This window comes from Pollicipes pollicipes, unplaced genomic scaffold, assembly GCF_011947565.3.
Source record: "Pollicipes pollicipes isolate AB1234 unplaced genomic scaffold, Ppol_2.1 Scaffold_4295;HRSCAF=5057_pilon_pilon_pilon, whole genome shotgun sequence".
Classification (NCBI taxonomy): Eukaryota; Metazoa; Arthropoda; class Thecostraca; order Pollicipedomorpha; family Pollicipedidae; genus Pollicipes; species Pollicipes pollicipes.
In genome coordinates, this window is record NW_023596461.1 from 2,227,619 (window position 1) to 2,297,832 (window position 70,214).

General features: G+C 58.8%; 2 protein-coding genes across 2 annotated transcripts; one reads left to right on the forward strand and one right to left on the reverse strand.

Moving 5' to 3' along the window:
* The first annotated feature begins 20,999 nt into the window (after nt 1-20,999).
* LOC119097570 (sterile alpha motif domain-containing protein 11) lies at nt 21,000-37,216 on the forward strand. Its single transcript, XM_037220611.1, has 4 exons — nt 21,000-21,326; nt 27,658-27,955; nt 31,951-32,497; nt 36,193-37,216. Exons 1-4 carry the CDS (start codon nt 21,272-21,274, stop codon nt 36,391-36,393), a joined length of 1,101 nt encoding a protein of 366 aa, XP_037076506.1. The 5' UTR covers nt 21,000-21,271; the 3' UTR covers nt 36,394-37,216.
* A 1,842-nt stretch (nt 37,217-39,058) lies between these two features.
* Nucleotides 39,059-51,663, reverse strand: LOC119096744 (sterile alpha motif domain-containing protein 11). Its single transcript, XM_037219656.1, has 4 exons — nt 51,436-51,663; nt 48,290-48,587; nt 44,255-44,801; nt 39,059-40,062 (listed from the first exon to the last, which is right to left on the reverse strand). The coding sequence occupies exons 1-4, from the start codon at nt 51,488-51,490 to the stop codon at nt 39,841-39,843; spliced, it is 1,122 nt and encodes a 373-aa protein (XP_037075551.1). The 5' UTR covers nt 51,491-51,663; the 3' UTR covers nt 39,059-39,840.
* Between the last annotated feature and the right edge of the window lie 18,551 nt (nt 51,664-70,214).

Consider the following 70,214-nt stretch of genomic DNA (forward strand, 5'->3'; position numbering starts at 1 on the left):
CATTTATTCATGTCTCAAGTTTTTCCCACGCATGGTACCTCAGTTTGAGCAGAAATACGGCCCTATTATATTCGGAGAGAACTCACAACCGACCATGACGTCATTTTCCCTGGGAACTTGTCTTTGCCACAATATTTCACCTACTCCGAAACTTCTCCATTTCCTACTCTACAGAAGACATTTCCCGGCATGGGGACACATTTGTACCTGAATTTTGCTTTAGGACAGCGTCTACAAGAGCTTTTGCACAGAACAGCGTGTATCTGAACTTTTTGACTCTATAAATAAGACCCGTGACCGAAACCTTATTAAGAAATGCAACTTCTTTTAAGGGAGTGTTCCACGTTCCTATGGGATTTTGACCTGAAATAGCCATCTTGAAGACCTTTTGGTGCTGCCCACAATCCTGCCCTTCTTAAGGCTGAGTCCCCTTACTTCCTTAGCTACACGCTCACGGAAATTGGGGAGAGTATTTCAAAGTCATATCGGGGAGAGTATTTCAGTCACCGTGACATTCATGACGTCATAATGACGTCATTCAAATCCTTCCATTCCATAAGCCACACGGCGATCAAGGTCAATAAACAGCTTTGGGGTTTATAATTGTCGGGCGCTTATATCTGGCATCTGAGAGCACTCCTTCCAGGTATAACGGCCGTCAGTTGCCTCTCAATAAATGTGGTGCAGGGTACCATGACGTAACCACACTCAGACGTATTGAGGGACAAATACCAGCCTGTAAGCATGTACCAAGTGATTCATGACTCACCAATGCTCATGGGTTATGCAAATCAGTGAAAAGTTTTCAGGTGATAATTTTTTCTTAACGTTGTGCCAAATTCACATCGCTGGCTGCCTTCGTCAGGGGCATCATGACCAATCAAGTAATCCGAAAATTGCAAAGACACCCGCATGAGAATCAACGGCGAATCTTTTACATAGTGGTGAAAATATCGAATTATCTAATTTCAACACAAGACAAATTTATCCTAAGTTCCACCGCTTACCATCTATGTGGGTTCATAAGCCTGCGCTGTGTGGTTCTAGAAACAACGTTTGTTTCGCGTGCGTTAATGCGCTTTGTTTTTATCAAAACGTCATGTAATGGAGAACATCGACATGCAGTCGTGGTCTTTTTGTGTGTTGCGAGTGTATACTCAGGAAAACATAATGTCCACATAAAGCACGTGTCATTGCACGTGACATGTTGTGTCAAGACTCCTATAGTCAGCTATCTTGTTTGGCCGTAGAGCCTGTAACGCCGTTTCTTCCATTGACACCAAGAAATGAAGCCCCACCGTGTGGTGACGGACATACACTCAATGAGTCCTGAAACCAGAACATGACTTTGGAACATGGCGTGCCTGTGCACAGGCCCAGTTTGCATCGGCATCTTTCGCACGCAGGGGTTGCGCATCGCTGTCAACGAGTCGCCGCGGTCGGGGGAGTGGCAGCAAGCTCGTCGGGGCTACCCGCACCAGCCACGGCTGAGACGGAGCGACCGGTCCACGTTCCGGCTGCGCCGCGTTGGAGCGCCCGGGCGGGCAGTGTCCGCGGGGCCCGCCTTCTGCCGGTGAATGTGTGTCGCCGCGCGGACAAGGGGCGCTCGGCGCGCGTCCGGCGGCCACCGAGCACGGTGTTTTGGGGACGCGCCGAGGCCGACGACGCCCCGGGTGCGGCCAAATACGGCGCCGAGGCGGTCAGGTGTGACCGGCGGATTACACGAGCGCGGCTGAGATTACCGGCAGACGGCGCCCGCGGTCACATCCGACGCCGCGCTCCGAGCTAATTACAGTGCCGCCCCCCGCCCGTCCATAACTCGTGCCGGCCGGGCGGCGGGCGGTTTGGACGGCTGACCTGTGGCCCGGCCCGCCCCCGCCGCCGACGCGCGCCCCTCGCCGGCCGGTCGGCCCAGCCGGCCCACTGGCGGCGGCCGCCGGCCCGTCTCATGACCCCAGTCGCCGCTCCAGATGCCGCCGCCGCCTCCGCCTGCTCGGAGAGCTGATGGGCGCGCTCGCGGTAAAAAGCGGCGCCGGTGCGTGCCAGCTCGCCGCCAGACCAGAGATGGGCTGCCGGTGGCGCTCAGCCGCACGCGAGCCGCCAGAGCGCTCCCCGCCGATCTCCTGAAGCAATAGCGTCCATAAAAAGTTATACGCGCAGTAAAAACCCAATGTTTTGTCAAACATATGAGCCGTTAATATTGATGGCTAGCCTGCCGCATCCCTGGCTGGCTCCCAATCGGTCGGCATCAACGCCCGACTGCGGAAAAAGTGGGCGGGGCGAAGCTGTTGACCTAGCGTCTTCACGGCGATCTATAATCGGGCCGTTTTTGCCCGCGGACCGACGCCTCTGCCGGCGGAGTGGTTCACACATCGCCGGTGACAGTGCGCCGTCTTTGTCTCCGCTGCGCCACTCAGCGTCAACGCGACAAAAACGCTCGTCCGGGCGCACTCGGATAAACCCATCAGTGCGCATGCCAGCGATGACCGGAACAGATAAAAGGTTGCGAGTTTTTCCTCCAACTGCTTCCTAACCCCGCCTCGGGTCTCGCTCCGCATGCGTTGACTTGCGTCGATGTTTTTACCCGAGAAATTATAGCGTTGATAAGTTTTTGATAGGCGGCGTTTTTCAGCCGTTTGTTTTTGCGGCCCGGTGGACGGGGTCGTGTGGCGGGGTGTTCGCGCGCTGGTGACCACAGGGCGAGCAGAGACACGCCGAAAACGGTGCCGTCTGGCTCGCTAGCGGTCAGCATCCTCTAGATCTGCGCTTGACGCCCCACCGTTCGGAGGCACCGTATGGGGGTGCAACAAACTGTCAGTGTCGTGCGCAGGAGGCGCCGAACATTTCTTAGGAGTCAGGAAACAGGGCCACCCACAAGTACGCTCTTAACCATGAGTGGCCTGCAAGAACACGCTGGAACATGAGCTCTCCCGAGGAATCTTGGAACACGAGCTATCCAAAGGCATGCGGAAACATGAGCCGTCCACAGTCATGGCGTAACGCGAGCTGTCCAAAGGCATGCGGAAACATGAGCTATCCACAGGCACGCGGAAACACGAGCTGCCGACAGGCACGCATAACAGCACTGGTCACTCCCCTGCAGGCTGGAAACAGTGCTCGCCGCGCGCCGAGCCCCGTTGGTATGAATGGGATGATGGTCATGGTGAGGCTGAGGAACTGAATGCTGCTCATGCTGGGATGAAGGATTGGGTCAACGACGCTCGACGCTGGTCCTTGTTGGCGTCTGGTCTTCGCCACACTGGTCGAACTCTCGGCCGTCGAGTGCCGGTCGAGAGGGATCCTCTCTCCTCCAGGCGCCTGGAACGGACGGGAAAACGAACAGACCGCCCCCCCCCCCCTCGGGCCACGTCCCGTGGTACTGGGCGGCGCTGCGCGGCCGGGAGCGGGGCCGGCCGGCGCCACCGCCGCTGGCCCACTCGTCATCAGCTGTCATCACGGCACCCCCGAGACCGGACCTCAGACGCCGTCACGCGCTGACGGCCACTGCACCCCGCCGGGTGCATTTTGTCTCGCCGGTCACGATCTGTCCGACAGACAACGTTGCAGAATTAATGAATGCGCTGCATTGGTAGTAAAGGCTTCTGGACGATATCATGTTGGAGCGGCGCTACGTCGCAGCCTTTGTGACCTCATCCCTGAACCAGTTTCCAGCCTGTCCCCGCCCCAGGTCTGGTTGCGGAGCAATTTCCGTCATGCGGTTAGGCCATACTCTGCCTTACGAACTGGGTGTAATGCAACTACAAACGAGCTCCCACCAGAAATGAGCTTTTCTCATCTTCCGGAATTGCACCTCGACTGGCAAGCTTTCACTACGATCAGCTTCATCTCCGCCGCGTTTCTCTTTCGATCCGACAACGTAAGGTGGCTGGAACTAACCACGACGTTCAGATGACCGGTGATGTCCTGCAGACAGCCGGCTCATCCGCCGTAATGTGCGGGGTTCTTAAACGTCAGCCAGCTCTCCAAGTGGGCTAATCACCGGCTCGCCAACGTGACCCAACGATCCCCTGCAAAACAACCAAAGCGTCGGCGCGCGCTCTCTCGAGCCCGCCGGCGCCGGCCCGGCAGCGGGGTGGCCCCGTTATCGGGGCATCAGCGGCGCTGACCGGCCGCTATCGGGCCGCCCATCGGTGGCCGGCCGGCCGCACCCCGGCCCGGCCAGAGGTGCAACCGGAGCGGCGGCCGGCCCGATCACAGCGTCGCTTCCCCGCCGCCGGGCCGCGGCCGGTCGGCGCGTGCCGCTGCCGTCAGCGCCGCCCTCGGCCGCCGTAGTGGGCGGCGAGCGCGCGCCGGACCGGGCTCTGGCTACTGGCGGTGGATGGCTGCTGAGCCCGCGCCGGACCGGGCTCTGGCTACTGGCGGTGGGGATGGCTACTGAGCCCGCGCCAAACCGAGTCTGGCTTCTGGTGGGGGATGGCTGCTGAGCCTGCGCCGGACCGGGCTCTGGCTACTGACGGTGGATGGCTGCTGAGCCTGCGCCGGACCGGGCTCTGGCTACTGGACGGTGGATGGCTGCTGAGCCTGCGCCGGACCGGGCTCTGGCTACTGGTGGTGGGGGATGGCTACTGAGTCCGCGCCGGACCGGGCTCTGGCTACTGGCGGTGGATGGCTGCTGAGCCCGCGCCAGACCGGGCTCTGGCTTCTGGTGGTGGATGGCTGCTGAGCCTGCGTCAGACAGGACTCTGGTGATGGATGGCTGCTGAGCGCACCAGGTGTACCAGCTGTCTTACAACTTGTGCACATTGAGGGTGAATGGACCAAAGCAGCGGCTCTCGTCGGCCCATGCCAGTTGTCGCTAGGCCATGTTTGCGTTGTAATGATTATTGGCGAGCCGATTATCATGGTTTGTGTGGGCTGCTTCGGTGCCTTTCCGGGCGATTACAAACACGTGTTCGGTAGAATGGATCTCGTGGTGAAGTGGGGATCTGGCCGGAGCCTTTAGCAGTGAAGACGTGTCGAACAGTCAGATCGATGGGAAGCAGTGGATAGCGTCATCTTTGGCACCTCAAACATTCCAGCCTTAGACTTCGCTGGAATTTTTGTGCTCTGCGGATCCTGCTCTATGAAATTCCTCCTGTCTAAATCCAGACCTGATTGTGAATAAAGAATAGAGTGCTTATGCCCACCTAAACGTTGTGGTATCAGCTAAGTGAAAAAGTCAGCGGTGAGATAACCTGACATTATTCAGTTGGGTCGCCTGGCCCTATCTCAAATACCTTCTCGCGGCGAGGAGCGATAATAGCGGCCTGCCAGGCGGCGGAGATGTGCTAAGCATAGCGTCGGAGGGCGGCGGCCGGCGGTAACCGGCGCCGGCCGTGACGCCAGCGCGCCCGCTGCGTCCTCTGATGGAAGGCCGTCGCCGCTGGCGGCCGGTGCGGCCCCGGCCCGACTGGCCAAACACTGTGGTTACGGCTGACCCGGCCGGCCGGGATGAGCGGCGTCCCGCTCCAGGAATCCAGCTGCGCGTACGGCACCCGACACCCCGACAGGCGGCCGCGCCGACACCGCCGGCTGGTGCCGGCTCGCACAGGTGACGGACAAGCCGGTCACGCCGCTCCGGGGTCTGTATCCGCGATCAGGCCCGTGGACGAGGTGTCGGACACTGGCTGAGAGGGCGCAAATTGAAAGACGGCCCCCCCGATTGTACAATGTTTCTGCCGGTGTAGCTAGGGCGACTCAAAGAAGAAGCATATTTCGGTGATGTGGTGATTGAGATGATATATGAGATGATTTCGGTCATTATGATGAGCACTTCCCTGGACATGGCTTTGAATACCAGGGCTCTTATAGTTGACCGTAACACTCATGGGTGAAAAGAACGCCTTCGCTATTACGCTAGGAGGACAGCAGCGCCATCTGTGCGATTGAACTCTCAGGAGTCATAAATACCAGACCCCATGCGTCTCAATCCTCACAAGATTTGAGCTGGAATTGTGAGCTCACATTTCAGAGCTGAAGTGGAGTCTGGATGACCTGCCGGAGCTGGGGGTGACTTGGATGACCTGCCTGAGCTTGGGTTGACGTGGATGACCTGCCGGAGCTGGGAGTGACGTGGATGACCTCCCGGAGCTAGGGGTGACTTGATAACCTGCCGGAGCTGGGGGTGACGTGGATGACCTGCCGGAGCTGGGAGAAGGTGAGCTGGATGACCTACCGGAGCTGGGGGTGACGTGGATGACCTGCCGCAGATGGGGGAGGGTGAGCTGGATGACCTACCGGAGCTGAGGGGGGGGATCTGGATGACCTGCCGGAGCTTGGTTGGAGCCCGGATGACGGGTCAGAGCTGGGGTAGAGCCCGGATGACGGGTCAGAGCTGGCGTAGAGTCCGGATGACGGGTCGGAGCTGGGTTGGAGCCCGGATGACGGGTCAGAGCTGGGGTAGAGCCCGCACGAGCAAGGCGTACGGCTGACCCGGAGCCGGCACCTCCGACCCCGACCTGCCGCCCAGGTCAGTGGAGAGGCTGCCAAACGCCGTGCCGTACAATCCCGTGACGCCTGCACATGAAGCCGGCACGCTATCGGAGCGTTCCACCTGATAATGGGAGACGCCAGTCCATGCTCGGCGAATCGGCACGAGGGCCGATCTGCAACTGTAACCCACCCCCCCCCCCCCCCTCTTGAGCTTGTTACGCCAATCAAACAGTAGCTGACAGCAACAATTGCCGACAACTTCTCCCAGATGGGAACGGAAAGGTGCTGGTGACAAACGATGGGCGCGGGCTGCTCAGAGCTCTCACGGCAGGCGAAGATTGGCAGGGGCTGTCCACGTTACTCCTGCGGGAAGGGTTGGAGCAGTGGGCTATATAGGGCGACTCGACCCAGCCGCTGACTCACGCTGTGGAGCAGAAGCTCGTTCCGGTAGCTGATCCGGCGTGCGAGGGGTACAATCGGATCAGTAAGCTGATTGAGATTGGAAATACACACGTGTGCAATTAATGGCCCACGGTTCACAGGACCTTCGCCCGGAGATGGGTATTATGAATCCGAGCCGCAGTCCTGTTGGTATTGATATACACTCGCTTCTCCTCTTCAAACCCAGACTACATAACTAGAGCCCTTAGTGCTGGCTTTTGCCTAGGTCAGAACCATGTCCTAAAACATGACGCTACGTGGGCTGCTTCCTTGGTGGTCCCCGCGGACTAGCGTTTGCCGAGCCGGAGCCGCCAGCCGGCCGTGTCGGATGCAGCGGGAGCCGTCCGATGCGCCACGACAGCCGCGCTGCGCCAAATGGAGCACTTTCGCCGGCCACCATTGTGCAGGCGATGCGGCGCCGCGGTCAGTGACTGGGGCCGTGGCGGGCCGGGCGGCGCCAGATGTGCCCCGGCCGGGCGCGTGCGGCCGGCGCGTCCTGCTGTCGCCGGCCGGCCGGTCAGCCAAGCATGGCCGGCCGGCCAGCTGACGGTCGGGCGGCGTGACGAGGCGCCCCCGCCGGTCGCCGCCGGGCGCACCGCTAATGTCGCGGCGCGTCCCGGCTGCGCCACCTGCCACCAGCGCGCCGCGTCGCGCCGCGCGCCATTGGAAAAGCGGGCTCGTTTATGCGCCTTTGTGGGCCGCTGCCGTGGACGCGGCGATTAATGACGCGGCCTGACACGGCTGTGACACGGCTCAGCGCGTGCGGATCTCCGCGGCGAGGTCTGGATCGGGTACTGACCCCACGCTGTCCAGCGGATCTGGATCGGGTGCTGACTCCACGCTGTCCAGCGGATCCGGGCCGGGCATGACCCCACGCTGTCCAGCGTATCTGGATCGGGTGCTGACTCCACGCTGTCCAGCGGATCTGGATCGGATGCTGACTCCGCGCTGTTCTGCGAATCCGGGTCGGGCATGACCCCACGCTGTCCAGCGGATCTGGATCGGGTGCTGACTCCACGCTGCCCTGCGAATCCGGATCGGGCATGACCCCACGCCGTCTTGCGAAACTGGTTGGAACATTATCCCGGCACTGTCCTGTAGATCGGGATCTAGCACTGACCCCATGCTGTTCTGCTGATCGAGATCGGATGGCGATCTTATGCTCTCGTGAGGATCCAGATGGGATAGAAACCCAACACCTTCTTACGGACCCGGGCCGGACGCTAACTTCGCGCTGTCTCGTCAATTCAGATGGGACGGTGGATTGGAACGCTGCGCTCGGGTGTGGATCGGGACCGAATGGTGGCCTCGCGCTCCTTTACAGCTCCTGTCTACCAATGCTTACTGGTATGTCTCCTGTGGGATCCAGATCGGCCAATGATGCCACGAGTGAGCTGCTCCTCTGCATCGAGCCGCCCCGGCGACGCACGTGCGTCGGCAGCCCTCTCCCACTGAGCAGAAACATCGCTCTTTGCGAGATCGACTGCTGGAGTTCGCAGGCGTACGACTACCGAAATTCAAGTTTGAAGAGCCATTTTAAGGTTTTGTCCGAGCCTTTTAACTGGATGGATTTTTTTAGATTAGCGCTCACGCCGAGAAATGGTTTTTGCATAAACTTTGACCTCACCATATGATCATGAAACTTCAGTTCAACACAGGAATTTCGAGGCGAACACTTCATTTGCTGCGGTGGTCGGCACGGTCCGTCCTGCCCGCTGACGTCACCGGACCTCTAACGCGGCCGCTGCTACCGGCCGCGAGCCATCCTAGCCGGGTACAAACAGCGAGCTTAAGCCAACCCCTCCACGCATGGGTGAATCGAGAGATATGCTCTATGGAGACGGACAACATTGCCTTGCAGCACATCGATGAACCGACATAGACGCCGGATTATATGCCATGCGTCGCATTTGATCTTCACTTGTTGGTAAGGAAATCGTGTTGGCTTGTGCGACGTATTGTTAATTGCGCAGTTGCGAGACGTACCTACGGTATGAAAATGCACGGCACCTGGTGGGCGCTTCCCTCGGCTCCAATATCTAATCGCTCTGATAATCGCCATCGCTCGCGGGCTTGTACCGAATCAAAGCACCCAGCTGGAAACGTGAGCCGCCAGCCGTATCCGCGTTGAGTTACATATCTGATACAGCATCCGAGACCGTATCAGGCCCAGATCTGAGATGGGGCAGGTTTGGTCAGCAGGTGATCCGGCCCATGTCTCGACCCGGTTACGGTTGTCCTCGCGCGCCGAGCCGGACCCGAGGTACCGCAGCGTCTCCCACCGTCTCCCCTGGCCCGGCCGCCGATGAAGATGTCGTTTTCGGCCGTGCCGGGGCTCCCTGCCGGGTCCAGGGGTAAACAACACCGGCTCGATGCCGGGTCGGTCCTGCGATGGGCGGCGCCCCGCTGGCGGCCGGGCCCGATTCGGGCTGTAAAAGTCGTCGGCGAGATCACGGCATCACATGAATGTCGATCTGTAGCCCGGCCCGGCCCGGCCCCGGCTCCGGCCCCGGCCCCGGTCCCGGCCCGGCCCGGCCCGGTCCCGGCCCGGCCCCGGCCCCGGCCCCGGCCCCGGCCCCGGCCCCGGCCCCGGCCCCGGCCCCGGCCCCGGCCCCGGTCCTGGTCCCGGCCCCGGTCCCGGCCGCGGTCTTGGGGTCGGCTCGGCCTGTGGCGGCGCTGAGCTCTGCCCGCGATCTGGGGGCTGCGCAGCCACATAGTCACGTCAAGCGGAGGAAATCCATCGCGGTGGCCTTCTGGACTCCAGGAAACAACGTGCTCCGCGCTCGACAGCGCGGAACACTTTCTTTCGTGTGATCCGGAGTGAGATTCAAACAGAGAACATTGGGAGATGCGACGGCTTATTGGCGCGACTCTGACGTGACCCAGCTTCTGCTGCGGCCTCGCTAACAGGACATTGAAAGGTGAAAGGATGAGAGGCATTCATACCTCACCACAGATGGGCCCAGTCATCTTAAGGTAATGATCGGCTCATCAGTTTATAGAGCTATTAGCAGGTCTGTCAACTGGGCAAGGACGTCACCGCCCCGCTAGATTTCACGACCGTGTCGGTCTAGAATAGATGTCCAAAATCAAGACGCGCGGCCCTGTAATTTAAAACACTGATGAGCCATAAAACCGGTCGCGACCAATTCCACCCGCGTACCTTTCCTTATTGCGTCCTGCTCTGTCCCGCCCTGTCCCAGCCTCACCTTGGCGCGGGTCATCCCAGGTCTCCGAATTACGAGCGCGGATTCCGGGTCGCGGTGGCCGGCCCCACCCCGGGGCCGGTATGATCGCCACACGAGGGTGCCGGGACACGCCATTAGCGCCGGGAACGTCCCGGACGGAATGCTCGGCCGCCGGCCGGCGTAGCGGGCCGGTTTTTTTGTCGCCGGCCGGCCGACCGGGCCCGGGTCGCCCCGCCGCCCGACGGGACCGCCCCGCCCCGGAGGATGAACCTAGAGAGGTGCCCCTAATGATATCAATTTGTATCCGTGGCTCTCCCCAGCCTGACGCCGGCCATTATCCGGCGCATGAAGATCCATTTAGATTGCTCTATCGGCGCCATTGTGCGCGAGGCGCGCCAGGTGCGGCGGGTCAGCGCCGGGCCTGGGATAACCGGACGGGGCCCGGCCGCGTGGGGCGCGCCGGCCGGCCAGACGCCGAGGCGGGATGGGTCGTGGAGCGTGCTTCAGTTCCACGACCCGGGTCCGGATGGGGCGGCGGGCACGGTCACTCTCCAGTGGTAGGTCCCGGGTCCGGGCGTGAGGAACGGGCACGGTCGTTTTCTAGTGCTTAGTCCCGGGTCCGGGCGTGAGGAACGGGCACGGCCATTTTCTAGTGCTTAGTCCCGGGTCCAGGCGTGAGGAACGGGGACGGTCACTCTCCAGTGCTTAGTACCGGGTCCGGGCGTGAGGAACGGACACGGTCATTTTCTAGTGCTTAGTCCCGGGTCCAGGCGTGAGGAACTGGGACGGTCACTCTCCAGTGCTTAGTCCCGGGTCCAGGTGTGAGGAGCGAGGGCGGTCACTCTCCAGTGGAAGTTCCCGGGTCCAGGCGCGAGGCGGTCACTCTCCAGTGGAAGGTCCCGGGTCCAGGCGTGAGGAGCGGTGACTGTCACTCTCCAGTGGAAGGTCCCGGGTTCAGGCGCGAGGAACGGGGACGGTCACTCTCCAGTGGAAGGTCCCGGGTCCAGGCGTGAGGGGCGGGGACGGTCACTCTCCAGTGGAAGGCCCCGGGTCCAGGCGCGAGGAACGGGGACGGTCACTCTCCAGTGGAAGGTCCCGGGTCCAGGCGTGAGGAGCGGACACGGACCCTCTCTCCGGTATGCCAGGGAGCCGGTCCAGATGGAAGGAGCGAGTACGTCCGCTCTTCCTGCATGTCTGGGATCCGGTTGGGATAGGACGCGCGAGCACGTCTACTCGAGGACCCGGACCTGGGTCCGGGCGGAAGGGGCCGTGTTGCTCGCTCCGGCACCAGGCCCAGAGTGCGGGTGAGAGGAGCTGGGCTGTCAGTTTTAGTCCAGGCCCCAGGTCCAGCAGAGAGGTGAAGAAAAATCGATTCAGCTCTAGGTGCAGTGTTTGACCGGCTTACCTGGCTATATCCGCATTAACTTGTGCCACAGATAAAACCGATGAATGAGTTAAGCGGCATTGGAGAAAACGGTGGCTTGTGTTCTACCAACCGATGAATATGGTCCATACCCACGGCATTCGTGACTTCCACATCCCAAAATTTGCCTAGGAGGACATAACAGTGATTATCAAGGTAGCCTCCGTTGCCGCGTGTACTGACAAGCCAGGTGACGGGGAAGATAAACGATCGTCCATCCATTAGTACGGTTGCTGAAACAGACACCATTGGTGTCTGGTAGGCTGTCTTTCATGTGACAATCGAAATTCATCATTAATTCCGGGTTTTTACGCTGGCAGCTATCGATCTTCAGTAATGTAGGAGGCACGGGTTATACGAAGCTGTCAACCAAAATTGGTTATATTGCCCATGCTCATTGTCAGACAGTATGGCCAGTGTTATTATCCAGTCCCCAACATGATCAATAGTATTGTCCAACAGTACAAACAGTTGTATGTACCAATTGCACGAATGATTATGTGGCCAATAGCATTATCCACTAGAACAAATAGTTGTACGCGCCAATAGTACCAATGGCTATATGACCAATGGCATTATCCAATAACTCCTGGCATGTTGAAGGTTGCTTACCATCAGCATAAGAACTATTTACTGATGATACCGAAAACCAGATGCTCAAGACCTTTCTTGTTTATATGTCAAATTCAATTCCCATGGCACCCTTAATCATGCACTAAGAACTGCTACTTTTGAATTATTTCCTGGTGGCTAAGCGCTGTGACAGATTGTCTGTAATTTCCATCGGTCAGCCATGCCGCGGGCAATCATTGATGCTGCATACCATTCGCCCTGGGCGAAACATCAGATATGCCTTCGATGTAACACAAGTTGCAACCGCAACAACAGACGCAGCAGATCTGAATATGTCGGGCGAGCAAAGTCCGCCGCCTCCGCAGCAGCAACGCGGATAGTGGCCCGGTGAACCGCACCATGCTTTCACGATCTGCAACTGAGGACGAGAGCCGGCGGCGATTGCGGTCGTTGCTCCAGTTCCGGACGGAATGTGGCGAGCAGCGCCGCTCCTCCAATATAGCCCCGGCAATATAGCCATCGGTGCCTGACTAGCCGCCGGTCAGTTTCGGCGGCTCGTGCTCGTAATGGCCGGGCCGGCGGGCTGCACGGGCCGGCCGCCGGGCCGCGGTACTGCACCGATCGTAACGCCGCCCGACCCCGGCCCATTCGAGCGGCCCGAGCGGCCGCTGAGGTCATGCAGAGGCGGGCGCGGCGCGTGCCGAGGCGGCGTTAGCGGCGGCCGCTCGTGCGCGCCGCCAGCGCCGCTCCCTGCTGACCGCGCCAGCGGGGCACACCGGCTTCCGGGGCCGGGTCCACGCTGGGTCCCAGGGCTGGGTCAGCTGGGTCTCGAAGCTGGGTCCGTGGGGTCCCCTGCCTGGGCTGCAGGATCCCGGGGCTGGGTCCACCGGATACCGGGGCGGGGCACACCGGCTTCCGGGGCCGGGTCCACGCTGGGTCCCAGGGCTGGGTCCGCTGGGTCATCGGCGGGGGTCCATCCGCGTCCGGCGCCGTCCAAGCCGCCCGGGGTTTCCGGCGAGCGTGCTGTCCGTGGGAGCGGAACCGGCGTGTTTGGCTCGCACGCTGTCGCTGAGAATGCACGCGCCCTCCGACTGGGCGTCCCCGCTCTGGCGGCATGCAGTGGGCGCGTATGTACCGGCAGCACGCGGATACCGCCGCACGGAACTTCGACAAAGCTGAAGAGTTCAATAAGCGTGCGACGTATGTGGTGCGTGTGTGTGTGTGTGGGGGGGGGGGGGGTTGTCTGAAATGATCCACACTTCTCATGCCAGGCTACTCTCCGTAAAGCAGAGATGTGTTTTGGCCTGGTGTGTCGTCCGCTCGTGTCTTGCGACACGCCGGAGGATGCAGCTGTTCTGCAGCGGTGCGGGCCAGTTCGCGCGAGCTAGCCCGCCGGCGCCGGCCGATAATCGTCTAATAGCTGGGTTCATGTTCCGCGCGGCGACCCCTCCCAGCGTCGTGGCGTGGTGCCGGCCGGCGCGCCTGAGCAGCGGGTGGTCGCCGCCGGTGGCTGCCGGTCGCTCTGCCGACCGCCGTGCGTGACCGCCCGCCGCCGCACCCCGCTGGGCGGCGGTGGGTCGCGCGTCGGTCAGCCTCTGCCGGCGCCCGCCCGGCAGGCCGATAGCCGCGCACTTCTGACACCATTCCTGTGATAGACCCAATTAAACGGCGCGACCGGCGCCGCCCGTTTAACCTCTCGGCTGCCGGCCGCCACCTAGCGGGCGCCGGCGGCGACGGGCGGCGGCTCGTGCGGGCCCGGCGCCGCCCGCCGGCGGACGCCTCGCTGACTGACCGGCGCAAAGCACCGCTGCCGCTCCCGGGCCGCCGGAGAGCGCCGCTCCCGCTGCGGGGCGCACCGCGTCTGGCTGGTGTTACGCTGTGCGTTGGTGACAAAGGTCGAGACACCCGGGCTGAAATCCGATGTCTCTATATTTAGGCCTATGTCCTGTAACCTGGCTCCCAGATATTCAACGTCAAACATCAGTTCAACACTTTTTGGAAGAGACTTAGCTATCTTGGTGCGTTCATTGCTCGATGCAGAATGAGCTTTGATAGAACTGACACGTGTGATTTATTGATGAAGAACTGGTACGGGTAGGTTATTTATACGTGCACCTTTGCATCTAGGTATTAAGATTGCATCCACGGTTTCGCAATTCACATGTGTCTCAATCGCCTGAATGCGAACAATTGCTAGCTACGTGAGCCCACTGTTTTTCTTGAACATCGCTTGAGATCCTCATCGAACAGCATTTGCTAGCAAGATAGCCACCATCAAAAACGCCCCAGGCGTTGCGGTCCAGCACTACATCAGGAGCTATCAACGCGCTGCGGCTCTCTCGTGCCCCGGGGCGTGCGGTCGGTGCCGGAGCCGTCCGGCCGCCGCGAGACGCCGTGTTACCGTGACCTGACCCCGCCGCCCGGCAGACCCATCACTTAGGCGCGGCGCCGATTACCCCTAATTGGAGTGTACGACGGCGCAATTATCGCCTCACGCGCGCCAGCATCGTCCCGGCGCGGACGGCGCGCCACGCTCGCCGGGATGAGGCCCGGCGGTGGCGGCGCGGCTGTGACGAGCTCGGTGTCCCCGAGCAGTCCGTCGCGTGCCTGCAGGCCCGCAGCTAAACTGGGACGGTGGCCTGCCGGCAGACCTGACGGCGACTCTGGCGCAGGTGCGGCGAGGTTGAGCTGTGGGCAACTGGTCTCATCCTCGGGGAAGTGAGAGGGGTGTCCTGTGGTAGAAAACGGGAATTGCAAGCTGAGAGGTCTAGCCTGCTTCGCTAAAAAATAGTACCATCGAGCGTGTCCCGCCGCTCAGTTTGGACACTACCAATAAGGCATCCCAGGAGCACAGGTGAGGATCGTGCTCCTCGAGTAGCACCGAACAGTCAGCGGATTTAATTGATTCATAAACTGTGTAAATGGTTATTGTCGTCTTTGTAGTCGTCCACGTATTGCAGATGATCGTTGCATAACGGTTTAGCTACCGATTGCAGACCGGTCCTTAAGATCCATCAACGACCCTGTACAGAGGCTTTCAGAGAATTACTGTGCCATAAACGCGGCTAATCCGCCCCAGCCACGTGCAATCGCACACCCAAACTGCCATCTAGCATCAATTCAATTTCTGGCCTTTGTTGCAAACGATGTGGTTATTGGTCAACCAATACCAGGCCCATGCTGGGCCGCTGAGTACCGCGCTATGGTGATATTTTGGCTGCCTCACATCATCCGCCGCGTGCAGGGTGCGGGGTGCGGGGGGGGGGGGGCGCCGGGCCTCGACGCACGCGCTGCATGCGTGCCGGTTGCTCAGGTCACGTCCGGCCCGTCACGCGACTCTTTGACCCCGTACGGCCGGACGTCCCGGCGCGTGCGAACCGGCCAGAATTCACGAGGAAGTGCACAATTTGCCGGCGCGGCGTCCGAGAGCGCTTTAAAGGGCGCCGTGAGAACCACCCCGCCGCGGTGAGAAAGTTACACGGAATGAATGAAATTTTCGGAAATGGTCCCGCTGGGCGCGAACCGTGACGACCGGAATCGCCGTAACATATGGCCGGCGGGCGGCGGCTGACACCTGTCACAGCCACGGCCGCGGCTCAAGACGACGTGGTCAGCTTCTAGGTCGAAATTGAGCCGTACGCGTACGTAACTAACTCGATTAGGCGTGTCCGCTCTAGTGACAAAAAAAACAATTTTTTTTTCAATCCGTCCTCAAAAACTTGCGTTTTTCATGAATGATTGTTCCATCGGACGCCTTGCTTGCCGCTACATTCTTTTCCCTGTAACATAAGATTTCCTTTGGCGCCTTAAGAACTATAAATAATCACAAGGAACTTTCACACTTTTGGAAAGGATATTTGAGGCATTAGAATTCGGCGAACCGCTTGCAGGCTACGCTTAGACGCATGTAATTATTCCGTCCTGTCGGAGCGCAGAAACCTACCCACCACGCACTGGGTGCCATTGGCTTTGCCCTTCTCAACGTCATGCGTCCCGAAAACTCGGTCAGAGCGCCTGCACTTCTATCCACCCACACGACGCGGGCTGAGTGGGCTTAAGGTGCTCACTGTTTGTCTCTGACTGGGAAAGGCTGAGCTCGCTGGTAGCGGCCGCGCTTAAGGTCAGGTTACGCCTTAGGGCAGGACTGATTGTGCCAAGAATTGCAGCACGCAAAATTCTACCGTTGATGTGAAATGTCACGCTCGGATGGCGAGGTCAAGGATTACGCAATAAGCTGTGGTTAGCGTGAGCACTGATCCCAGAAATCCATCCATCTAAAGGCTCAGATTAGGCCTGTAAAAATCCGTTCTGTATTTAGCTACCAGTCAGCGTGGTGGTAACAGTGGCCATACTTCATCATGGTCGCACTGTTGGCAATTTGAACTCGCTTCTTAGAAAATCAAACTCAACCAAGTGGGTTGCTTGTCTTGCGCGTCGGGCGCTGCCCAGACGCTCATTAAAACATAACTTACAACGCACTGCAAGCCCGCACATTTAGCAGAGAAGGCTGCCTTCCTGATGGCGTCAAAATGGGTCACTCTCTGTTTAACGCAGTAGCGCTTCGGTCGCCTTTCGTCCATGGCGGCTCCGTGCTGTTCCGATGCTCTGTTTCTTCTCTTTTTTGGTGTTTGTTTTGCTCCTGTTCTTGTTTTTTGCTCTGTTGCCGCTTGTTCCCACGTGGGGAAACTACTTTCACGCGGCGGGTTCCCCTCATCTGCCTGGGTGGAAGGTGCCCACGTGTCCCCCAGTGTCATAGTGTCCCCTTGGAGGTACAGATTGGCGTTTGGTTCCAATTGGACCTTGGATGTGTCTGGTGTCGCATATGTCTGTCGACACTGGCCAGGTTATCTTTGCAATGGCTGGAACACCCCCGAGAAAGATAAGGCTGTTTTTTTGTTCTGTTTTTTTTTTTGCATACTTTTTCGTCAATACATTGCATGCCGGAGACTTTGACATTGGCACTTCAAAAATCTACCTATGGTATTCGACTGTGAGTTGTTATAAGCTACCACAATTTGAATCCATAACGCAGTTCCATTCAGCAGGTTTCGCTCGGCCCCAACAGCTCGCTGTCCTATTGACGCATCAGAGCCCGTGAAACACGTATTGACTCTGCATCAGTGTTCTGACCATTCACTGTAGATTGTTGGCGCCTCAGTCACTGATGTTGGGCGTAAATGACAGTCGGTTTAATTTATTACAAGAGCTTGGTTAAGGGAAGGAAACATAGAATCGCTAATCCATGCCGTATTTGCGGCGATACATTTCAACAAACGTCTTTTCAGCGGCGGTGCGGTTTTCCTTGTACTACAAGCTGCGTCGAGTACTTGCCACCGAAAATACTGCATCCATCTAAGCCAGCCCTTGCAAACAGCAAGAGCCTGCCCAGCCACAACGCAACGCAACGCTATGATGAAACTCAGTGTCTTTAGATATTTCATCGGAACGTTTACTTCGAATGGATTTTCGCTCCCGCGGTAAGAAAATGTTTGTTGCATGAGGCCTGACCGCACCATCCGATCGTGGTCAAGGGCGGGATAAGGCGGAGAAAACTAAACGTGCCGCAATGCTCGGTGCGGTTCGCTTGGTCCTTTGGCGTCACCTGACCTTTAGCGCGGCAGCTATCACTGGCCGTAGGCCATTTTAGACGGCACAAACAGCCAACGTCTAAAGCAACTCACGCTCACCAGGCCATGAGTGGGTTATTCTGAAGACAGGAGCTCTAAAAAAGTGCAGTGCCGAGATACAAGAAACGAACGGAACCTGCATGACAATATTCACAGAGGCTATCTGAAAGCTAAAATATCCGTGTGATAGGTTATCCGTTTATGTTATACGATACTGAGGTTTTGGAATTTCACGGGATTTCGCCAAAACATCATCCCGGAGATTGAAACGAGAGAAAACAAGAGTGAATGGAATCCCAAAGCATTGCGTGCTGAGCAATGCGTTGGGACTCTGTGGTAAAGTGAAGTGCTACCGGGGCGACGAAGGTTCAAGCATCATGAAAATGCGCAATAGCTCCGAGGAAGTTATTTTCTACAGCCCTTTCGGCGATCTGATGCTCATCACATTTCGGAATAAAGTTGCTGCTTTGCCAAATTTTGACGGAAGGATGTAGGAACGGAAGTTTCGGAAGGAAGGTTTCGTGATTTGAACATACATGATCCATCCAAAGCTATCATGATACATCGACTTCAAAACTACCAATCTACAACAACAGTATATTCCGTGAAGGGGCTGTCGCTGCATTAAAGTCAGTAGTCACCTCTTAATTTTGTGATTCATTTACCACAGGTCATCTGTATTTCAATCCTTTTCTGCGCCATTCCGTAATGGCGGCATGGCAAGCACGTTGTTATGCAGAAACACGGCCGGACGCGGTCCTACGACAGCACAGCCCCCTGTTTAAGGCCTAGCGTCCATTTCCTTCCTCGCCGCGCCTCACAGGCACACCGAAGACGGCCATGCGCGCTGGCGCTGTCAGCGCCGCCACCCAGGGAGAGCAATAGCGGCATTGACACCGGTCGACGGGACGCCGGCCGCATACCGCCAGCCGCAGAGCAGCGTCATTAAACCGCGAATCTGTTGACGTCATCGAAGCGAACGGTCAGTCGAGAAGTGAATACGCTCGGGTGAACGGCCCGCCGCAAGGGTCTCGATGTCTGGCGGAGGCTTTGCTTAATTCGAACGCGCCCTTCCCACCGAAGCCAGTGCTCTTTCAAAGTTGTTACCTTGCGACACCAGCTAGACCTGGAGGATACCAGCTCCGTCCAGACGTTACTCGGCATCAAGTTTAAAACAAAATCGTCTTGCACGGATTTGCCATCTGGTTACCGTTGAGACTAACATCTGGATGTGTGCCTTTTGATGACCTTGCGGGCATTCTCAAATAGCAGCATGCTTTAAGCGGATGCACAGCTGGTCAGATCAGGAAAAGATCCGATTCGTGCATATTATGGAGCACTACCAAGAAGCTGCAAAGTACGTGGGCACGTCGATCCGGTGTCGAAAGTAGACTGACTCTCGTCTAGTCATCCACGCCTCAGGTCACCCTGTGGTGAGAGAGCTGGCTGGTTAACATATGCTGGACTGGGGTCAGGAGCTGGGAATACCAGCTACCGCAACACTCAAGGAGATACTGGAACAGCACGCGCCAGTCTCTGCAACACGCAAGACTGCAGTTAGTGCAAGGTCCAACTTATTGAAATTCCGACCAGCTCACCAGTGAAGCGGGGGCTGACAGAGAAACACGGAAGAAGAAACAGCAGGAAGAGAAACAAGTTTATGAAGACTGGCCTAAAGGAAAACAGATAAAAGATGCAGCCATTAAGTGAGTGGGTGTTGAAGTACAAGACGACGTTGCGTTTCGTAACGACGGGGTTGTTGAAAAGTGAGATGGCGCTGAGTGTCATGGGTGCCATGAATGTCATGAGTGCCACGAGTGCCATGACCGTGACAGCTGGTGTCACATAGCTTGCACCGGTGGTGAAGGAGCGGGATCGACTGGTGGCCATTTGTTTCGTCTTAGTCGCAATTCATCGTGGCCACGTGTGTCCTCCGCACTGTAAGACTGCATTCCTTTTGGCAGTCTATTTTGTTTAATGACGTTTTACCACGAAATCACATGCACTATTTGCGACCACTTCTGGGCGCAGCCTGCGACCAGTCTACCTGTTTGAGTTTTTGCATCGCCCCACAAAATTGCAAACTGCAGTAAGATGCAAAGGGAATGCAAAAGTTTGAGGGCATATTTACGCACAAAATGCGTGACGCCTCAGAACGATAATTTAGATAAGCTGCCCCACCGAATTAAAGCTATTGTGGCTTTCGCTGAGTTCACTGGCGCACCAACTTGCCACATTATACTAAATGAGGGCTATCCCGAATGTTGTAGAGCAATGTCATGCTCTCACGTGATTGAACTCAAGGGCGCATCCACAGGAGGACATCAGGAGCACGCGCTCTCCCCCTCTCCTTTATGACATTTCGACATGCATGATATGTATGTGGATAGACGTTAGGAATGAAAAATCGGGGTAGACACGTAGGACCAATTATATTGAAAATACTTCGACCGCATAATGCTTGTTCAATGTAAGGTGTGCAAGCATTTAAAGGAATTAAATGGCCTTGCGATATGATAATATACCTTTTAGCCGTTCTGCAAGATGTCTTTCATTGAACTTTTGGTGTTGGACCATGCTGACATACTTAGATATAAGCGGTCATGCATGTGGTTCTGTGATGTGGCATGCAACAAATTCCTGGCACCAGCGGCGCACTCAACTGGGCTTTTTGTTAAAAGCAGAAATTGTGTCCTACCATTACGACATGCTACGTAGTCTCCGTTTGCTACCATCCCGTCTTACCATTAAAAGTGTCATCCTGCTAAATCAGACTTCCGGGCTGCTATCCCAAGTTTATTGGATAAAAATGAGTTTAATTTGAGGTGCACTGTACAATCTACTTGAAGTCGTTCAATCCACCATCCAGTCAGGTAATAATCGGCGTTTTTCAATTGAATAACATGCACTTTTGCGTACAGAGTGATGACATCAATTTCTGTACCAATCCACACTAAATTTACTCAGCAACCCAGGGTTCAGGAGCAGCCCTTGCGTATGGCGTGGTATCTGCTGTGACTTGGCTGGAGGGAAACACCAAGACTATCTCGGCGGAGATCACCGAGCGCGAGCGGCCGGCTGGCAGGCCGGCTGGAAGTCATCGCTCGCGCCGAACAGGAAGCGCCGGCGGCGCCCGGCGGCCGGACACAAGTCAACAATCTGTCCGCAGCTCACACGGAGCGTGTCCTCCTTGATCAGCGCACCTCCGCCGGCGCCGACGCCGGCCGCTCATTGGTCGAGACGGCTGACCTCCGGTAGCGCGTGCAGCCGGTGATTGGAGCGGCCGCCGTCGGCTGGCGGCATTCGCCGGTCGGTGGCAGGTGCGTCAGCAGGTGCCGGCTCCCTGGGAGCGTCGGTCGAGCCGCTGTCGGCAGGATTCAGGAGCGGAGGCCCCTCGCTGTCCGGAATATCGAACAGGCCGCGGTCACGCGCGCTCCGCCTCAGCGGCCCGTCAGATCGCATACACTGACGGCGCGTCAAGTCGGACACCGGCGGCGAATCAGATCAGACCCGGACTCGCGGACTCGGACTCGGACGTAGTGCCGGTTGATCGGATTCCGGGGGCGGCGGGCGGTGCGGTCTCGGCGATGACGGACCTCGACTCATCGGGCCCGGTCATCTGGCCCAAGTGGTGCTACTCGAGTAAGTGTGCCATGACTTGTCTCATGCCGCTGGCATGTTGACATGGGCTGCTAGGGTAGCCGCCCAGTTCCGTATGCATGCTGTGTTCCGAAAACGTTCATGTATACCGTGCTGAGGTACTGAACAGCTTGCGGCGAACAAGCACAGCTGCGCTGAAGCAGCATGACCTCACGAACGGGCCATGCCATATCATGCAGCGCAATGGAGAGCGATCTGAGCTTCGTTGTCACCTGCTGGGGCATCCAACTCACGAACTGCTTGGTGTGTTACCTCTACACGTGTTACAATTTAAATTGGCGTAGTTCTAATGTTAATTTTACAAGTCTCAGCTTCGTGTAACGAAAACGTGGTTAAAACAAATGCACTGCGTTATGAGCAGCTATGGCTATTCTTTTATTCTACCTATTTCCAAGCGTCATACAACAATACGCATGTTTCAGAAAATCGGAGGCTGAGACGCTTTAAAACTAGTCACATTATTTTCAGACTTCACAAATAAGTTTGTTGACTGCGCAAGTGAACGTACTCTTGTCGTGTTGTGAAACAACAGCGAGATCAAGGGAGATGGCGAAAGGCCATGTTGGAGGTGGAAAAGGAGTGGCGCGGCCAAATCCTTGCTAGATTATTGCGAAATTTACATTTGCTTTCAAGGTTGACCAGATCACGACGCCGGGCTGGAAAACTTCGCTTACCGTTAACCAACCGCTTACGTACATGCGCTTGCAAACGGTTGTCTGCTGCCAAAATGGCGTGCACGCTTTATAAGCGCCCCCCGAAATGGATTTCTAGATATCACTTATTTCGAATACGTGGTTTACCTGTTAATCATCTTCAGCTGATCAATATAAGGTTGACTAGGCTTGCAACTCACCTCGATATCAGGACCCAGATGTCCCTAAACATTTGCGGCAGAGATATTGTGTCCGCCTCAGATTATCTTTTCAGTCTGGTCTCCCTCAGAGCTAAGCTAAGCAGAGTAAATGCACCTACTCCAACGTCAGTAAACGTCAATAGTGTTCATTGCATTATTCTGTAACCTTGTTGTCCGACTAGTCCCTCGAAACCCATCTATATTGCATCCCCGGTACCAGCCGAGATCAATGTTACGTGGAGGCTTTCAAGGCAGAATCGATGTTGGCCGAGGGGTTGGCTTTGATGCTGGTCAATAGATCCGCCTGGCTGGCGTGCGTTCTTTGTCCCGAATGACCCTGGACATTCTTTTCCGGATCGACCGGTCACCGCGCTCTCCACCGTGGATTTTAGTTGCTTGCAACTTCGTAAAGCTGCCTCTGTCACGCATTGTCTCATGCAGTGAACGTCACCGAACAGGGTTTTGCGTGTGGATGGCTGTGAGGCGTTGGCGGAAAGTTCAGTGAGCGCAGTGGAAGAAAGGATTCGCACAGGCAATACTGAAGAATGAAACCCCCAATGGCAAGAGTGGTCAGCATGAGCGAAAAAGTTTATTTTGGCGAGTTATACTAACACTGACATTGATACGCAATCGTTTATGGTATTGCTGTTCACGAAGGAAGAGACTTGAGCCCAGTTCAAGAGTTGCTAGATAAAAATTTACAATTTTTCAGGTGCGCGCTATATGTACGTGCTGCATGGCCACGAAAATAATATGTTTCGCAAGAAAATTGCTTTTCCATCACTTATATGCTCTTTTTACGTGTTCTGTGGATAGCATGCGGTGGCGTTCACGCGCTTGGCTGGCAGCCTTCGCGTTGGAACGGCTCGTCACCGCTAGCAAATTGAACCTCCGAGGTCCTTGTTTACCTCGCAAATTGGTGTAACCAGGTGGCGAGGCCTGTGGCCGGGGCCTATTACACAACCAGTTTGCCAGAAACGATTCTGCGATAAACTTCTGTACTTGGCATATGATGTACGGGGTGCAAAATTCCTGAATGTAATGCTCATGCAAGTGTGATGTTTTCATAAGGCTGGCAGAAATCAGTGGGCTTCGTGTTCCATTCTCGTCCACGGAAAATTCCAGCGGGCGTTTGACATATCATGTTGCATCTCGGAAAGTTTGTGGTGAGCACGACCCGTTTGCTGAGCTTCGAGCATGACCATTGGTCTCCGCTATATTAACTCGGTTGGTTGAAGAGCTTTGAGTTCCAGTTAACCCGCCTGTCTCGGCAAGGGACAAAAGCGGACGCTGTAGGCGCTCACTGTTCGCCCCCGCCTAGGCCGGTGGCAGTGGCCGCACTAAAAGGTTAGATGACGTCAGAGGGCAGGATAGACCGTGCCGAGCTTCGTGGGCGTTGTGGCATGCTAGTCTTTCGCTGCAGGATTCCGCTGCTGACTCGAAATTTCACCATTGAACGTTGGTGTCAGGGCTCACACAACAAACACTGCCTAGTGTGGGCGTTGGTCCCAAATAATACATCCAATCAAAAATGGTCGCGCTAAATCTAAATAAACATGACCAGCCGACGATTTGGTTCAAATTTTGCTCGATATGCAGTAAACTTTTATTCAATGGGAGAAGTCAAATGCTAATATGTGTATCAAGCCTTTCACCAAACAACCAAAAACAAACAACGGACCGCTCCTTACAGAAGCGGTCCGTCGCCATGGGACTTTCGTTAGCCGACGTCTGCGAACAGCGGCATTTCGTGAGGTGCTAACATCGGTCGCCCGTTCAGCGTACACCAGTTCCCCATAACTGTATTGGTTATGCGCTAAAGATGCGTTAATAAGCTGTGAAAGCTGCATGTGGTCAAATCGCCCATTTGTGCGTCAGACTGACTGTTCAATACGTTTGCTGACTCTAAAAGCACACGGCATCAGGAGAATGATGCTATCAGTGGCGTTACTCCTGCATCCGTTATCTTGATTCAAGACGGATGGATTTGCTATGTTGTCGGTGTCGTTCCTGTGATGGGGATGTGCTGGGGACTTTACGAACCACTTTAGCTTCCACGTCTGGACGTGAGGCGATGACAAATGCTGCGCGTCAAAGTCAGGGAATCGTTTCAGAAACATCGCGTCGGTGAATGTTGGCAAACTTTTCGCTGCCGATCTGCCCTTTACCTCCTCAAAACGATTATTTGCTGCCTTATGACAATCACGTAATGCTAGGTGAATCGAAAGAGTAATGCTTTGAACGCTCGCTTAACTCGTGCCCCAATGCTGCCCACACACCCCTACATCCAAAACCATCTAGTTAACACGCACTTCGTGCTGCGAGAATGCGTCCATGCGGTGGCGCGGGGGCTGCACGAGCCGGCAAAGAGGCTCCAGCCGGAGGCCGGGGCCGCGCCCTGCGCCGTAAACAACGTTAGCGGTTCTCGTGTGCCCGCTCTGCCGTCATCTCCCGGCGGTCTCGTCTGCGACATGGCTCGCCGTCCGGCCGACAACCGCAGCCCCCCCGCCCCGCCCCCCGCCCACCCCCCACGTCCCCTTGACACGGATCTGATAGCCGATCAACGCGGCCCTGCAAGACGGCATTTTGCGGCTTAAAAAACGAAACCGGACGGCGCCGGGCAGCGTCCTTGAGTGACCGGTCAATGGTCGTGACGCCGGCCCGGTCTGGCCGGTAAAATGCAGCCACTTTCCACCGCGCGGCCACGGCAGCGGCCGCCGCGCCGCCGGCCGCCCACGGTCCGGCTCACGGCGAAGGCGTCACCTTGGGTGGGGGGCCGGACCGGGCCGGGCCGGGCCGGGCCGGGCCGGGCCGGGCCGGGGCCGGGCCGGGGCCGGATCGTGGCGTCGATAGCCCGGAGGACGGCCGCGTCGGCACGGCGTTCCTTCGCTGGGTCACGCGGCGCAACATGCAGCCGATCAGTTTTGCATTTGTAGACAGCAGCTGGGTGGATGTCAGCGACGATGCTAAGTGGGCGCTCGCTCAGCGGCACCTGCACACCTGTTTCAGAGGCGGCCGCGAGGTCAGCGGCTCGCTCCTTCCGCGTCTGTCTTCAGTGCCCCTCCACGATGACGTAGTGTCGAATCGGTCACTACGGCCTACGTGTAGGCAAATGTTGATAGAAGGCTACCTTGTTGTGCCTTGCGCCGTCGCCGCCGGTCGCGACGGAGTGACCGAGGACGTGGCGCCACCTGTCGGGCGGTGGTCGAGAGAGGCCAGCACCAGACGCGTGACCCGGCCACTCCTAAGTCCGGCGGCGGCTGCGGGGCCCGTCCGCGCACGGGCCAACCGACCCGCCCCCTGGAGTCCCCCGGGGTCCCGACGGCGAGGCTCCGCTTGTTCGGCGCGGCTCGCTCCGCGGCGTCCGCCGTCCTCGCGGAGGACGGCCAGCCACCGCCCCGCGAGCCGCGTCGGCTGCGCGGGGCCGGAGCAAAGGTCGCCTCCTCCGGAGACAATGGCGATTATGCAGCCGGGCCGGCGACATACCTGGCGCGGCACCGGCCGGCCGATGGGCGCCAGATAGAGGCGCTGCACGCCGTGTCGCCTCCGCGGGAGCGCGCCGGTGCAGCGGCCGGCCGGGCCAGGTGGCCGCGCGCCGTCCGCGCCTCCGCGACCCGGCCACGTATGTGCGGCCGCTCGGAAGGGGAGGCTGCCAGACCTGTAGGGTCGGTGCAGACCTGCTGACCCCGGCGGCAGGGCTCGGCCGGCCAGCTCTGAAGCGGAGTCCCCCTCCCCGCCCCTCCTCCCCACTGCCGGCCTTCTCTCGGCATTAGCGAAGGTCCGGCGTCGCAGGGGACGTGGAGTCCCCCGGCGTGGCTCTCCTCGAAATAGTTGACCAGGCGGGCCGCCCACGCCTGGGCATTTAGCTAATCACAGGAGTAAATCACATCTTCTGTTTACTTGTCATCCAATTAGTGAAGAAAGTACCCCACCCATTATGCTAAGTCATGCATGAGACGCCGATGGTAATTACAATAGGCGAACGCAGTCGGACGCGCTCGCCGGCGCCCCGCCCTTCCCAAATGTGGACCACACCTCGTCGCGCGTTATTCATGCCCACGTACGCTGCCCGGTGAACCCGGCTGACCCGGATTGTTTTAGCGGCGGCCTGCGGCGGCGCTCGGCCGCTGCAGCCGGCGCCATGCCCAGGTCACGCCCGGTAGGGTCAGCCGAGCGCCCCGCTGATACCATCGGCCTATCGCCGCCATCAGAACCAGTTCTCGCGGCCGGCTCGCGCCCGCTGCCGAATCATATTGGCGCGCTAATGACGGCCGCCGGCGCGAGTAGCGCCGCCGCCGGCGGAGCGCGCGGGGCGGCGACGGACCGGGCGCCGCGGCCGGACGGCGACGCGGTGGTGGCGGCGGCACGACAGCCGGCCGCCCACCGGCCGACCTCCAGCCTTTCCAGGAATCGCCCACTCCCCTCGCATGCAGCTATGGCACGGGGTCAGTCGGCTTTGGAGATGGCGGGATAAGGGGACAGCGCGGCCGGCCGGCCGGCGGCCTGCGGTCGGCTCAGCCCTGTCTCCGATCTCCGATCTCCTCCGGTCTCCGATCGGAGGAGGCCGCCGCCGGCGCCGGGCCGCCGCCGGAACTGTCGGTCCGGCGTCCTCCTGCCGACCCCGGGCCTGCGCCGCGGGATCGGCCTCTGGCCGCGGCGCTCTGGCATTGACGGCGACCCTGCTGCAGACAAGCGCCGCTCCTCCGCAAAAGGATTAAGCAGTCGGGAGTTCTTGGATAAGACGCAAAGAAAGGCCCACCGGGGCTCTGTTTTTTACGCTCGCGGTGGTTTCGTTCATAAGGACAACACGCTGCGCTGTTAGCCGCCACCAAGGATGCCCCCATGTCAGGACCAGTCGGATTATACATGCAGGGGCTCAAATGCACTGTAGTTTTGGCCTGTCTCGTGCTTAGAGTCTTGTATTTGAGGGCTGGTTTGCGATCTTTTTCTGAACCCCGACATACCTCGCCGTGTTGGTGCTAAAATAGGACAGTGCCACATATGGTACGTGAGGCAAGTCAACGCTTAATGCATACCGTGTCGCCGTCAACACCGCGGCCGCGTGCCTCGTACCTCACTGTGTACACGGATTGCCCATATGTGGGCCAATAATACAAACCGCGCCCACACGGAATGTGTTGGCATGAAGCATGTCGTTTCTCCGGCTGCCTTGTTCTGACCGACATGACGCAGCGGTGCGGCGGCGACGGCGGCAGCGTGCCAGGCGTCCCCTGTCGGCCGCTGCGAGCCGGCCGATGATTGAGTGCTCTCGACTCGAACCGTGCGACAGGGGCCATCTCGGAGACCGATCTGAGGTCAGCTGCGCGCCGAATATGCCGCCACCTATTAGGACATCCGCCGCCGATGCCCATCTGGGACCGTGGCCTCGGGGCGGCCGCCGGCGGTCGCGGTCCCCGCCGCCGGGGCACGTGCTGACCTGTCTGCCGTCTCCGTCCACAGATGTACCGACGGAGGGCCCGGAGCTGCCGTCGGGCCTCAGTGTGACGCCGGCCGTCAAGCGGCGGCGCAAGCGCACCCTCGAGTCGGCCGACGTCAAGCGCGAGAGCAGCACACCCGAACGCAGTCCCAGCGGCTCGCCGCGCTCGCTCAGCTCCCAGCGCTCGCCGCACGAGCGCCACAGTCCGGCCACGCCCGCCTCGGCCGCCACGCCCGTCACCAGCCAGGCGCTGCCGCCGCGCAACTACAGTGACTTCATGCGCAGCCTCGCCGCCAAGTACAACAACAACAACCCCAACGAGTGAGTACCCGCCCGGTCTGCCGTCCCATCTGTTTGTGGTGCGAGCTGGTCAGCTGACAGTCGACTGTGTCAGGCAAGCACGCTGGCCGCTGCGATCAAGTGGAGTCGACTTTCGCAAGGCCTGGTTCTCGTGTATGGCTTGATCAATGATGGCCCCCACCGCGATTCTCCGCTGTTCGCGGCTGCCAAGCGGCTTCCGCTTCAGTGGCGGTGTCGACACCGGCCTAGCCTGCCAATATGTCCGTTTGCCACGTGGCAGTGCGCCCGCGGCTTTGTTGGTGGCGTCGGTGTCGGTGCCGGCCGACGGTCAGCTGGTGTCCGGCCGACGTCGGAGCGATGACCGGCAACGGCCGTGTAGCGTTATTTACCGGCCGGCCACGAAGTAGCTCAGGCAGAACGGCTCCCACAGCAGAGCTCTCTCCGGCCGCGCGGTGTCTGTGTGTCTGTGTGTGTGTGCCTGTGCGTGGGTACGGTGCAGGCGGCGTAATGACGGGAATGTGGAGCTGCCGCGGCTGGGGCCGTGCGGCGGCCGGCCGCCGGCCGCCGGCCAGACGACCAGCGACATCCATGCTGTCGCACGGCCGACAGTAAACCGTGTTAGTAGGTGGGTTGATTTATCGCCGCCACGTTTGCCGTGAGCTATCGGCGGCTTGAGTTCGCCCTAAATGACCAAATAGCGGGCAGCCCTCGTCAAATGACATCAGGCGCGCCAGCCTCAATAGCCACACGAAAGAAATGCCATAACGAGTGGCACCCTCAGTGTCGTGCGATAAATTCGGCGAGCTATTTTCGATCTACTGGAAATGTCATCTAAAACAGAAATAATCATCACCGCAGGCGAAAATGTAGCTATGCATGAAAACTGATTTAGGACCTAAAGAGATTTCCTGTGGTCGCTTCGAGAGCACATGGCACGAAAAGCACGAAAAGGCTCATTCCAAGTCATCACCCTCTTAAATTCACGCCGTGCGACAGACATGGCGTGAGCTTTTGAACTTCATCGTTCCACAAGAGCACAAAAACGCAGGCTGTTTTGGTATGACATCTAATTTGGATGCCTTTGACCCTATTTTCACACCCCTGATAAACATCTTCGAGTGAGCGCCGTTCGGGCTGAATGGCCACACGCGAGCACTCAGGGGTCAGGGAGGTCGCCAGATACGTGCACAGGACATTCAGCAATTACCACCGGCGGGCGGCCACCAATTACGGGCGCGAAATTCCCGCTGCTCGGCGTCTGTCCGGGGTCGGAGGTCGGACTCGAGGTTGGCCGCATAACAGTGATACGTGACCGGTCGGCCACGTTTCGGTAGCCCTCGTGACGCGCGCTGGCTCTGCGTACAATTGTTCTTTCTGAAGTGGCACTGCGCCGACAATCACACGGCAAGGCGGCCCGGGGTGTTTTTGTGACCGGCCGCGAGGTGCGCGTGTGGTAGAGGACCTTGGTGGCGGCCATAGCGGCTGCAACGGCCGGACAACATCCCGTCGGGAGACAGCTTGCTTTCACGGTGCCCTCGGACGTGTGGGTGGATGGGAGCGGAGGAGAAGGAAGGATGGTGGGGGGGGGGGGGGGGGTGATCTGGTGATCTGGACTGGACGGTCGATCCAGCTGCACCGCCTGATACCGTGGGCGGCTCACTCGGACACCGCACGGCAGCGATCAATCCCCAGCGCATCAAATGAAAGGTCAGCGATGCGGCCGGCGGCCTCGCGCACCGGCAGCCGATAACCACCGAACACCGGCTCACCGGGCCGGGTCGGACGGCGGCCCTGACCCGCGGCGCGGCCGGCATGTCCTGACGGCCGCCGGTCCGCTGGTCGGACTCGGTCCGCCGCGTCACCGAGCGCGCCACCCGACCCGCGCCCACCGCCACCGCCGTTTACGGCGCCGCCGCGGTCCCGTCAACGCATGCCGGGCCCAGAGCCGAGATCCGCGGCAGGGGAATGTCACCTGGCAGGGGCGGAGTCAGCGGCGGGAGTCGCGGCGGCCGGCGGCGGCGGCGGCGGTGGCAGGCGCTGGACGGCGGCCGCCGGCGGCGCCTCTGCCGCGTGCTGCTCTTGGGAAAGGGACGCGCTCAAAGCACGGTTACAAAGCTGGTCGTATCGGATCGTTTCCGGCGCCGCAGTCGCGTCACCTGAGCATCGTTCCGTGCTCCTCGGTGCCGGCGCTGCCGCCTCCAGGATCACGTCTCTCGGACAGCTGTTTGCTCGAGTGACGTTTGAGAAATGCTGCTGCCCCGGGGCCGGTCGTTCGGCCAATCGGACGAGCCCCGAGCGACAGCGGTGACTGGAGGAGGCGGCCGGACACGGGCCGTAGCTCACCCTCTGCACCGGTCATTGGTCACTGGTTACTGGTCACTAGTCACAAGTCATTGGTCACCGGTCACTGGTCACCGGTCACTGGTCACTGGTCACTGGTCACTGGTCACCGGTCACCGGTCACCGGTCACCGGTCACCGGTCCATTCAAGAAGGTCTGCGCTGGTCTGTGCCGGGCCCGTCCGGCTCGGCGGAGCGCGGCTGGAGTGCGCCTGTCTGTCTGTCACGTCCGTCTGGCGCCCTCTCCGCACTGCAATGGCAGCGGCTCGCTGCGATTCGCTTCTCCGTTCTCCGCGTATCTGTCAGTGCACCCCTGACTGCTTCGTCGTCGATGCCAGGAAGTGACAGAGCCGATGCCAGTCTGCAGGTCAGACCTTCCGGCACCTGACAGCCGGCAGAGCTGGTGCTCCCGCTCTGTGTGGGCCGCTCTGTAGCGGCGGCAGCGTGACGCGGCACATCCCGCCTCCGCCGGCCCGCCCGGCTGGCCGGCCGCGCCACGTCACAGTCGACACGCGCGGCACATTGTGGCGGCGCGCGTGCGGCGCCCCGACGCCTCCAGACACCCCGGCCGGTCAGCCCCGGTCGGTTCGCCGCGGCCGAGGTCAGCCGCGCCGCCGGCCGGTGGGCGTGACACGGACCGGCGGCCGTCGGCTCCGTCGGCGCTCCGCCCGGCCGCCGCCGCGGGGGGAGTGGCCCTGACGACGGTCGCCTGTCAGCTGTCTGTCCGGCCGCGCCGCCGCCGGTTGGTTACATCTGAGCCCTCGCGCACACCGCGGCTCTCAGCTGGCCGGCTCATTCCGTATGGATGAGGTTTTTCCCGGGGCGGCGGGCGGTTATGGGCTGCGTGAAACGGCTGCGGGCCGCGCTTCTGAATACCTGACCCGGAGACCTTTTTAGCATACAATCGGGCTACTTGATTCCGGCGAGCGGCCGCCGCGCGGCCGGCAGCTCCCTCATTACCTGCCAGCGCCGGCCGGGGAAATAGGAGCCGGCTATGACCGATGTTGATGAGGCGATCACTACAGAGGTTGTTGAACGGCTGGCCGAGGCGGCGCCGCTGACCGCCGGCTGGCCCGGCAGGCTGGCCGATGCGTGGGAGCGCCGCCGCTGGGCCGATCGGGCCCGCTCTGCCCTGCCGTGTGTGTACTTTGTGAAAGGCTGGCCTTCCGGACCGTCGAGAAGCTAATATTGACTGTTGCCGAGAGGAGCAAAGCAGGGACCCTCCCGTGTTATTCGCTTTGTGGGGACGTCATTTTTTATGTCGCGTTGGGGGGGAGGCGTCCCACCGCGTCGGTCACGACACGCTCGTAACGAGCCGACCTCCTGCCGCCGGCCGCCGCCCCGCCCGGCACGTGCAGTCGTGACCGGCGGCGACCCGACCTGACGCGCACGGCTTCATTAACCGCCCTATACCGGTAACGGATGGACGCCTTTACTGGCGGCGGCGTCCGTAAACCCAGCGCGTGTCGATCGGTCGCTGCGGCTGGAGAGCCGGCGCCCGGCCTGATTTACGCGCAGGCCCGCAATGAGCCGTTGCTGTTTCCGCCGTGTGTGCGTGTGTGTATTCGGCTGGTCGGCGGAGGGTCGTAAATCTGGGGCGCCCCGCCGAGAAAGCCCCAAGGCCTGTGTGTGGGCGTGATGACGGTGGTGTTGATGAGCCGTCTGCTTGTGCCGCAGGTACTTTTCCGGCCAGGCGAACGGCCTGCTGCGCGGCTTTGACTACAGCCGGTACGGCCTGAAGCCGGGCCACACGCCGCTGCTGGCGTCGCCGGCCAAGGAGGAGAAGAAGGAGGAGGTGGCGCCGGCGGCCAATCCGCTGCTGGCCGTGCATCCTCACCTGGCGGCGCTCTCGGGCCTGCCCATGCTGGACGTGCTGTCGATGGTGCGGCCGGGCCTGACGCCGTCCGACTACCTGGCTGCCGGGCAGACGGCCGCCGCGGCGCCGGCCGGCAAGCGGCCGCCAGAGGGCGCGCCTCTCGACCTTTCCAACATGAAGCGGCCCCGCCTAGAGAAGGGCTTCAAGGAGCTGTTCGGCCTGAAGGAGGAGGCGGCGCGCGTGGGCAGCGCCTCGCCGCGGCCGTCTGCCGAACTAGCGGCCGCCCTGCACGGCTCGGCCTGCACGCAGAAGCCGTGCTCGCCCGAGGCCGAGGCGGTGTCCTCGTGGGGCGTGGACGAGGTGTGCTCGTTCGTCCGCTCCGTCGACGTTTGCGCCGAGTACGCCGAGGTGAGTGTCGGCTCTGATCACCACGCTCGCGCCACCTGTGCGCCTCTCACCCCGGGACGTATAGCACAATGACTGGTCAAATGCCTGCGATCACCACCTGTCGGGCCTATTTACAATCCCTGCCGGTCCCTTTCTGCCAGCTAAGTGGCCCCTCGTGCCGGGCCCACAATTTGTGGACAGAGATCACTATGTGAATGAGGCGTCGCATAGTTCTGTCCACTCGTCGCTTTGTCCGGGGAAAGGTTAACCACAGTGTTTGAGGGACATTCGTCAGTTGGGCGGGGCTACATTGGGCCGCTGTCCACTGGTCGGGAGGCACTTCTGGACGAGGAGGCCGGCGTTCTCGGAGGCGGCACGGAGCCCCTTTGTCACTAGCTGTCCACGTCCAATTTATGCTGCCCGACAGCCAGTCTTTAATTAGTTCTCTTCCTCGGTTTAATGATGACTTTTTCTGGCATCTTAACCTGAGCACTGTGACCTCTGATAATGGAGTGAGGCGTGTTTGGGCATCATCTGGTGCTACTCGCACCACGAAGGTCTGAATAAGCTGGGTTTTCAATCGCCTCTCGCCGGGTCGGTCGCCCTAGACGGGCATTGGCACGTATTGCCCAAATTGACACAGGTTCGATACAGTGACCGGAGGGTGGTCCTCCCAACATTTCAATGGCATGGCTGCGGAAACCGTTTGAGATTGGGAGGCAAGTCAGGGGAGATGGCTTTTCATGTACGCGACGTCGAGTTTCCCATCGAATTTAGGCCACTGTATGTTGATTGTTGAGGTCTGAAAAATGGTCAATGGCTGTATAGTTTTTCTTTTGTGGAAAAAGTAAAATGTGGTTGGTTTAAATGCGTTACGGTCCACTTACCTGAAATGGGGAGAAGCCCCCCCCCCCCTCCACCCCACCCCCACCCCCACCCCAGAAATTTCCACAGCACACCCTGTAGACGGGCGGCCGTGAGCGGAGCCCGCGCGGTGCCTCCGTGAGGCCCAAGGGATCCGCCGGTTGAGCAGCGCGGCCGTGCACGGAGACCGCTGGTCGGGGGCGGTCGGGCGTGCCACGTGCGTGCGGCTCCTGAGGAGGTCTCGGCGCCGCCTCGTATCTCATGCAGCACGAGATCCAGTTATTAAAGGCCATTTTTCATCGCTCTCCCCGTGGATCCAACAGTCATTATCCGTGAAACCGGGATCGTATTTGGCCTAACGACCGGCCGACAACAATGATAACCATTACCCCCGACCTGGGCCAAATATTCCTCTGGCGTGACCTGTGCCGACCCCGCCGTGTACCGGCATCCTTTCAAGCGGCGTCCGGCGTCGTGGCCCCCGCCGGCGCGCGCCGGCAGATAGCGGAGGAGTGTGGAGAGAGGGCGGCACTCCTCCGTCTGGCCGCGCCAGCGGCTGTTATCGGCCGTCGCCGACACCGGAGCCGGTAGCCGCCGGTCAGACATGCCTCCCGTGTCAAAGGTCGACGCCGGCATAAGGCCGCGCCACAGTCCCCGGCCAGGGGTCGTAAATGTACGGCGCGAGGAGCCTGCCCTCGGGCACGCCGGCCCGCGGGGCCCGCCGTCGCACCTCTTTGTTTACGCTGCCGGTAAATTAATTGGGCCAGCAAAAGGTCGGACCAATTGGAAGGAGAGCTACAAATTACTGGCGGTCGTGGAGAATGATCGATGGTGTTTGTTTAGCTGAGGGATGAGCGTAAGCAGTGCCGCTGTCGTCCGCCCGCGACGGCCGGCCGACGGCGGGCGCGCGCCGTCCGCCCGGCCGCTGAGGCATCGGCTCGGCCACGCCCAGCCACTTTGGCCGGGGAGAACCGTTCGTCCGCGTACAGGCCGGCCGCGTCGGGCGCTGTAATCGCTGGCGATAGCGCGCAGTTTAAAGTGGGCGCATTCCAGCGTTAACCAACTGCTCTGGGGGCACAATGCGGCTCATTTCCTCTGACCTTCGGTGACCCAGCACCGACGCCAGAAGCTCGCGCACTGCTGAACTGACGCCTTTCCGGGAGCCGGGGGAGATGCATCACTCATCTTCCCCGCTGTCGGGGTCAGTCGCTGACCCCGACATGTGTTTAAGTGGACTCCATATGCCAACACGAAACCGGGTGGGATCAAAAGCAGATCAAACGTGCCTTCAGTATGTAGGACAACCTTTCTGGTCGTCGCGATGTGTTCTTGTCTAGCCTTATGGCTGGTGGCGATGGATCTTTCAAGCTCAGCAAGACATGCGAAATAGGAAAAGAGTGACTAGATAAACTGCCTGTCAACTGCATTCTGAATACAATGTGCTGCACGTTAATAATGTGCATAATCATTGCGAGCAAAAACAAGACAGGTACGAAAGAAAATTGCTAATCAGGTTCCGCCAGCATGCACCATTGCGGCAAGGAAAGCAATTATCCTTCAAGTATCAGATCAATCCCGTTTTGAATAATTCATCAGCGCTGGTTGCACCAAGCAGCGGGTCGCTGCTGTGTCCTTTTCGTGCAATCGTGAATGCTAGTACATCACCACCGTCCTCGCTGCTTGTAGATGCCGACAAACCACTTGCAACATGTCGGCCGATACTCGCGGCTCGAAATCCCCTCCTTCTCTAGACTGGCCAACTCGCATAAGAACTGTGCGTGTCGGAACCCTTGTGCACACCCTCCATAAGGGGGTGGGGGGTCCCGTGTCTAGCCCGCTCGCAATCTGTACCGCCGCAAGGCCGGTCGGCGTACCGCCAGACGGTATCCCCGCCCGTCCCGTCCCGTCCCGTCCCGTCTCGTCCCGTCCCGTCCCGTCTCGTCCCGTCTCGTCCCGTCCCGTCCCGTCCCGTCCCGTCCCGCCCCCAGATGCGCCCTCGTCACCGTCACGGTCGCTCGCCCTGGAGCGCCGTTATCGGAGGCCGAGCGCGGGCGTAGCGCAATATCGGCGCCTCGTCTCGCCACGGATGTCGCTCGGAGAGGGTGTGACGCGCGCGGCCCGGTGGCCAGGTCCGGCGCCGGCTGGGCTGGACCTGACCTCGCCCGCCGATGGCCGCTCTTACTTCCGGTCGGCGGATCGGGCCCGGCGGACGGCCCGGACCCAGCTCGCCCACACGCCCAGACGTGACGCGATTTCGGATCGAGAGTTTGATAACTTCAGTCGGTATTGTGATAAAGCCGGCGCTGCGGGTGACGTGGTGGGTCGTAGGACTGGGCGACCAGGTGGAATTATTGTGGATTGCCATAGTAGTAAAGTTGCATCTCCCGATGCGAAGGTGTTGGGGCTGGTGGGGCGGGTGGGAAGAGGTATGTGAGGAGCGGGGCAGTGGCCGCCGATGCGGTGTGGAGTGTGAGCGCCGCCGGCGGTGGCCGCGGGCGGTTCGCCGCTCGCAGGAAGTTGGTGTGCCGTCGAGCGGAAACTAGCGGCGGCGCTCACGTGAAAAAGAAAGCGGCCAGCTTCGACGGAAAACAGGAAACGTGGCCTGGGGTTCATGGTGTTCTCAGGCGCGCTGTGGGAACGTGCCGGGGTAAAAACGGGACGTCGCCGGTGCCTGGCCGTCCAGCGACGCTCACGGACCGTCACTAATGTGTGGTCGCACCATCTGCAGCCGACACTAGGCTCCTCGATGACATACGGGCTCCCTGATATTGCCTCTTTCTCGTCGTGCGTCGGTCGGTCAGTCAGTGACCTCAGCTGCACCCGTCTGACGGCGGCGCGTGTCCCTGTTTCAGACGTTCAGGGAGCACGGCATCGACGGCAGCACGCTGCCGCTGCTGAGTGCCGAACACCTGACCAACATCCTTCACCTGAAGCTGGGCCCGGCGCTGAAGCTGCGCACGGCGCTCAGTCAGAAGATCGGCCACTGCGCTGTCTGCATGCACTGCACCCACTGCCACGCCACCAAGCCGACCGCCCGGCCCGGCGAATCATGAGCCACTGCTGACCAAGCAGGGGCGAACTGCGTTTTGTTGCTGCATATGCATTCCGCGATGTTTATCTGATGAGTGCAATTCCACTGGTGTTTGCCGGGGATGCTCTTTTGGCTGGGATCGTGCAAAATTGATCTGTCGCACACGGTTAGCGCTGGTCGTAAGCGCGTGGCTGCGATCATAGTGAAGTCCGCTGTTAGACTAAGGTGAGATGTAATTGTTGATGATTAACCGATCATTTCAAAAAATGCATTCTGATGCCTGTTATGTACTTGTGAGGAGCTGTGAGCACGTTTCTCAAGATGCACGGTTTGAGTTTGTTTTGGTGACGTCATTTTAGTTGAAGCTGTTACTTAGAGACGAGTCTGTTTCTAGCTGACACGTATGCATACGTCTACTTGTTTGATCTTTGAATGAAGTAGCGACTGTTGTAGGTAATTACACGGACGTACAATATTTGTGATGCGGTCGCCGGTCTGGGTTTGGCGCGTCGAAAGCCCACAATTATTTGCTCAATGGTTTCAATACATAAGAGGCAGACGTTGCCCATGTTCATTCACATAATTCGTCCTTTCCCTTATGTACCAACATTTTCAGTTCGACGGAATAAGAAACTTAGTGCAATAGTCTCTGCTGCCGCTGCATTTCTGCCCAACAGTCGGGGATATGTTTTTGTACATGTTTGAGCTCCACAAATCAGCACGGTTGGCGAATGTACAGATGTATGTAGCACGGCTGATAACTGCGTACCGCCCGACAGTCTCATGAATGCTGTTTAGTTTGCGATCCTGCGGTGACGGCACCAAATACACTTTTTGTGATATGACTCGCTATTTTTCTCTCGGTGATATTGGCGACAGCGAATCCCGCAGTAGCGTTGAATATGCTTAATTGAGCCAAAAATAATAATTTTTGACTCGACTCCCGTCAAAGTAATTACGAGCATCCGCGTCAAAACGGAAGCGATTTTACTGTACTCACCCCGGAGTTGACATAACGATAGGCTTGCGTAACACGCAGCAGGGAGACTAAGCCGCGAGGAACGCCCAGGAAGCGTTCTGACGTAATCACGCTCATGAATGGCGCTGCCACCTGTAGAGATGTAGGCGCCCACAGCAAACGATTGACGCATTGACTTCGACGCTCGATGCAAAGATACGGCGCCTACCGTGGAGGCTGTTTCCGACCCGTTCACGTGAAGAGAATCCCCGGCACTCCTGCGATTGTAAGAGCATTACCAGCATTGTTGTTGCGATGCATTCCAGCTCGGAATGCACACACATGCGGTGTTCTGCGGAGAAAATGCGGTCGTGATCGCACAGGAAATCTGACTGACGTGCCGCAAACGGTGCGCCTTCTTAGAACTGCAGTTACGACGCGACCGGCAGTCGAATTATGCGTCCTGGTCACCATGAGTAGTTTTCATTGCGCGACAGTTTTTGCTGTCTGCTAAATCTTATGATCTATCCGCACAGTTTTGCACAGATACATTTTCTTATTTCGCCGCACAGCATAGCACTGCTAAGTTTTCTGATCCAAGTCACAGTTTGCAATATGAAGCATTCTGATCCATCTGCACAGTTTTGCACGGTTATGCTTTTCAGGGTTTTCATTACTTTTACTATGCTTTTTACCATACTTTTGCTATACTTTTTTCAGGTCCTTCATTCAGGTTGGGATGGCCCAGCACGTTTCGTCCACGAAATACAGCCTGATAATATAATAAGCGTGTGTAATGCCGGCTGCAAATTCAGATGACACCGATGATCACTTCGCCGACCAGTCTGAGCTCTGAGGTCACCCAGTGCCGAAGCGAGGCCAGATGGCGCTCCGGAGACCCCCAGCCTGGCCCCACCCGTCTCACCTCGCACCCCAGAGCGTGCTCGCGGTCTTTATTGGCGTCGGGCGCCGGTCCGTTGGCGGCAGCGAGCCGCGGCCGCCGTGACACCGGCTGAGAGGCGCCCGGGGGTGACACGCCCTGTCCGCCGGACGCTGGGTCAGCGGTGGCTGCACTCAAGGCAGGAGCAGCTGCCTCCCAGCTGCTCCAGGGACGAATACGAACAGAGTGGAGATCACGGACGCACGACCAGTCGGCCCCTGCACCGCCGCAGTGGACGCTCCACCGGCCCGCTGCTGACAGAACTGCTTAGGAATATCATATAGACACATATATATATATATATATATATATATATATATATATATATATATATGTGTGTGTGTGTGAAGAAGCATCTTCCGGTTTTTGACAGAACCTGCATGAACAAAGACGTTCTGCTAACTTTTACGAGTTCATATATCAGTACGTTGCTTATGCGTCTTAGATGCATGATTATATGTCTTTTTGCTAAGGTAAGCTAGTTTCCAGCACGGACAAACCGTATCGTGGCAGCAGTAGTGAATATTGTATTATATCGCATATTGCAGTAGACCGCAGTAGTGAATATTGGGATTTTACGTGTCGTCGATGCATTGCCGAACATGTAATATTGAGATTACACTTGAGTATGCATACTTTTTGTCGTGTTTTACTGTATTGCAGATTTGCATGTTAATGTATTTTATCAGGACATCGTGTGCCTAAAGAAGCTAGTGATATCTTCTTTCCATAACGAATTTCCGAAATCTGGGAACCTAGTTCTTTGGTATGCTGCACTCCCTAAGAAGCCTTTGATAAAACATGTGTATTTGTATCACAGCTCGTTATCAAAACACGGTCGTATGTAATATTGCATCACTTCATCTCCCAATGTAGCTCAGCCGATAACATCATAATGCAAACACTCATCAGAACACTGATCATTCTGTGCACAGTGCAGGTACGTGAAAAGGTGGTATAATAACAGTCATCGTAAGAGCTGATGAAAGCGGCACAGACATAAACAAGAGTGGAAGCATTTCACCATCGGCTCGGAATAAGACGACTTACACAGATGAGACGTCCAAGAGAGGGATGTGCTTACGTCGTAATTGCCGAATGAAGTCCAGTGAGGCCACCATGAAGAACACATTACGCATGCCCGATTGATCATCGAGCTATAGGATTATTTATGAGCACCCTCCAGGGGTTAGCATGTACTTATCTACAACAACTTAATCATAGACATTGGAGCCAGCAAGTCTGCAATTGCAACATGACATTTAAATTCGCTAATCCACATACGGAGCAAACATCTTTGTGGTCACCCAGCCATAATTCTGGAGAAGCGGGCCAGCTCGATATGCGTAACAACAAACAAAGGCGAACTCTTCACCGATCAGTAACGACTCTTTGGCCTTGAAGCCCACAAGTCTGCCAGACATCACTATACAACGACAATACCACCGCTGATGCTTCTTCCTCGTCGTCGGATACAATGTAACGAAGAGCCTCCAGATTTGTTGCACGGGCCAGCTCCGGTGGCAGCGACGCCTCGGAGTTCCCAGCCGTCGACGACGAACTGGCGGCAGTCACTGGCTCTTCGGCGTCGAGAACGGCAGCATCGGTCGGGCGGTCGGCTTGGTGGCGTGGCAGTGGGTGCAGTGCATGCAGACAGCGCAGTGGCCGATCTTCTGACTGAGCGCCGTGCGCAACTTCAGCGCCGGGCCCAGCTTCAGGTGCAGGATGTTGGTCAGGTGTTCGGCACTCAGCAGCGGCAGCGTGCTGCCGTCGATGCCGTGCTCCCTGAACGTCTGAAACAGGGACACGCGCCGCCGTCAGACGGGTGCAGCTGAGGTCACTGACTGACCGACCGACGCACGACGAGAAAGAGGCAATATCAGGGAGCCCGTATGTCATCGAGGAGCCTAGTGTCGGCTGCAGATGGTGCGACCACACATTAGCGACGGTCCGTGAGCGTCGCTGGACGGCCAGGCACCGGCGACGTCCCGTTTTTACCCCGGCACGTTCCCACAGCGCGCCTGAGAACACCATGAACCCCAGGCCACGTTTCCTGTTTTCCGTCGAAGCTGGCCGCTTTCTTTTTCACGTGAGCGCCGCCGCCAGTTTCCGCTCGACGGCACACCAACTTCCTGCGAGCGGCGAACCGCCCGCGGCCACCGCCACAGGACCTTCACTCCACACGGCATTGACGGCCCTTTAACCCTCAAAGCCATTCGATTTCCGATCGTCAAATTCAATTACAGTTAGGGCGCGGGTCGGAGGAAGTCTCGTGGTCTACTGATGAGCTTCGTGGTCGGCGTGTGGGAAGAGTAAGAACTGGACAAAAAGGAGTGTTTGTATCCTTCAAAGAGTGTAATGCCCGCACTCCGCGTCCTTTTCACCCGGTGTTTACAACCAATGACGATGACTCGGAATGCGACGTCGCCCGCGGCCTCTGACTATTGTGAACACTACGGAACACGTGTTAACGACCACCGCCAGCATGGCGGCATTCCTCGTCTCGCAAGCTGCAGTGACCATTAGCCGGCGCGCTCTGGAATGCTCCAATTTTCACGCAGAAGCCTCGGTGCGGGCAGTGAAATGGGTCATCTGCCTAGCGCGGCGTAAACGGGTCGTAATATGCGGCCTGCGCGCGCGCCCAGGCGTCCGAACACGCGCTCGGCGGGCACTTACGAGCCCTGACCGTACTTTATTGGCTCTACTTTTTAATAAGCGGTGCGGTGATGGTCCGCCCAGATAGCTGCTCGGCCGCTGACCGCGTCTTCTGAAGCTGCTCGAGAGGGATGGGAGGTCGCGACGCGCGGAGAAAGTGCCGTCCAGCGCGCTGCCGGCCAGCGCCTCCGTGAACACCGCCGCTCCGGAAACTTAATATCGTAATTTACCGGCCGAGAGCCCACCGCGTCTTATCCCGGCATCCGAGTGGACAGGAAATTATCTCGGGCCGTATTACTATCGGCCGTGGCGCGGCGTGCGCGCCGGCCCGACCGGTCGAGTTTCTCCGGCCGTGCTCCCGGGCGCCGGCGGCCAGCCGGGTGCAGTCGGCCGGGCGCTGACGGCCTCGGCACGCCGCCGGCCGGCGGGGCGCCGCGTGCAGCCACGCCGTGCACGGTGCACGCCCCAGACCGGCGGCGGCGCCGGCGGCCGGCCGCTCGCTGCTCGGCCGGCTAATGTATGGGTGACGCCGGCTCTAATGGGGGCTGCCGGCCGGCACGGACCGCCGCCGGCCCGGTCACGGTATGCCGGCCGGCCGGCGGGCACGGCACCGTCACTGTCGGCAGTCGGGTGGTGCGCTGAATGGGAGAGCGGCGCGGCTCTGTGAGAAAAGGGACGCGAAGGAGGACTCGAAGGGTGCCAAAGCTAGCATATTCTTTAAGCATCTAAGAAATTAAGAACAAATAATAGAACCAGTGGTAACATATACCAAGTCGACCTCACAACTGCACGAATGCTTCTTTCGTGGCCCACACCAGACTGAGGTCAGCCATCGTGACGGTGACCTATCGCAGCGTCACGACGTCCACGCCACCCCGACCGTATTTGCATAATCTGCCGGCAACTCCTTTCACGAATGTAAATTTCTACCCGATGATTTCAAGACCACGAGCACGAGCGCCGGCGGCCCCGGGACCCCGTGCGCCTCGGCAGCCCCCCCCCCCCCCCCACCGGCGAGCGGGGCGTGTCGGCGGTCGCGGGACCTCGTGCGTCTCGGCAGCCTCCCTCCGGCGAGCGGGGCGCGCCGGCTACCGTACGGCGGCAGCTGCCGGGCGTGGTCAGTACGTCAGAAGTCCGTCGCCGGCCGGCGGCGGGCGCCCCTCCCTGTATGGGCGTGGCCGCCGGGTTGTGCACGGGGCTCGAGGTCGGCAGGCCGCGCCGCTCGGCTCGTGCCCGGCCTGATGGAGGTCAGCCGGCTGGCGATGGGGACAGGTAGCCGGCCACTGGGCGAACGCGGAAGCTGCCGAGGAGGCGGTAACAGGGCGGGCGCGGCCCGGGCAGTCTTGCGGCAACGCCTGCCCGCCTGTCAGCTTCAGGCTGATCGTCGGAACTTCAGCATAACGCGGCAGAGCACAACTTCCAAAGATGTTTTGACCAACTTCCACCAGGTTACCCATAGTCTGAGAACTAGCGACACCCCGACGCCAGGTAGCGTGCGAGATGGCGATTGGGCACCCTGTAAGCACATCAACACTTGTTCTCCATTGATGGTGATTTAGTGCGCGTGGCGGGTGCGCCCGTTCCCAGGGCGTCCACTTGTGACCATAAAGCGGCCGCGCGGCGGTCGCTGCTGGCCAGGCGGCAGTGCGGCCGCCGGCCGCCGCTGACCGGCTAACGGCACCGGCCACTTGTCTGGCGGCGACAAAAGTGACGCGGCGCGCCGATTTATCGCTGCGCCGCTGCGCCGCTTGAGATACTGGCTCCTTTATCAGGCGGGAGCGGCTGGCTCCCCGGTGTCCGCCGGCGGCTGCGCGCCGCCGGCCGCCCACAGCCTCCCGGCCGCCGCTTCGCACGCCGTTAGGCTGCGCGTCTGCGCGACCCCCGACCCGGGGTCAGCGACACGACGACCCCGGCCTCTCCAGCACCTGCCAGATAGAATCTTGATGAATTCTTCGGCGGCGGGGCGGCCGCGCCGGCTCCTGGGGTCAGCGCAGGTCGCTGCTGTTGTGTAGCCCGGAATTTATAGTGGGCTGCGCGCAGCGGGCCGCCCGTAATGAACGGGGTAACGGCGTGTCTGAATTCCCCGTAATAATAGTACGCTCCCTGGACAAGCCCTCGTGAACTTTGCGCTCCTGCTTCCTGCTGCAGCCGAGCCACCGGCAGCTCGGGTAAAAAGCGGCGTTTTTGCCCACCGCCAGCTGAGAAGCGTCAAGCGTTGACTCCTGGCAGGCTTCCGTTTGCGGGCGGCGGCGTGGCTCGGAGGCTGCCCGCAGCCGACTTCGAGCGAGAGGCGGGGGCCGCCTTCCAACGCGACGGGCTATCACTCTGGCGGACCGCCGAGGACAAAGCGCTCCTGCCAGCCGCCACCTCGCGCCCTCCATTTACGACCCCTGGCCGGGGGCTGCGGCTCGGCCTTATGCCGGCGTCGACCTTTGACACGGGCGGTATGTCTGACCGGCGGCTACCGGCTCCGGTGTCGTCGGCGGCCGATAACAGCCGCTGGCGGGGCCGGTCGGCACCGCGCCGCCCTCTCTCCGCCCTCTGTCGGTCGCGGCGCCCGTCGCGGCGCGCCCGCCGCCACTTGAAAGGCCGCCGGGCCAGCCCAGGTCGTCGGGTCATGTCCGCCGAATGCCCGGCCGGGTCGGGGGTAATGGTTATCATTGTTGTCGACTCGTCGTTAGGCCAAATGCGATCCCGGTTTCTCCCAATCACGGCGCCTGGTGGCGGCGCCGCGGCGCCGGCCGCCGCTGGTGGCGTGGCCTCTCATGGTCGGCACCACTGCCCACGTGACCACCTGAAGCTGAGCTGAGCTCGGTCGACCCGCCCCCGGCCCGGTCTAGTGGTGGAGGGGGGGGGGGGGGCGACTGGTTCGGTGGCCGCGGGCAGTGCCGCTGCAGAGTGGGAGGCTCGCTGGATGCTATCTCGTGGCGGCCAGCGCCAGATGATGCCCCAGCACGCCCTCCTCCATTATCAGAGGTCACGGGGGCGAGGTTGAAACGTCGGAAAAAGTCATCATTAAGGCGAGGAGGAGAACCAATCTAAAAGTTGCTCCCGGTGGTTATAAATGGCCGCGAGAGCGGCTCCAGGAGGACTACTGATGAGCGCGGCGAGCTCTCGTGGCCGGTGGCTACGCGGTCCATACGGGCGGTACATCTGGAGCAGCGCCGCCGCCGCCGCCGCTGCCGGTCGGCCTGCGCCGAGGTGGATGTCAACAGCAAGGACGTGCCCCCAAACATGTCGCACGGAGATGTTTAATCTGTTGTCGTGGTGTCACAACAGGACCGTGGGTTCATGGAGACAAATCGAGGGGAAATGGGACCAGGTACTCACCTCAGCGTACTCGGCGCAAACGTCGACGGAGCGGACGAACGAGCACACCTCGTCCACGCCCCACGAGGACACTGCCTCGGCCTCGGGCGAGCACGGCTTCTGCGTGCAGGCCGAGCCGTGCAGGGCGGCCGCTAGTTCGGCAGACGGCCGCGGCGAGGCGCTGCCCACGCGCGCCGCCTCCTCCTTCAGCCCGAACAGCTCCTTGAAGCCCTTCTCTAGGCGGGGCCGCTTCATGTTGGAAAGGTCGAGAGGCGCGCCCTCTGGCGGCCGCTTGCCGGCCGGCGCCGCGGCGGCCGTCTGCCCGGCAGCCAGGTAGTCGGACGGCGTCAGGCCCGGCCGCACCATCGACAGCACGTCCAGCATGGGCAGGCCCGAGAGCGCCGCCAGGTGAGGATGCACGGCCAGCAGCGGATTGGCCGCCGGCGCCACCTCCTCCTTCTTCTCCTCCTTGGCCGGCGACGCCAGCAGCGGCGTGTGGCCCGGCTTCAGGCCGTACCGGCTGTAGTCAAAGCCGCGCAGCAGGCCGTTCGCCTGGCCGGCAAAGTACCTGCGGCACAAGCAGACGGCTCATCAACACCATCGTCATCACGCCCACACACAGGCCTTGGGGCTCTCTCGGCGGGGCGCCCCAGATTTACGACCCTCCGCCGACCGGCCGAATACACACACGCACACAGCGGCGGAAACAGCAACGGCTCATTGCGGGCCGGCGCGTAAATCAGGCCGGGCGCCGGCTCTCCAGCCAGAGCGACCGATCGACACGCGCTGGGTTTACGGACGCCGCCGCCAGTAAAGGCGTCCATCCGTTACCGGTATAGGGCGGTTAATGAAGCCGTGCGCGTCAGGTCGGGTCGCCGCCGGTCACGACTGCACGTGCCGGGCGGGGCGGCGGTCGGCGGCGGGAGGTCGGCTCGTTACGAGCGTGTCGTGACCGACCCGGTGGGACGTCCCCCTCCCGACGGACCACCCGACGCCGACTGTCGCCGGCGCCGCGCCGGTGGCCCTCCTCGCTGGCGTGTGCCGTCCGCGTCCCGTGCTCGACGCGCGGCGGCGCGGCGGTGGCGGCGGACTCGGGCCGGCGGGGCCGCCCGGCGGCCCACTCAGCCGCCCAACAGCCAGCCGATGGCTCCCGGCCGCCATGTTGACCTTTCATCCCATCAGCGGGAGGCGGCTAATGTGGGCCCAGCCGGCGGCCGTCTGTTAGCTCTGAGCCAAGGTAGCCAAATTGTTCTGTAAGAGGGTCAGAGGGCAGGCGCGTTTGTCTGATGCGGCCTCCGAGTAGAGATGTGGTCACGCCGACCACCGCCGCCGCTCGGCGTTGCAGGCTGGTTAGCGGCCGCCATTAATTCCCATGTCGTCTCGCCCGCGGGCCCCGACTTGGTTTCTCCCGCTCTCTGTTCGCGTTTTTATGTGAGTGGCCAGGTTTCACCCGTCGTGTCTTTATGGACAGCGTGGACACCGGCACCCAACTGACCGTGTCCACCGTGCGCGGCCTCTCCCCTCTGTCTGGGGATCGCCCAGCACCGAGCTGGGAACGAGCCGACCAGCGGCCTTATCGTTCCCGAGCCGTCACCCCCATCGGGCCGAGCGAGATACGACGGCGCGCCCCGCCAGGGCGACGTCGTCAATCTGTCAGCGGCACCCCGCTCTCGGGTGGCGACCGCGACGCCCTGTCCAGTCGTGACCTCGGCGTCTGAAGCGCCGCCGGGTCGCGCGGGGCCATGCGGGGTCGCGCGCGGTCACGAGAGGTCATGCGGGTCGCCGGACTGCCGCCTCCGGCGCCGGGGCGCGCGGTCCGCGGCCCCCGCGACCCGCTGCGGCCACCGGACGCCGTCCGGCGGTGGTGGGGCCGGCAGGTGGCTGATCGGACGCCGGGGAACACGACACCCCTCGGCTCATGGTAGAGCTCCCCCCCCCCCCCCCTGGTAGCTGACCCGGCGACCCGCTTTACGTGAGCGGCGCTCCGGCCAGTATGCGGGGCGACCGGGGAGAGCTGAGGATCGCAAGAGCCGCCCGGCTCACCGGAGCCGGCCGGCTGATGCAGCAGAGGCCTGCCTCGTTACTGGCCTAGTCTACACTGCCGGGCTTTGTCGCAGGTGTCTCGTCCCCACCTCTTGCACCGGCCGGTATTGCCGCCCCCCGCTGGGATGTGCCGTGTCCACCGCCAGCCCAAGCCGTGACCAGTCGGCTGGAGGCCCGGCTCGTCGGCGCGGGCGCCGACTGACGACCGCACCCGTCGCCGCTAATGTCCGACCTCGGTCGCGACCTTCGACCCGCAGCGGGTGCCGGCCAGCGGGACCCGGCGTCCGTAATTGGTAACCGCTCGTTGGTGGTAATTGTTGAATGCCTCGTGCACGTACGGAGTGACCCGGGCGGCGCGCGTGTGGTCGGCAGCCGGCCGCGCCGCCGCCGAGCCGGCATGAAAAACAGCGCACCGATCGGCCGCTCGTGACGCCGGAAAGTCACGGGTTTGGCGACGGACACGACCCGGCCAAACGCCACGAGTGTAAAAATGGGGAATCACTTGACGGAGAGTCGTGCGCTTCGGATCGTCTGCGGACGGTCGTGCGCGTTGGCTGCTGGTGAACGGCCGCGCGTACGAGCGAGCTATGTCTGTCAAGAGGCCTGCGGCTGGTGCCGTACTGATGCTTTTTCAACGCAGGAATCACCGTGACTAGACTTTAAAGTGTCCAACACTGCACATTGCAGGGATGGCAGGGTGGTGAGGTGTCCCGCTATGTGAGTTGACCTGACGCCAGCCCGTATTGACAATTATTCAGCCAGCTGTCTACTCCGTGTGCATTGTCTGCGGGACCCACTCGGGTCCGAGACTCAAGACCATGCACAGCAGTGGGGTCAAGAGCGACACTGTTGGCTAATGACGGGCAATTTAAGCTAAGGTGAACCAACGACCCTTGAGACGGCGTTGCAGTGTGTTTGATATTAACACAAGTCTGGGCTGGCCGGTTTCGGAGATGTAAGTAGAGATGTTAGGCAAGAGATGTGATTTTTTCGGGCGATAGTTCGCGCATGCGTTTGAGGCAGCCCCTCAGAGCAAGCCGTCTAGATATGCGAAATTATTTTTTGTGACAACATCGTTTCCATCCCGTTAAACATTGGCATTAAGTAATGGCTTCGAACGTGTATGAACAGGCCATGAAACAAGCATGGACGATTATTTCGCCAAACGAAACGGCAGCAAGGACACGGCCCACTTCAAATGAGAGGCAAGGAGGATTGATCAAAATAAGTACCGGATGTGCGTTTACGTTAATTGGCGGTTTCATTTCTCAAAAAGCCATCCGGTTTGAGCATAATGTGAGTTTCCACATCATTCGGTGTCACCATTGCTCAAGGCGAGCGTTGGAGGTTCCGCCTCGTCGGTACCGGCTCATCCTCGTCACCAAAATATGGACCAGTGCTCGGCCGACGGCCCCAATGGCTGACACGGTTTACTGTCGGCCGTGCGACAGCATGGATGTCGCTGGTCGTCTGGCCGGCGGCCGGCGGCCGCACGGCCCCGGCCGCGGCAGCTCCACATTCCGTCATTACGTCGCCTGCACCGTACCCACGCACAGGTACACACACACAGACCCACAGACACCGCGCGGCCGGAGAGAGCTCTGCTGTGGGAGCCGTTCTGCCTGAGCTACTTCGTGGCCGGCCGGTAAATCACGCTACACGGCCGTCGCCGGCCATCGCTCCGACGTCGGCCGGACACCAGCTGACCGTCGGCCGACACCGACACCGACGCCACCAACAAAGCCGCAGGCGCACTGCCACGTGACAAACGGACAGACTGGCCGGCTAGGCCGGTGTCGACACCGCTACTGAAGCGGAAGCCGCTTGGCAGCCGCGAACAGCGGAGAATCGCGGTGGGGGCCATCATTGATCAAGCCATACACGAGAACCAGGCCTTGCGAAAGTCGACTCCACTTGATCGCAGCGGCCAGCGTGCTTGTCTGACACAGTCGACTGTCAGCTGACAAGCCCGCACCACAAACAGATGGGACGGCAGACCGGGCGGGTACTCACTCGTTGGGGTTGTTGTTGTTGTACTTGGCGGCGAGGCTGCGCATGAAGTCGCTGTAGTTGCGCGGCGGCAGCGCCTGGCTGGTGACGGGCGTGGCGGCCGAGGCGGGCGTGGCCGGACTGTGGCGCTCGTGCGGCGAGCGCTGGGAGCTGAGCGAGCGCGGCGAGCCGCTGGGACTGCGTTCGGGTGTGCTGCTCTCGCGCTTGACGTCGGCCGACTCGAGGGTGCGCTTGCGCCGCCGCTTGACGGCCGGCGTCACACTGAGGCCCGACGGCAGCTCCGGGCCCTCCGTTTGCCCATCTGCAACGGAAGACGGTAACTTATAGCCAGGGGTGCGATGGCTGACGGCTCATTAAGTTTGACCGGTCAGGTAAAGCGAACACTAGCGGGCGCGTCACTGAGATTATGAGTGGATCGTTTGGCTCTGTCTCCCGGACTCAAAACCACGGAATCTGTGGTCATTAACCGAAGCGATGCGCCTCAATCTACGGACTGACGTAGCCGTATTCTTTGGGGTCGTATTTGTTGCAGCCTGTCAGGTGCTGTGCGCTCAAGTTTGGAGGTCGCGCGTCACCCTGATACGTGGGTCCCTGACGCAGGTGAATTTGGCAGCCGGAACTAATTATCCCCGATAATTTGGTGAGGCATAGTTGTCTAGACCCAGCTAATCGCTTCTCGTCCTCCAGGCGTCTTGTTCCGGCTCTTGTAAGACATTGGAGGCGCCTTGTTCGCTGTCAGTCATGCAAACGAAACATGCGTGTTCGCTTTTGAGGGGCAATTATCCACACAGTTATATTGGTGTAACTGGACCCCGAAGACAGCTGTCGGCACACTAATGCCGACTGGCCGCTCCTTTTTCCACTGCGTGCAGTGCGTAAGCGCTTTCGGCAGTGACTGCGCCCAGACCTGCCTGTGACCCGTTAATCCGACCTGACCGCCGGCTCGGACGCCCGGTGGTCCGACCGGCGCGCGCGCGAGGAGGGCGGGGGAGGGGGGGGGGGGGCGGTGACGTGGCCAGCGGACGCTGCGCGGCTCCAGCGCCGATGTGACTGTAAGCCCGAGTCAGCACGGCCTCTCATCGGCCAGGTGGCGCCGGGTCACCTGGGTCACAGCTGCGGGGGAGGGGAGCGCGTCTCCCGGTCACCCTCGGAGGCAAGGGGGAGACGTGTCGACACACGGCGGGGCTCGCGCATAAGGCAAACATATCGCAACTTATCATGTTAAGGGCACGCGGCCATGTCCAAATTAATGAGTGTTTGGTTTCAGTTGAAACAAATGTCATGACAATGGTCTTGCGTGATCTTTTCGGGCAGTGAGATACCCAGTGACATTCTTAACGTGGCAAAGCTACTGGAGAATATTAAAATGATGTGGCAACAAAGGCCTTTTCGAGGGGGCAAATTGAGATGCATGCCTTCCGTGCGAGAGGTCCCAGCTAAACTCGTCGCCGTTATGAAGAGTCACATTGTACTGTTTTTGCGGGAGCACAGAGAATAGATGAGTACCACCATTCACTGGCCTTGAAAACACAATGGATCGCATTTTGCGTGCCGATCTCGTTACCGGAAACTAGTACGCGGCGACACATGCACAGGTGTGACAAGAGACCTCTGCACAGACTACAGCGCAGCTTCAACCCCGCGAAATGCAGCTGGCCAAACAAACCCACGATATTTTGTCTGCGGCAGGATAACCTTTGGCATGCGAGCCTTGCACATCGGCTTAGGCCCGAAGAGCCAGCTGTTAGCCGCGGCTTTGAGACGGGCTCGTTAATCTCCCGAGGTATGCAATCGCCTTCTCCGGCCCCACTCAGAGTCACAGGTCGGCGCCGCGGCATCGGCGCTGCATGGTGAACATATGGGACCTGCGCAGGGAGTCCAACTGAGGGTCGGTTCAGCAGGCCGGCGTATGGGTGAGGCGCTCGCTGCTGACTTCGGACGGGGCCCTGTGACTCGGCGAAAGCTGTCCCGAAGACAATGGAATGGGCGCCGAACGGTTCGTTTGTATGTATCACCGCGAAATGAGTATGCAATCCCAGCCATGCCTGTAATATGCTCTTGACGGGAAAATTGATGTCAACAGGCAAGATGGGTTATGGCCGAAAATGTGTCTGTGTGGTCCCTCGTTGGTATGCAAAATAAATATTTTTCATCTTCACAATTTCCTGCTTAAAACTACCATTCTTCTATCACGTCACAGGAGTACGGTGTCGCAAACAGCGGAGCCTATGGCCTTGTCGCAAAAGTTAAACAGCTCCATACCAATCCTTCAATCGCACCATTAACTATACGTGACAAGAAGTCAAAGGTATTTCAACCAGTGTTTTGAAGTGTTGCTGAGGATGTGCTGCTGCAAAAGTGAAGGCAACGCATTAAAGTGCTGCTGAGGAAGCCCAACGATTTAATCCATAGACCACATATACGGGCCGTCCGACTTTCTTCGCGGTGTTTGCTGACTTGACCACCAGTGCTGTGATGCCCGCTTACTTGACCACTAGTGTCGTGGTGCCGGCTGGCCAAACCACTGGTGCTGTGGTGTTGGCTGACCTTACCACTGGTGTTGTGGTGCCGGCCGACCTCAACACCGGTGCTGTGGTGTCGACTGACTTAGCCACTAAATGTCGTAATATGTCAGTTTTGGCCACTACATGCACAGGGCTTCTGGAGCTCTGCTCTGGTTCAGATCAGCAAGAGTCACGAAAACAGCAACTTTAAGGATAAAGAGGCCAGACACCTCATCTTGGTTTGATCAGTTTTGACAGCGTGACCGAGAGATGCGTGTAACGTGGTGCGTGCTTAAGGCCTCGTTGAGGACTGCGGGCACGCACAGAAACGTAACCCGCCACAATGCGGACGCACATAAAGACATCACCGGATGCACGCACGTGAGGAACTGCAGGGCTGCATAGACCGCTAACACTCCGCAGCATGGGCCCCGTGATGAAATGGCACACCACGTCAAGGAGAATTATATTTTGTCGTACAAATGCAAAATTTATTAGTGTACAAGCCCCACTCTATAACTGGCGAACGCCCCGAAACTGCAATGCATCTATGCATGTTACTATAGTTACCGAGGTTCCGGTAGGCTATAAACACAGTCCCAATGACAACTAAATCAGTTCACATACCACACGCAAGCGACTTACTTGAGTAGCACCATTTTGGCCAGACGACAGGTCCGGTAGACTCGAGGTCGGTCATGTTGTGGATAGCCACCGTGAAACTTGGGGTGGGAAACTGGGAGCAAGAACCACGATCGCCACAGATCGTATGGCAACAACTGGCAGTGGACTGGGCAGACTCAGCAGGTGGCTTGAAGGCCAGAGAACCACAATTCTTCGGGAGCAATCGCGCGCGCCTGCCGCCTCTGCCACCACCAGCGACGGACTGCGGTCCAGTGGCGGCCGGCTCGCCAATCACAGCGCGCACGCGCTACCGGAGGTCAGCAGGCTCGACCAATCAGCGGCCGGCATCCGCGCCAGCGGAGGTGCTCCCAGGCCGGCGTCCGCTCGTGTGTGAACCCTATCGGCAATTCTGCCAACTAGTTTCCGGGGCAGCAGCAAGTGCAAATGCTTATTTCCGGGGCTGACATACAAATGTGACTACAGTGTGTTCAAGAAAGAAGTGTGTCAACGTCAGAAGTCAACCAATTTTATGAGAATCTTGATGGACAAAATGCGTTTTTCAGCTTGCTGGTCCAAGAACGGCGTGTCGTGCCGTCATCACTCTTAACCTAATTGCTCCGTATCTGAAACTGTAAAAAAGCTACTCACTTTTTCATTGCGAAAGTATCTTGATATCGTCGAATGCATAAAATTCAACAATGCGGGCGAAGCGCGAGAGCGATTTTTATATCATCTTGCACACGCATTGCCCTCTTAGTTTTCGTCTCGTTCCCCTCGATATTTGTTAAAGACCAACCAAAATTTGAGAGGAACTGCAACCAAAAATGTGTTTAGCAGAAGTCTGCTCATCGGGCAGAGGTGAGTTCCATGAATCTCCACGCATTGATGCAAATCTTTGTATCAGCACTATGTGCATCTGCATCCACTGTATTAATGACACTTAACCACAATACCGTGACAACCCCGCTACGGTACACTTAGAAACACCTAAAACACAGTATGAAACGAGGAAAGACGCTAGTCTCCCCGGCGGTACATTTGTGGTGGTATTAATTGCCGTTTGTGAGAGGCGTGTAAAAATCAGTTAACGCAATCGCTTTGTCTGCGTTACCGCAAATGTTCCTGGAGCATTTGACCACTGCTACGGTGTGCTCAAGGACTATTTATGCTGAACTAAAGCCTTTCTATTGCAGTGGTTGTGTGCTGAAAAAATTTGAGACACGTGTTAACCCAACATCGCGACTATAACGACATCCGATATTCTTGCAAGCTGAGTCTTGGAATGGTTTGCTAAAGCAGTGGCTAACGTAAAGCCATCATACGCGCAGCTTCCAGCGATAACAACTCCAATACTGTGAATGGCTTAAACAGTTTCTCTTGAAATCCTGCTTGCTCTTTTGGTTTATTCCGTCGTTGTCGTTGGGAATTGTCGACGGACTGATCTGCTGAGGTAAAATGGCGCGGCCTGCCCTCCTGCATGACCCTTGAAGCTAGGGCGAACACCGCCGGGAATCGAACACACTGCCTCTGGTTTTCCAGGCGAGCAGCTTAGCCACTACACTACCAATGTACTCATGAGTCACCGCGGAGTGCTACATGTGGCATGTGTGTGAATGGCATGCGTACATGTGCGTAGCATTGCCGTCCGAACACACTGCCTCTGGTTTTCCAGGCGAGCAGCTTAGCCACTACACTACCAGTGTACTCATGAGTCACCGCGGAGTGCTACATGTGGCATGTGTGTGAATGGCATGCGTACATGTGCGTAGCATTGCCGTCAAACAACGTTCACAGCAAGGGCATGCCCCAAGCAACCACCTCAACGACAAGGACTGCTCTTGAAAAAGCAATAAGAGTCGTGTTATCGCAGTAAAGAAAACCCCTTACAACGCTATTATTTCAAGGCATCAGCACTGATGAATGAAATATGCCGGACATGACATTGAAATTGACGCGCTTACGTAAGCAGAGACCGCGGCATCCAATTCAAGTCAGCCTGGAGCACCTAAAACATCACTTGATCCAGCAGCCTACCTCAGCACACCTCTCCAGGTCAACAATGGGGCACGGAAGCCGCACCACCTTCAAACTGCCAGAGGTCAGCAGGCACGCGCGGAGGTCACGCGGGTCGCGCGCGCGCGGCACGGCTGCACGTGCGCCTCGACGGTGACGGGTAATCAGGCGGTCACGTGGCGTCGGGTCACGCCCCGAGCGGCCGGCGGCTGAGCGCGGCGGGGGCGCCGCACGAGAGCCGGCGCAGCGGCGCCCTCAGATCCCCGCGGCCGACGCGTTCGGGCGCGCGGGTGACGTGCTCGGGGAGACTGGAGGTGTCCCGTCGGTCGATGCAGCAGCCATCACCGCGGGATCGGCCAAGTGGTGGCGTTCGAGCGGATCAGACACGACACGCTAGTTGTTGGAGTGCGCGAGCGCTGAAGGCCCGGGTAAACAACCCGGAAGCTGAACTGAGGTAACGGCATACTGCACCATTAGTGTCAACACGCGGTGTTCCACATACTTTCAAGTGTCTTTCGCGCAGGAAAGGTAACAGGAAAGGAAACTTGTCACCTTTCACAGATGGCATCTGTGAAAGGTGACAAGTTGCGTTTTCAGCAATGACGCCCATTCAACGCTTGGATGCGAAGTTTCCACCGACCGTATCGCACAAACAAGCCGGCCAACGACACAGAATGTGAACGCACTGTGACGGTAACGAGCGCATTGTAACCCCAGTTCCGCTAGTCCCACGCCGCACAAAAAGATGTTTCCGAAAATTTCATTCATTCCGTGTAACTTTCTCACCGTGGCGGGGTGGTTCTCACGGCGCCCTTTAAAGCGAGCTCGGACGCCGCGCCGGCAAATTGTGCACTTCCTCGCGAATTCTGGCCGGTTCGCACGCGCCGGGACGTCCGGCCATAGGGGGTCAAAGAGTCGCGTGGCTGACCGGATGCACCGTGGGACGACGCCGCGTCGCTGGTGCAGGAAACTGCAGGCCGCCGTGTGCCGCGAACAGCCTGGCGGCGCGTGCGAACTGCGGACCGGAAGTGTGCTGGTGGCTTTCGTTCTCATTCCAGGCGTCAGGATTCCTTTAAACACTAGCCATGGGGCTGTTTGCCTGATATTGCTGAATGAGATCATCACGCCGACCAGACTTTGAGGGAGAAATCGAGGGATCGGGAAGGCCCTCTCTGCCCAGCTGTAATGTTTAATTCTGAGTAGTTGAGCGATTTGCCCCGCTCCGCCCGTGGCAAAATGCAGACTGCTTAAAAGGTTGAATAGAAATCCAATAATTTTGCGAATCACTTTGCGTTTTATCCTTGCTGCACATACTCAAAAATACTATGAACAGCTTTAACACGTTGATTGCGACCTCAGAAATCACACACTCGTGAAATGCAGTGGAAAACCTACTGTATCGTATGCATAAAATAAATCAGTTAAGTCCCATATTAATGATGTAAAACTGAAGTCGCGAATGCGTCACTACAAAATACGGAATAGAGTTTTGTCAAAAATGTAAATACTACATCAAACGCGCTATCACTTCGTCAATGCCATAACAATTTCTAACTATTCAAAACTTTGATGCGTGTTTTTTAAAAGGATGAATAGAAAACAACAGAACAGAAATGCTGTGTACCTTGAATGCATTTGGTCTAATCCACCTAGTTAGAAGTCATGCCTCGTAATGAGACTGACGTCACCAGTTCCCACTTTTTTATTATCACAAATACACCTATTATGATATACATCCATTGTGTTATATTATATATATTAAATACACCTATTATCACAAATACTCCGCGGCAAATACACAAATACACCAAAATATATTTTTCTTGATCCATCGCTTCCAAAACTGCTGCCATGAAACTGTACCTGCGTAGAGGTTATGACGTGGAATGATATCAGTGTTGCGCCCTGCTAGATTAAGTGTCCTGATCATGCTATGATATGTTGAAAAACATCCTTGGCCTCTCCGCGAGCAACAAATACAAAAGAGCCACACTGGAAGAGGTCTGAAGTTTGAAATAGTTGCTGCATGTTTGCGCGTTTACTCTTCTTCGCTTGTTAACACGCGCCCGGGCGGCCGGTTGGACACCTTTCGCTCGGATGGGGTCAATTTGACCCCCCTGAGATCTCAGGAACTAAAAAATCCGGAAACCCTTAATTCACAGGGTGTATTAACCTGTACGTAAGCTTACTCAGGTCAAAGTTTGAGGTTTCTAGGCCATGACCTTAGGGTCAACTAAGATCAAACAAGGGCAAAGTCCAGGTTGGTTTCCAAAGGGCCCCTAGAACCTAGATAACTCTTCTAGGCAAAAGGCCACACGCTTATTTAAGGTAATCGACCTTGTTTGACCTTTTGAAGGCCATGGTGTCCAAAATCATTCAGGACTGCTTTGAGTTTTGCATGTGAATCAGAGAAAAAGAGTACTCCACTCAGTATGTTCCTAAAAAAATGTTGACCTGTGTCACCTTAGGTCAGTAGCCTATTCTGACATTCAAAAAGTCCATGGAAGGTATATAATGCGGTTCCTGCCATCAATAACTTCGGAATGAGTGCCAGAATCTACCCATACAGCAAACCCTAGAGTAATAAAACGGGTTGGTTATGCTCTTGGTTTAACCTTCATACCTGACCCAAGTCAATGTAATTTGTTCATTAAATCGTTGTGTTGCCTAAGAAAGCATCTCAGAGATGTATGGTACCGTCTAACACTCTGTTGTTGTATCAGATTGAGCTGTTCCCTAGAAATTGCCTTTGCTTAAATCATGGTCTGAGTTTGAGCTGCCAAAGGTCAGCGACCTTGCACGGTACATCTAAATCTTTAATGTCAGAAGATCCGCTTTTCAATTCTCTACAGCTGTTTAAACTTTGGCGCAGCTAGGCCGCGCCGTTCGGAACCATTCCGGAAAAATCTTTGCGTCGTCAATTTGACCGCAATCCGAACGCATGTTAACATGCAAGGACCTCTTGTTCCGTCACAATGGCCACAATCCCAAACAAACACGGATGTCAACTCTGTCAACTGTGGCTGCATCTTTAGACAACGTACGCATGTGGTCCCGCGACAGAAGCCTAGCCTTCAGCAGAGCGTGGAATGAATGCCTCTGGAACTGACCACAGTGGGCCCCGGTCACCTTGGGAAGGGACGCTGACGGAAGTGATCACCGTCCCAGGCCAGGGTCAGTTTACGGACCGCTGACGACGCCTGTCATGGATCGCTGCGTGCCATAGTGTGGCCCTACCCCGCTGTGATCGGGGTAGGGCCGTGCTGCACGGACAGACACGAGATTGTATACTCAGGAGACTGCAGGCCGGTATGAAGCGGACTTTTTCACCCTGAAGGCCCACAGTGGCGAACAGATGGCAGGTGGCCGCACGTTATCAATAAATACGCCTAAACTGGAGACCCCCGGTCACGGAATATGTGACACATCACTTCAAGGGAAGGCGTCTTATCCAAGCCGGAGATTTCGCCCGAGATTTTGTTCCGCGGTTAATGAGTCTGGCCTGGTGACCCATGATGACAGGAAAGCTAACAGTCCAAATCTACATTACACACCTCCACATGCACATCGCTGCACGGGAGGTGTGTCTAGGCCCCGCGATATAGACAAGCTAATACTTTGCGCACTACACAAGATTAACTCTGTATCAATTGCCATAGGGTTTGGGTCACCAGGGGCGTTGCTACAACGGCACGCCGGCACAAACCACGAGCTTTCTTACGAGCCCAGCCCGCAAGACGTGGCTAGTGGCAAACCACAGCGTATCCACCTGTCGCGAATCTACCCACCTCGAATCTACTTGCCGGAAATCTACCCCCGCGCATCCACCCGCCGCGTATCTATTCGTCGCGTATCCACCGCCCCGTCCCGTCGTGTATTCACCCGTCGTGTATCCACCCGTCGCGTGCCTGGCGGGCCGTGCCACGGGCTGTCAAGACCCCAGCGCCCTGGTCCCTGTCGCGCTGCCCGTCGGCGGGGTCCGCCGCGGCCCGGGGACGCTGGCGGCGCCGCGCCCCATACGTATGCAGGGCGCGGGCCGTGTCGCGTCGGTCGGTTATTAACGGCGGCCCTCCCGGCGGGCGCTCATGGGCCAGACGAGGCAGTCGGCGACCCCGCTGATCATCAGTGGCACGTACCAAGACAGGGCCGGTGATCACGAGTTCACAGGTACGCAGCGGAATAGCGGCCCACACTCCTTGTTGTCGATATACTGAGGCTTCCGTGTAATATAATGGTTGGTTAAAGCCAAACATTCATTGCAGCAGAAAACATCAAAATCACCTTTTCGCGCATCAGTGCGAGTCTGCGTTTTCTCTGAAGGAAGCGCAATTTTATTAGAAGAAAGTTGTAACTTGCTTAGTTCCACAATTACTACAGTCATTATATCGAGACATCCCTGTATGGTGCTATATACTACAACATACCTTAGATCAGTTCCGTTGTGAAATTGTTTCAGGTAGAGGTGCCCTGGCACGACTCGGCTCATTCGCCGCCAGCTTTTAACGCGTCCCATCCCGATTCCATCTGACACGGAAAGCTTTTACTTGATCCGCTATTGGAGCGCGGGGACAATTTCTCAAAGTCACCGCTGCCGCAGCCACGCAGATACCTCTGAAAGGAAGACACGGGCAGGTCGCGGCGAGCCATTCCTCTGAAGAGCAGCAGCGGGCGATCATCAATTTTCATTTGGGCCGGCGTTGTGTGGGCGCGTCCCGTGCGAGCGACGCCGGCCCAGTGACAAATGTTCGACACAGGTCCCACGCGCGCGTTGCTGCTCTGCCCTGCGCTGCCCTGCGCTGCCCTGCGCTGCCCATCTCACAGCAACCCAACGACCGGGCAGGATACGGCCGCACTGGCGCGCCGCGAACCGAGAGGTGATGCCGTCACACAGCGGTTAAATGGCCGGGAGACTTGAGCAGGGTAGACGTCCGCTGAATGGACGGGATCCCACGACGCAACGACGTCCAAGAATAGGAGGTAACGTCGAGGCAGGCACGCCGTGGAGCGGAAGTGGACGGGTGGACGTGTCGATTTGATCCCTGCTGTCCTCCACTGCAGTTCTGTCTGGCACCGCTACCCTCCAAGCCGGTAGGCGATCTCGTGCGTTCTGCCCTGTCTGGGAAAACTACAGCATTTACACCCGCGAGATCATCCAGCCTGGCGCGTCATAATCGGTGTGTTCATTCAACGCATATTCCAGAAATTGAGTCGGCTCACGACAGTCATGCTCCTTTTCGCTGGATGTGACCAGTGATCCTCCTCTTATCTCTCCGATCGGGCGACCTTCAGGCGGAGACGAGCTCCACTCGAGAACTCCATAACCTTGCCACTGATAGCGTTCCTGTCTCTGTTCCGGCGCCCGTAGGGGGAAGCGCGCGTGGACGCGTGCCTGTCAGCGACGCTCAGCACAATGCTCCTAACGTAGCTGCCAGTATCACTAGCTTTGTCCCAGCCCTTAGCGGAGTTGTGCTGACAAGACCCAGCAGGGTTCTGCTGAATTTTCTGTGACTTTCTGCTCGCGCTGCGGTCCTCGTCGTCTAGTCTCGGCAGAATTTGACCCGGATCTTACTCCTTCGACTCCGTGTCTGCAGCTGTCGGCTGTCCTGGCACGTCAGTGTTCCTGTCCTGCTGCGGTCCCTGCCGGCCCTGTGTCAGCAGGTGTCGGCTGTCCTGTCTTCCATATCAGTGTCCCTGTCCTGCCGTGGTCCCTGCCTGCTCCATGTCTGCAGGTGTCGGCTGTCCTGACGTCCATGTCAGCGTCCCTGTCCAACAGCGGTCCCTGCCGGCTCAGTGTCTGCAGGTGTCGGCTGTCTTGACGTCCATGTCAGCGTCCCTGTCCAGCTGCGGTCCCTGCCGGCTCCTGCCGGCTCCGTGTTTGCAGGTGTCGGCTGTCCTGACGTCCCTCGCCGCCAGCTGGGGCGGTGCGCGGTTCGGGTGGCATGGGAGGCCTCGTCTGACAGCCTCTGCCGACCATTTAACAACAAAATAAATGGCTCCCTCCCATGGAGGCTCTGCCCTCGTAATGGTCGGAATTTGTAATTGGATTTCGATAGGAATGGTGTCGAGTAACACAGTCTGCCTCGTGGGTTCGTCAGTCAGAATAGATAAGATCAACGATAGCGTAAAATGAGACGCGGATTAGAACGATGGTCGAATAATGAACTGAAGAAGTTAATCAGCTAACTGAAGCCATGCATGCGGACTTCGCACAGCAAACCTAACGACGAAATGACAACACGGTCCGACGTCACTTCGCATGCTTGGAAGCCGTTTCAGATTTGATCATGAGTTCTATGACAATAAGTGGAAACAGCTATTCTTTTAGCCGGCATAATTGTTGGAGCGCATCAATGTCGCAATGAAAGACAAGGCGTCGGCCGTGTCGAGGTGATAACCCAGGGGGGCCGGCCCGAACGACACTGAATCCACCACAGAGGCCTGCCTGCCTCCACGCGTCCGTGGAGGGAGCTCAGTTGAGTATTCCCGGACGACGCTGCTCCGCACCTCCGCCCCGGGCGTCATCTCACCCGGGTCCGACCGGGCGGCGCTCCACCACAGTCGCCCTGTGACCGCCCGACCGGGCATGGCCGCCGCGGCGTCCTGAGCTGCCCCACTTCCGGCCGCGTGCCCTCGGCGCGACTTCGGCCGCTTGCGTCGCGAACGCGCGAGCCGCGCCGCAGCCTAATTGGCGGCGCGCGACGCGTCGGCCGCGTCCGGCGGACACGGCCGCTTCCGAGTGCGGTGAGAACGGCGGCGCGCGCGGTCACACCGCGCCCGTCGGCGCCGGCGCATGGGAACGCGCGCGGCGTGCGCGGTGCGGCCGCGGCGTGAGTTGCATCCGCTGTCGCTCCCGTGTGAACTGAGAGGCAATCAGTGGGCAGTAAAGCGCCCCGGCCGACGGCGCAGGACCGGCGCCGGGGCCGTGGTGGCAGCGCTCGCCGCCCAGGCGCCGCTTTGTGCTGCTGAAAGGCTTGGCACGCGCGATGGCAATGGGCTGCCGGCAGTACTGAAGTTGTTTTGAGTGAATAGAAAGCTTTCACAATCGCTGACATGGTCGACATAGCCTCGATGGATTGTTTGGAGAGCCGTATTATTTATGAGAAAACCGCCGGGGAATTTACGGCTTCAAAACAGTTTACGATGTTCTACTCTCCCACAGAGTGAGACAGCCTTCATGTACCACAAAATGCTCTGCAAAAGCCAGTGCAATCGCGAGCTTGATACTCTCATTGTGAATACAGCGGAGCAGAGCATGTCTGACAACATCTGGTCGGCGTCACGCCACGTTTGACCATTCCCTGCTCTGGGCTTGAGAGCGGATAAGCTGAAGGCTTCGCCAGATTATTAACCAGCATGCTAGTTGAATGCATTTGTCGAGAGCTGACTATGAGTTTGAAGACCACGCACGCACCGTTTGTCAGCTCGTGCCGTCGTAAGTCACAACGGCATGCTGACGGGTTGCTGTGGTGCTCAAATCCTCTCCAGGACCAAAGTTACCCTGCCCCCCCCCCCCCCTCCATCTCGTAAGGCGTGGGGATGGTCGCTTTGGCGTCACGAGAGCATGCTGCTTAGAATTGTGATCACTAAGATATTAGATTCAAACAATCATTGCAAACAGAATAACATTACCTATTGTTCGCAGCGTCACCTGCACCCAAGTAAGAACCATGTTCGCGTCTTTAGCTGTGTTCCAGTCGCTTTCGGTCAATGACTCCTTTCCCTGCAACTTGTCTCTAGCTGCAAAACCACGGACGAATCACATTTCCCGACGTGGCACGAACCAGAGCAGCCTTCATACATGCTGATCGAGCTCGTTCGGAGGGAGGCATTGCGTGCTAGAAGATGCTGGGCGTGCTCTTGGGAGGTCGGTGATGCCGGGTCAGCCCACTGCCACCTCAGCCCCCGGGCCCCCTAAAAGCCCGCGGCCAACACCGTTGCAGAAGAGCGCGCGGCGGCAGGCGGGGTGCCTGTCGCGCGGCCGCGTGCGCCGGCGCGGCACCCGACAATTTGCATAATCAGCGCCCGCACGCCAATGGAGGGTTTTATACAGGATTTATTGACAGGGCGCGCACGGCTAATGGCAGGGTACACGGGCGGCGGGGTCAGTCTCCCTCTACCGCTGCCGGGGATCAGCTACTCCTGCCGCTGCCGAGGATCAGCTATCTCTGCCGTTGCCGGTGATCACCTACCTCTGCCGCTGCCGGGGATCAGCTACCTCTGACGCTGCTGGGGATCAGCTACCTCTGCCTTTGCCAGGGATCAGCTATCTCTGCCGGTGCCCGGAATCAGCTACCTCTGCCGCTGCCGGGGATCAGCTACCTCTGCCGCTGCCGGGGATCAGCTACCTCTGCCGCTGCCGGGGATCAGTTACCTCTAACGCTGCTGGGGATCGGCTACTTCTGCCGCTGCCGGGGATCAGCTACATCTGCCGCTATCGGGTATCAGCTACCTATGACGTTGCGAGGGCTCACCTCCTCTGTCGCTGTCTGGGCTCAGTTACCTTTGGGGCTGGGCCTCCCACGGCTGCGATTTATTCATCAGATCATCCGGCCTGGAGGCGGAAGGGCACGACACCTTAGCTGTCTAGTGTGCTGCAGGATACCCGTTGGAAGGGTAGCTACAAAGCGTCCTTCAGAAAGTCCCTGGGTGCATCCCAATGTCGGACGCTTTCTCTACACTCGTTTGCACCCTGATGGTGTAAAAGATCCCGTGCCACTTCATAACCGACGTGTCCCCGAATCTGTCCGCCCCCCTAGCTGGTTCGACAGATCACGTACCACTTTGTCTGGCACGAGCTCTAGGCGCGCACGTGGTCCGGAGCCCGATCTTCCACCAGGTACTCATCCCCTCCGCGCCTCCACACCGCACGTGTGCCTCCAGACTCCTCCCCGTGCTTCGGATAGGCACCGATCACGCCCCGGCCGCTCCACATCTGTCACGATTACTGAGCTCCTCTCATCTCCTCTCGCCGCTAAAGGGGTGCTCATCACTCAGCGGTGTGCGTGGGTCCTGACGGCTATTTCGTCGCGGAATGCGCCGCCGCCGACGGAATGCGTCGGGCTTTAACAGGCGGCAATTATGGAGATCTCACATCACTAACGGGTGCGCACGGAGGTGGCGCCCGGCGCGATGGATCGGCGACGGACGTCGCGCGGGAGCGAGGTCAAGGAGCTGCCTCCGGCGACACCCAACGCCCGAGGCCCGGCGCTGCCCGGAGCCGTCCGGCGGCGGCGCCGGCGGCGTTGGCGGGGTGACTGCTGACGCCACAGAGGGGGTCAGGGTCCGCGGCGGCGCCGGCGGCGTTGGCGGGGTGACTGCTGACGCCACAGAGGGGGTCAGGGTCTGCGGCGGCGCCGGCGGCGGTGGGTTGAAGGACAGAGCGGGGCCAGCGCGCTCCCGTGGGAGCGGCGTGACGGCCCGACACGGCGACGGCCGCCGCGGCCTCCTCGCGGAGAAAGCCCGCCGCCTGCTGGGAACGGTCGGCCGAGGTGGCCGCGGGCGAGCCACGGCCGTGACCGGGGACGGACACGATCTGAGTCTGGACACGACCGAAGCCCCCGGTCACGAGCAAACTGGCCCTGCGGAATGCATTGTATCTCGGAGTCCATTACATCTTGGACTGCTCCGGAGTGTCCCGGAGTGCCCAGACGGGCGGCGCTGGAATGCCTGTCAGTCGCGGGCACTACGCAGCAGGTGCATCGGCCGGGCTTTTGACTTATGGTGAAGCGTGGTCATTCAGCTCCGGTGACAGAGGAACATTAAGACCACAAGCAGGCTTGGAACTTTACGGTCCCAGACCCGGCCGAGCCAGCAATCTGTTAAACAAGAGCAGGCGATGGTGCGATAGCATCCATCACTCGATGACATGTTTCGAGGCGGCGGTGTCACGCCGCCGACGGCGGGGACATCTCGGCCATCTTTCAGGGGCGACAGGCGCGACCCAGCCCAACGCGGCCTCCAGGTCGATCGATGGGAGGACGTGCGCCGCCGTCGGGCGGGCACGCCCCTCGCTGCTGCGCAGGGGCGGGGCCACCGGCGGGCGGGGCGACCGCGGCCCGCAGCGGAGACCGCCGGCCGCGCCGGTAACCTCGGTCGTTCGTAAACAAAGCTGGCAGCCGCCGAGGTGCAGGCAGCTGCACGTGACAGCCGACTGCAGGTGGGAAACCCTCGGCAAATTGGCCAGCACGTGCATGGGAACTACGGCGTGCATAGGAGTGGCGGCGGCGGGCTGTTAGTGATGTCGGCGGGTCGGATGCAAGCGCCTCGCCGATTCGCCACTCAATTAGCAAGTATTTATTGCACGTGCAATTGCACATGTGTCATTCGCACCTTGCTGAAAGCAATCATAAATAGCGCGGTGATTTCACATTGAGGCTAAGCTGATGAGCCGCCACCATTCCCGTACAGTCGATGGCGTCATCAAGAACGCAAAGCACAGCGGTGTCCGCATCAGTCCTCCAGCGGCATCTCCTCCGCGGTCTCCTCTCATCCTCCAGCGGCATCTCCTCCGCGGTCGGCTCTGCGGGGCTCGCCTGTGGCACGCGGCGCCCGTCGACAGGGTGCCGAACGCAGCCGGCGGTGCGTGCTATAACGCGCGCCGCTGCCGATGGGATGGAGAGACCGTGCAGCTCCGGTCAGGCCCGCAGCGGCGGCCGCCGACGGCGGAGCCCCGGCTGCCGGCCCAGAATGAATGTTTTCTCCCGAGTAATGGGCCGCTTCAGTGCTCGGGACCCAGATACAAATGATAGCATTAGAGCGTGCTGGGGCCGTATTGTTCGGGACGGCTCAACTAGCAGGATGGCGCGCGGATTACCAGAAGATAACGGAAAGTGGGGAGAGGACAGGTGGGCGTCCGACATTCGTGACCCGCAAACCGCCAGACACCGTCGGCACAAGTGAGAACAGCAGATTGGAATGCACCAGCCAGGCAAGCACCGGTGCAGAGATAGAGTGGCAAAACGCGATACACAGTTAACAGTGTCTTGAATGTGCTACGCCGTCACTCGCTGAAGGACAGCATGCAACGAGCAACTGGTGTGCCTCCATATGCGCAGGCGAACAGCCGTATAAACGCTAGATGCCCCCCCCCCCCCCTGGGAGTCCGCGCGCGGCAAAGTAACTGTCGTGAAGCGAAGTCTCTTGCTGGCCGGGTATAACCCCGCGCCAGCGTTTTGTCCCACCGAGTCTCGCCCCGCACCAGCATCCCGTCTCACCGAGTCTAGGCCCGCACCAGCGTCTTGTTTCATCAAGCCCATCCCCTCGCCAGTGTCCCGTCTCACTGAGTCTGGGCCCGCACCAGTGTCTTGTCTCACCGAGTCCATCCCCGCGCCAGTGTCCCGTCTCACTGAGTCTGGGCCCGCACCAGTGTCTTGTCTCACCGAGTCCATCCCCGCGCCAGTGTCCCGTCTTACTGAGTCTGGGCCCGCACCAGTGTCTAGTCTCACCGAGTCCAGCCCCGCACCAGTGTCCCATCTCACCGAGTCTAGGCCCGCGCCAGTGTCTTGTCTCACCGAGTCCATCCCCGCGCCAGTGTCCCGTCTCACTGAGTCTGGGCCCGCACCAGCGTCTTGTCTCACCGAGTCCAGCCCGGCACCAGTGTCCCGTCTCACTGAGTCTGGGCCCGCACCAGCGTCTTGTTTCATCAAGCCCATCCCCGCGCCAGTGTCCCGTCTCACTGAGTCTGGGCCCGCACCAGTGTCTTGTCTCACCGAGTCCAGCCCGGCACCAGTGTCCCGTCTCACTGAGTCTGGGCCCGCACCAGTGTCTTGTCTCACCGAGTCCAGTCCCACGCCAGTGTTCCGTTTCACCGAGTCCAGCCCGTGTCTGTATTCTGTCCCGGGACGATCTCTCAGCCGGCCGGACCGTCCGATGGCTGTCCCCCGACAGCCGCGGCGCGCCAGGCGGGCAGCCAGCAGCCCCCTGGAGGACTGCGGGCGGCCACGGCCGTGACGGCCACGCTGCCGGTGTCACACTGCGAGATGCCATTTGTCCGGCCCGTTTCAATTACCGCAGATGGCCGCTTTATGGCCGGCCGTTGGCCAAACGGCCGGGGAGCTGGCGAGAGGTTAACTAGCTCCATTCACCCCGGCGATAGGGGCCAGGTTCGGCCCTACGAACATAGCCATTAGCGCACCGTATCAGACCGGCCGGCGCCACCGGCTGTGAGGTCCGCGCGGCTGATGACTCTCGGCTCGTGCGCCTCCCAGAGCCACGGCCACCGCCGAGCCGAGGCTCGAACGTTAGCTCACTCGATCGCCGAGTCAAGGTCCAAAAGCTAGATCACTCGACTACCGAGTCAAGGTCAGAATGTTAGCTCACTCGACCGCCGAGCTGAGGCTCGAACGTGAGCTCACTCGACCGCCGAGTCAAGGTCAGAAAGCTAGCTCACTCGACTACCGAGTCGACGTCTAAACGTTAGCTCACTCTACCGCCGAGCTGAGGTTCGAATGTTTGCTCACTCGACCGCTGAGTCGAGGTCCAAACGTTAGCTCACTCGAACGCCGAGCTGAACCTCGAACGTTAGCTTACTGGACCGCCGAGTTGAGGCCCGAACGTTAGCTCACTCGACCGTGGGGCTGAGGTGCGAACGTTAGCTCACTCGACCGCTGTGTTGAGGCCCGCAAGTTAGCTCACTCGATCATCGAGCTGAGGCTCAAACTTAAGCTCACTTGACAGCCGAGTCGAGGCCCGCACTTAAGCTCACTCGATCGTCGAGTTGAGGCTCGAACGTTAGCTCACTTGACCGCCGAGTCGAGGTCCGAACGTTAACGCACTCGGTCGTCGAGCTGAGGCTCAAACGTTAGCTCACTCGACCGCCGAGCTGAGACGTGAACGTTAGCTCACTTGGCCGCCGAGTTGAGGCCTGAACGTTGGCTCGCTCGACCGCTGGCTCGGGTGTTGTGGCCAGGAGCCAGGAGAGAAAGCGTGATGTGGCCAGGAATCGCACATGCGGTTCGTTGGTGTTTTTTGTTCGGCAGGTGTTCACAGATCTTCGCCGCATGACTCAAAGACGTTGGAAGGCTGGTGTGTTCCTATCCTGAGGCAGGCAACAGAAGGGACTCTGAGACAGGAGAGGCACATGAGTGCTGCATTTTGATTGACTGCAAATTGCCTTGTTTATTGTCTGCAGGTGGGTATGCACATGCAGGTATGAGCCATGAGGCAAGAATGGACTTCGTGGTTGGCTCGCTGTTACCTAACCAAAGTCCTCAATTCCATTCCACAGATAATTGAGTTTGGGCTGGGCTAGACGTAGGACTAGCTTTTGTGCTTTCGTACTTAAAAGCGAGCCAAAAACAAGTCGCAGAACTTGCTGGCGGAAAATAAACAAAAGATTTCACAGGCAAAGTGAGCTCACAGATTATGGCCAATAACATTTTACAGGCTTCCGAGGTATGAGCCTCTGAGTAGCCCTAAGCCTAAGTGAAAGTTTAGTGCATTGGACATGGTCATGAATTTGGCAGACATTAATTAAGCATTTAATTCGGGATAGCCACCAGCGGAACGGTAGGCGAGACGCCGCCGGCGGCATCTGCTAACTGCCGTATCAATCAAAAACGGGAGTAATTGATGTCGACACATCACTAGCGCTCCAGTTACATATAAATTTCGGAGAAAGTCACCGTGCATCCGGTCCAGTGTTTGTGCTCGCAATCTTCTCGCTTTGTGGCCAAAAATAAAGACAACACTGCTACTTCGGCTGGCTAATGCAAGAAGGTCCGAGTAAAATACCCGTTACGATTCATGTCATCGAGCCTCGATTTCAAGCTCGCAAGCAAGCTGCAACGTTGGAAGTGTTTTGTGGCGGTGGCGCATTGTTCCGATGAGATGTCACGGAATGTACCGTTTGGTGGTGTGTCCATGTGAGATAAAGGACCGGAACGCTACTTATATCGCACGGCATATTTTTGCAGTCGCAAATAGTTTGCACATCATATCTCTCACATAGAAATCAGCGGATTGTAGTAAGACAGCTCATGCATATGCTTGGATTTTCCCCTGACGTACGGATTTAGCTGGTGAAATAGCTTCGGTGAGTTGCATCTACCCAAAGATGTTTTGGACTGTCATGAGCGTGTCCACGCTAAAGGTATCTCAATTTTACTCCGCGAGCTAAAAGTCGTGCCATGTATGGGAGCAGTGCGACAGTGTAAGTACACTCGCAAACACTTGGTTATTCAAACTTAGTTCCCAGAACAAAGTAACCTATCCTATTCAAACCGATAAGCTCACGAACGCAACGGTGCGGTTCGCTTACAACTGCCTACGCAAATGCAGTCAGTTTTTATATATCATTGCACGTGATCCCGAATGTAACGAAGAATGCACAAAACACAAAAACAGACCTCCTCTCCGCACGATTACGCACAGATCAAACGAACGGCTTTGGTAATGTTCATTAAAGACCGAGGAGGTCTTTGGACCGAGGAACGAGGTTGTTTTCGAGAAGGAGCGATGGCCGATGGTGATGACTTGGGTTTTTGCGCACCGCAAGCGCTTCAGGGCGGTGTCACGTCGAACAAGAATGATCGAGAATGATGAATGAATGCAATGCGCGGGAAGGTGGAACGCCTAGACACTCGCCAAGAGACATTTCGCCTCACCACCCTCACACAACGCGTTCTCTCCTCACATAAGCAGTCGTGCGTCTTCCGGGCGCCGCCAGCCTCGCGTCTCCTGGGCGCCGCCAGCCGTGAGTCTCTCTGGCGCCGTCTGCCGCACGTCTCCCTGGTGCCGTCAGCCACACGTCTTTCGGCGCCGCCAGCCGTGAGTCTCTCTGACGCCGTCTGCCGCACGTCTCCCGGGTGCCGTCAGCCACACGTCTCTCGGGCGCCGTCTGCCGTGAGTCTCTCTGGCGCCGTCTGCCGTACGTCTCCCGGGTGCCGTCAGTCGCGCGTCTCTTGGTGCCGCTAGCTGCACGTCTCCCGGGCGCCGTCTGCGCGCGGCCTGGCGGCGGGAGCCGGCCAACAGCCGCCCCAGAAGCCGTGTCGGACGCCGCCGGGGTCAGCGGTCAACTGCGGCAACCCCAAATGAAGGCGGCACGCGGCTGCAGCGCGCCGCCAATTACCGAGTCGCCCTGCAGGCGCGGCCCGAGCCCGAACGACAGGATAATGCCCGCTTGCTCCCCATAGGCTCGGCTAAAAACCGGACCGGCGCCCGATAATCTTACCGTAAATCGCTCGCCTCTGTCGGCTAGGAGATGCCGACGGTTAGATCTCGCTGGGCGCCGGTCTGAAGCCGGCGGTCTTTGATAGTGGAATCGACCTCGATGTGGGATTTTGTTTTGGCTTCAGATGGGCACGGCTCAAATAGAATGGAAGTGTAGAACACGAAATAGCAGTCGATGCCTGCGTGTCACTCTAAGCGCAGTGAGCGGAGCGATTCTTTGCTGACCTCCGGAAACCGGTCGTAAGCTTGATCGCAGCTGACAGCTCCAGACCGGACGAAAACAAACTGTTGAACACTGTACAGCTCACGAAAAGCAAACATCGCCTCCCATCCCTGTGAGATGGTTTTCTGACGCACAAAAAGCGATCCGCTTACAATTTGTGTGGTCACATCTTGGCCCCAGGTGCCGGCCCTAAGTACGCTTCACAGGAGTGTAAAAGAGCTGGTAACGACCGGCCCAGCAGAGTAAGCTCCGTACTCGGCTCACGTCTCTCTAAAAACGAACGTATCTAAACTCACCGTCCGCGTGCGTTTTTGTTTGGGTGCTTTATCATCGGCTAGCACCGTGCCAAGGATACCAATCCCGTTCAATGTCTCGCAGGAAATAATCGACAGCGTCTATCTGACTGAGTGACCGATGAGCTTGTGGTCACGAGCGACCAGACGCATGCTGACAAACCTCCCCTGTGTTTGAATAACGGTGCGCTTTCAGCGATGATCGAGACAGTCATGCCAACCAGTCATCCCCCCCCTTCACACACACACACATTTTCAAAAGCCCTGACTTGCATCAAATACCACGCACAGTTCAGATGGCAAATACGATTTCTTCATTGCATGCATGGCCACTCAAGCGACGGCACACCGGCCAATGCTGAATCAGGCCTAAGAGCGGTTGCCTCTACTGCAGCCGACTGTCACAGGCGGGACGCCCCGGGGGGAGGGGGGAGGGGGGGGGGCGCTTTGACCGTTCTGGCGGCTCGCGTGCGTCTGAGCGCCACCGGCAGCCCCATCTCTGGTCTGGTGGCGAGCTAGCACGCACCGGCGCCGCTTTTTACCGCGAGCGCGCGCGCGCCTACATTGCGAGAGCGCAGCACCTGTCTCCGGATTGGGAGTGGTTGTCAGGCAGGGGGCTGGGATCGGGAGCGGCTGTCAGACAGGGAGCTGGGGTCTGGAGCGGCTGTCAGGCAGGGAGCTGCGGTCTGGAGCGGCTGTCAGGCACGGTGCTGGGATCCGAAGTCGCCGGCAAAACTAGATCTCAGATTTGAATCAGTTAACCGAGACTGATCTGAGACCTGGAGCCCCTGTCGAAAAGTTCACCAAAATGGATCTGAAGCATCCATCCGGATAAGGCTTGCCATCTGGAGAGGCCTCCAGGAGGGAGATGCAATTCGACGCAAGCGGCCGGAGAGCTCTGGCCATCGCTATATATCGCCGGAGACTGTGAGCCTGGATAACCCACGACCCTAGGTCATAGGGACCCTAGGTCATAGCGACCCTAGGTCATGGGCCGGAGGAGGCATCTGGAGCGGCGTCCGGGGTCATGAGACGGGCCAGCGGCCGCCGCCAGTGGGCCGGCTGGGCCGACCGGCCGGCGAGGGGCGCGCGGCGGCGGCGGG

Bases quoted from the DNA above. Each gene is read 5' to 3' on its own strand.
- LOC119097570 (XM_037220611.1), top strand. From the start codon at position 21,272: ATGACGGACCTCGACTCATCGGGCCCGGTCATCTGGCCCAAGTGGTGC. The intron at 27,956-31,950 runs GTGAGTACCCGC...CTTGTGCCGCAG, and splicing joins AACAACAACAACCCCAACGA to GTACTTTTCCGGCCAGGCGA. The intron at 32,498-36,192 runs GTGAGTGTCGGC...TCCCTGTTTCAG, and splicing joins TTTGCGCCGAGTACGCCGAG to ACGTTCAGGGAGCACGGCAT.
- LOC119096744 (XM_037219656.1), bottom strand. From the start codon at position 51,490: ATGACCGACCTCGAGTCTACCGGACCTGTCGTCTGGCCAAAATGGTGC. The intron at 44,802-48,289 runs GTGAGTACCCGC...CTTGTGCCGCAG, and splicing joins AACAACAACAACCCCAACGA to GTACTTTGCCGGCCAGGCGA. The intron at 40,063-44,254 runs GTGAGTACCTGG...TCCCTGTTTCAG, and splicing joins TTTGCGCCGAGTACGCTGAG to ACGTTCAGGGAGCACGGCAT.